Source organism: Alligator mississippiensis, chromosome 9 (assembly GCF_030867095.1).
Source record: "Alligator mississippiensis isolate rAllMis1 chromosome 9, rAllMis1, whole genome shotgun sequence".
NCBI lineage: Eukaryota > Metazoa > Chordata > Crocodylia > Alligatoridae > Alligator > Alligator mississippiensis.
This window is the reverse complement of record NC_081832.1, coordinates 62,793,900-62,865,988: the sequence shown is the minus strand read 5'-3', so window position 1 is coordinate 62,865,988 and position 72,089 is coordinate 62,793,900. Positions and strand designations below refer to the sequence as shown.

General features: G+C 44.3%; 1 long non-coding RNA gene across 1 annotated transcript; it reads left to right on the top strand.

Moving 5' to 3' along the window:
• The first annotated feature begins 20,484 nt into the window (after positions 1 to 20,484).
• On the top strand, positions 20,485 to 41,053 carry LOC109280882 (uncharacterized). The gene is made up of 2 exons (XR_002087340.2): positions 20,485 to 20,615; positions 40,195 to 41,053. It is a non-coding gene; the product is annotated as an uncharacterized LOC109280882 (long non-coding RNA).
• The last annotated feature ends 31,036 nt before the right edge of the window (positions 41,054 to 72,089 follow it).

The following is a 72,089-nucleotide window of genomic DNA, read 5'->3' as shown; positions in this document are numbered from 1 at the left end:
AACTTTCTACAACATTTACTCCATGTTCAGCATAAAAAAAAAAATCTGTTCAATGGATACTTGATGCAGTATAAAAATGAAATAAGGAAATTGCCTTTGGGGTCACAAATAGATAGAGGAGTCTATTTCAGCAGATTTATTGTAATTGTAGCACAAGGATCGGCCCATTAAAAGCCAGGCACTGAAAAAAACCATAGTAAGAAACAACCCCCTCCACAAAGATGTACAAGTCTAAAAAAGTCAAGAGAGAGAGTGTGTGGGAGGAAAAATAGAATCAAAGAAGTGGGAAGTAACTTGTCTAAGGTCATAGAAAGAGCCCAGCCTTCTGAGCAAAATACAGACAGTGAAAAAGCCTGAGGTTGAATCGATTCAATCTTCTCAGGTTTCTCTAAGCTGTGTAGATTGAACTGCTAATGAAGTGAATTGATGTTCAGTTTTGAATCAGGAAAGATAGCCACATGCCTGCAGTGCCCCAGACCTGAAACCAGGGGGCACTAGATCATGCCTCCCAACCTGCAGACCACTGCCAAGGGTGTCCGAATGCAGCCAAGAGGGGGCCTATTCCTGATTGGCTGTCCATCACATGCCCCCCAACTTCCTGTTGTCCCCCCTTGGGATGGGGTGGGGGGTAACAGTCCCTCCAGCCTGGGGCTGAGCCAACGCTGGGCATCAACCCACATGGGAGGATCCCCATGCCTCAGCAGGGGTTCCCCTACCCCAGGCAGGATCCCCCAAGCCCTGCCACCAGAGGGAGAATTCCCCCTCCTGCCCTTCAGTGTGGTTCAGCACTGGCTTGGCCTGCGACTAGAGGAACTGTTCCCTCCACAACTGTGGGAGCAAGACTAAGCTGTCACTGGACCGTGAAGAGGGATGGGAGTTGGGGATTCCCCCTCTGCACTGTCAGGGATGAGCACCATGTGCCCCTGGAGGCTGGGGGGACACAGTGAGCTCCTGCAGGCAGTGGTGGTGGTGGCGGCATGGTGGCGGTAAGCAGCGAGCCCCCCCAGGTGGCAGTGTCTTTGACAGGGGGAGTGGCGAGTGCCAATCGGCAGTCAGTGACCACCTACAGATGCTACCGGCAGCACTGGCAGCAGCCAGTGGCCATCAGAAACCACCCACAGACGTGAGGGATAGGATGGTGAGCGGTGACTGCCCGCAGGTGCCACTGGCATTGTCAGTGGCACTTTTTGCAGGGGGCGCACCACCAAGCTCAAGGGGTGCATGTGCACCCATGTGAACCCCGCTACATGTGGCCTATGCTGGCAGGGGGTGAGGGAACCCCCACTAAGGCAGGGATCCAGGCCAGCCCTGGGCTGGAGGGACTGCTCCCCCCACTCCCACCTGCACCAGTGACTGGTGCAGGCCGAGGGGGAAACTCTCACACACTAGAGATTGGGGCTGGGGCTAGGGAGGGGAGCTCTGTTCCCTTGCTTTCCCCCTCTATGCCCCGCCCCCCCCGGTGCATTGAGCTGACAGGCACAGGCATGACTAGGGCTGCAGAACAGAGGCTTTGTTGCCTCAACCCTCAGGGGTGGGGCCAGCCCTGTTCATTTGGAGGAGACAGCATAGACCAAGGCTAGCCTGCCCACCCTGAGAGGTGCAAAGCATCCTGGGATGCTGGGGGTCTGTGAGTTAACTTGAGTTGGGAGGGGATCTGGGATAGAAGTTCACTAGACTGGTTTAACCTAAATCAGTTAAGGTTGATACTACATTCATATATTTGATACTACATTCAACCATTTTGAAACTGGTTTACGTGCACTGCATTGCACTTTTGTTCTGTTACAGGTGTAAGCTGGTTTTCAATCACTTAAACCAGTTCATGTATAATGTCTGTCTCTAGTCCTGGTGTCCTGTTCCAGACCCCTGTCTAAATGGAGCTCACTGCTCCATACAGACAGAAGTGCAGCTCCCCTCTGGCTTTGCAGGAAGCATTATGAGTTACAACGATCCCTCAGACCAAACAGAAGTTCACTGTTTGTTCCAGGGGGAGGGAAATCTAGGTGCTGGCTGGGACTCTTCCGGCAGTTTCCCCTAGTAACAGTCCCTCCTCTCTCCCAGCCTGTTCCTGTTTCAGAATGGGAGGGGGGAAGGGAGCAGTGGGAGCTCATTCTAGGGGTTCCCCAGCTGCTCTGTAGGGTGGGGTGGATGAATTCCCTCCTCCACCTTGGGGGGCCTCCAGTATACCTGCCCCACTCTCCAGCAGGGGCTGAAACCCCCCCCAGACCAAATTCCTTCCACTCCATTTCCCCACTTCCCTTCTGAAAACAGCTTGAGGCTGGCAGGCTGAGGGGCAGACAGAAGTTACAGAAGATGCTGTTTTGAAACATCTTCATCTGATCCCTGCAATGAGGGGTCAAATTTTCACCTAATCAGTCATTTTTAAAGCTGTCTGCAGCCATGCACTTGTGTTTGGTCATGGCTATAAACTGCTTTTTTGTGGCCAGATCAGGCAAAAATTGTGACTTCTGTCTGCACCTGGAGTTTCATTTCTTTAGACTATGAAACTTGTTGTATAAATCCACTTGTACATCACTGAAAAAAATCTAGTGGGCTCAAGCATAACCAGTATCTTTAAGAGGAAATAATGCATTAATAACTGTAATAGTGAGAAATACTGCTTGTTTATAGTCCAGGTCAAGCATTAGCTAAAGTTAACCTAAAGTTTCCTATGTTTATGTAGAAATATAGATTATTTTTGTGCCACCTCGTCATGATGTTATTGCTTTTGATGAAGTTCTCTGTTGCAAAAGTCTCTGCTAGAATGGGAAAAAATCAGCCAGTGTGTTACACCAGTGTGTTACACCAAGGTTTTTAATTTGCGAATGTAACAAAAGGATTAGGAATCAAATGGAAGAGTTATACTTCATAGCAACTTTTACACTAAAGGATCCCAAAACACCTTGCAAACCTATGTCCTGATCCTGCTATGGGATCTCCACATGCTGGCTCATATCTTCCACACAGGCTCAAAGACCTATTGACCAGAAGGCCTGATCAGGAGCTTAAATGCTATATACATGTGGGCTTAATTCTGCATTCTAGTAAACCCTATAGTATATTTCTTACACTGGTGCTTTGCTGTGCCAATTATGTTGTATAATGTATCAATTTTTTAAATATTTATATTAGGCCCTTTGTATAGTGACTGTTTCTGGGAAATTCCAGGCATTAACCAGAGAACATAACATCCTGTTTGGGCTTCTTTTCAGGTCACCTTTCAAGTTTCTGGTTCCCACTGCTTGAAGCATTGAAGATGGCAGGTTAAACCTGTCTATTGGCTTTCTCAGATGTTTACTATAGGACAGTATCACAGAATAATGGAAATACAGTGCCCAGAAGAAAATATTTTTGAACTTCCACATCAGCCAACACAAACAACAAAGGTGCAATATTGTCTGAACAACTCTGTGACTAAAATGGTTTGCACTGAATGATGCATTTGGAATCCTTATGAGTACTGGGATAACTGCATCCTTTTACATACATCATAGGGCCAATTCCAAATCACAACCCCAGCAATGATGTTAGAAACCTACGTAGTATAAAGACTAGTATAAAGACTAGTCTTCCTAATCGGGGGGTGGCACGCGCAGCTTCTCAAGGCCTTAAATGTCTGTATACCAATGCTCGGAGTATGGGGAACAAACAGGAGGAACTCGCCCTCAGAATAGCCAGTTCAAACCCAGATATAGTAGGGATTACAGAAACATGGTGGGATTCATCCCACGACTGGGCAGTTAGCATTAGGGGCTATAGGCTCTACAGGCAGCATAGAGAAGGAAGGAAGGGAGGCGGTGTGGCGCTCTATGTCAAAGAGCAAAACACATCCTCTGCCAGCAAAATGGGGTCAGAGGAGAGGCAAGCTGAAGATCTTTGGGTCAAGATACAAGGGTGTCGTGGGGAGAGGGATTATTTAACAGTGGGGGTCTATTACAGACCCCCCAACCAAGGGGAGGAGCTGGACCGGGAATTTTTGGGCCAGCTTGCAGAGGCACTTAAGGCAAGGGATGTAGTTGTCATAGGTGAACTAAATTACCCGGACATTTGCTGGGAGGAGCAGTCAGCAAGGTCAGACCGTACCAGGAGGTTCCTCGCCGAGATACAGGACCTCCACTTAACCCAGGAGGTGCACAGTCCCACCAGAGGAAATGCCCTGTTGGACCTGGTCCTGGCCACAGGCGATGATCTGGTAAGGGGGCTGCAGGTCCTTGCTGGGTGTTAGCGATCATCGCTTGCTGGAATTCATCATCCAGCGCAGGGTGACAAGGGCCTGCAGCAAGGCGGTAGCCCTAGACTTCAAGAAGGCCAACTTCAAAGAGTTGAGGAGATTGGTGGGAGAGGCGCTGGGGTTCTCGAGGGCAGGGGAACTCAGTGCCCAAGATGAGTGGTCGTCCCTTAAGGAGACGATACTCAGGGCCCAAGGGGTGACAATCCCAACAAGAAGCAAGGGGGGCAAGAGTGCCCAAAAGCCTCCCTGGCTCACCAAGGACATCCGGGAATGCCTGGTTGCCAAAAAGACGGTGTACATCCGGTGGAAAGGGGGGGCAATCTCCAAAGAGGAGTATACCTCCACTGCTCGGGCCTGTAGGGGGGCTGTTAGGAAGGCTAAGGCAGACATAGAGCTAGGACTAGCGTCCAAGATCAAAGATAACAAAAAGTCCTTTTTCAAATATATAGGGAGGATGAAGAAGGCACCGGGAAATGTGGGGCCCCTGCAAGATACGCTGGGCAATCTGGTGGTTGCACCAGAGGAGAAGGCAGACATCTTTAACAAATTCTTCACCTCCATTTTCTTGTGCAGGGACCGGGACTCCCCCACCGTGATTCAAGATGGACTCAAGAGGAACGCCTCAAGACCTAAGGCTGAGGTGGACCAGGTTAGAGTACTTCTGGAGGGGCTGGACGTGTTCAGCTGGACGTGTTCAGCAGGTCCAGATGCTCTCCACCCCAGGGTGCTGAGGGAGCTAGCAAGGGTTATTGCAGGGCCCTTGCCATGGCTTTACAAGCGCTCGTGGTGCTTGGGCCAGGTGCCAGATGATTGGAAAATAGCCAATGTGGTCCCCATCTTTAAAAAAGGGAGGAGGGAGGACCCGGGCAACTATGGGCCCATCAGTCTTACCTCAATCCTGGGGAAACTCTTTGAGAAGATCATCAAGGAGCACATCTGTGATGGGCCGGCATCGGGTATGATGCTTAAGGGTAACCAGCACAGTTTCATTAAGGGCAGGTCATGTCAGACCAACCTGATTGCCTTTTACGATCAGGTCACAAAAGCATTGGATGCAGGTGTCGCCGTGGATGTCGTCTTTCTGGACTTCAGCAAGGCCTTTGACACTGTCGACTACCCCATCCTCATTAAAAAACTAGGTGACTGTGACATCGATGTCTACATGGTCAGATGGATCGCGAATTGGCTGAAGGGTACTCAGAGGGTGGTGGTGGACGGGTCATATTCGACCTGGGGGGAAGTAGGCAGCGGAGTCCCCCAGGGCTCGGTCCTTGGGCCCGCACTGTTCAATTTCTTTATTTCTGTTCAATCAGCAATTTGGACAATGGGGTGAAAAGCAACCTGTTCAAATTTGCTGATGATACCAAAATTTGGGGTGAGGTGGGCATGCTAGTAGGGAGGGAAAGACTGCAAAAAGACCTGGATAGGTTGCAGGGGTGGGGTAACAAAAATAGGATGCGTTTCAATACGGACAAGTGCAGGGTGCTGCACTTGGGCAGTAGTAACCAGCAGCACAATTATAAGATGGGAAACTCCCTTCTTGAGAGCACAGAGTCAGAAAGGGATCTTGGAGTCATTATTGGCTCCAAGATGAACATGGGCCAACAATGCGAGGTCACGGTCAGCAGGGCTAACCGGACCTTATCGTGCATCCACAGGTGCATCTGAAGTAGGTCCAAGGAGGTGATCCTCCCCCTCTACACGACACTGGTCAGGCCACAGCTGGAGTACTGTGTCCAGTTCTGGGCACCCCACTTCAAGAGGGATGTGGACAACATCGAGAGGGTCCAGAGGAGGGCCACCCGCATGATCCAAGGACAGCAGGGCAGACCCTACAATGAGAGGCTACGGGATCTGAACCTGTTCAGCCTTCACAAGAGAACGCTGAGGGGGGACCTGGTGACCGTCTATAAACTCACTATGGGGGACCAGAATGGTTTGGGGGAGACCTTGTTTCTCCTAGCGCCCCCCGGGATAACAAGGAATAACGGCCACAAGTTGTTGGAGAGTAGGTTTAGATTAGACATCCATAAGAACTACTTCAGTCAGGGTGGCTAGGATCTGGAACCAACTTCCAAGGGAAGTGGTGCTGGCTCCTACCCTGGGGGTCTTTAAGAAGCGGCTTGATGCCTACCTGGCTGGGGTCATTTAAGCCCAGTTTTCTTCCTGCCCAGGAAGGGGGTCGGACCTGAAGATCTACAAGGTCCCTGCCGACCCTACTTCTATGATTCTATGATTCTATGACTAAACATGATTGGACAGCCCAAGACACTCGTGTTTGGATGAAGATTAGTAACTGGTTTTAATGCATATCTTATTGATAATCATTAAAAGCTGTAAATGGTTTATCAACAGTTAATGTGAAATTAGTTGGTTTTGTAGAGTCAGGTTTCTGAACAATACAAGTCAACATTATGGTTGTCGTTAACTGGCAACCTCAAAAAAGCCACAACCTCATGCTGCAGGGTCCCTCATGCTGCAGGACACAATAGGGTCCCCTGCAGAATCGGAGTTTCCAACTGAGTGCTAAGGTAGAGGAGGTATAGATGCTGCTTTGTACTGATCAATGCTACAGAAACAAGAAAGCTAAAGAAGCAGCATAATTACATAGTCATGACTTGCACTGTTTTTCTTTTGTGGATGAACCGAATCATGAACTACTATTCAGTAAAATATGAAAAATATGCAGATCAAAATCTGAAATGAAACCTGATAATACAAAGTAATCATTAGAAATCAGGGAGGGAAATAAGAAAAAGAAAACCAGACATAAAGCTAATTTCTGGCTACTTGGGGTTGGTTGGTTGGTTGTTTTCTTTCTTTCTTGCACAATGGCCACCAAAAACTGTGTTCCCTCTGAGCGCCTGTGCATGTTCTGTGAGCCTTTCTCCTTCTCTTGCTTTGTTCCCACCCCCCCAGGCAGTCTGACCCCTTTCTCACCATAGTCCCCCATTTTTTATTACTTTTTCTTGCCTCTTTTCACCTTCTCTAAGCCCTTTCTCCTGCAGTAACCTGCTCCCCCTTCCTCTGGGTTTATTTTGTTCCCCCACACTTCACCCTTGCTGCTCTGTTGTTTTCTGTTTTCCCTTCTCTTCCCTGCTATATTGCTCACTTTTATCTTCTCCTCTGGTGTGTGTTTGTTTGTTTGTTTTCCAGCTTCTCTGTTCCCTGCTGAGGGCTGCCGATCCCCCACCCCTCTGGTTCCTGGCATAGTTAACCCTTTTTTTGTTGGAATGGCTGAAGGCAGCTCCCAGCAGCCCACTGTTGGGGCTTCTGCCCCTATGGACCAGAGTTTTGGTCTCTGGCTTCATGCCCTTCCTGCCACTGAATCAGAGGAGTGCACCAGTGCTGTGGAGGCACTAATACGCTGCAAAAATGTTCTTTACACTGCCCAGGTGAGTGTGGTCCCCATCATTTTCCTCAACTCCCCTGCTTTGGTGCATGATGTTGTGATAGCAGGTGTGTCTGTCCAGGGTGCTTTTTGCCTCACGATGCCCTTAGACTCACCAGTGTTACCTCTCAGCTCCATGTTCTTGGGGAACCCTGGCACAGGACACAGCCTGTCTGACTCACAAAGAATTTCCCCTCCCTCCTAAACAAAAACTGATTACGAAAGACAATGAAGATGCAGTGGGAGACACACCTAAAGCCCTCCAGATAAGGGAACAACTGCCTTAGGTCTCATTTGCATCCAAGATGGAACCAGATGACAATTCATTAACATGGGAGATGGAGAACAGAAAGCCCGAAGCAAAGACCGCAGTGAATTCTGGGATCAGAGAAGCAGGGGAGGACTGCATGATGAGGAGTCTGTGCTCCAAATGCTAATCAACCCAAATTTACACACACAGCTCAGCATTTATCAGACCAGTTCTAATCTGGATTTACAAAGGACTTTTTCATTCTCCGCCCCCACCCCCACCTCATCTAACCAGAACTAAGGAGAAGTAAAGTTTAATAGGCATCTCAGGCCGTACATTCCCCGGTCCCACTATGGGAGTCCTATTTAAACTTGATTGACTAAAACTCAGTTGCTGGGTTAGGGAATGCTGAGGCAAGAGAACAAGTCAGAGGGAGTATGGGCAACATTTGAACAATGATTAAGGGTTATCACAGTGGAGCCCTGACCACAAGTGTTGTCATACTTTTCCCGGGATGATTGGTGGAAGTCCTCCCCACAAAGTTTATGAACACTCCAAGTAATCAATCCCTTTCAGTAAGATCTGGAAAAGTCATGCTAAGCTGCGGCTTATTCACAACAGGTAAATATACCAAACCCCGACGCTGCAAGCTATCTATTGTTTCTGAAGAAACAATGAGGTATCCCATCCAGTATATCTGCTATCCGTAAGAATTTCAAGCTGGCTCCTAAGTGTTTGGTTACTCCTTAAAAACTTATGTTTTTCCTGGTTGTTAATTAGTCTCTTGAGATGTTCCAAACCAGATAACCCCTTGTCAATAGAAAAGACAATTATTTACACTATTAAAAGAATGCTTTGAAGAAGCTGAACTGAGGGTATAAAAATCTGTTAAAAAAGCAGCAAAGTGTGCTTCAAGAGGCGAAATCTCTCTGACACCATCCGCTGTTGTTCTCAAGAAGCTGGAAGAAACATATCATTTCCCTTCAAGGATTGTACTAAGAACTTTACCTGTCAGCATTGGACCCCGAGTGCCTTGGACTGGTGAGACCCCAGCTCTCGCTCTCTCTCTTTTCTCTTTTCTCTCTAGGCATAGATTTCTGAACCTGAATTGTATTAGTTAATCTTGAGCTAAGTTTCCCCAAATACTTAGTGAAACCAGGGTAGTATTGTAATTGTTTGTGTTTGTTTTCCGTTGCATGTCTATTATTACTAGTACCATTATACATTTCATATGCTCAGCAGTAAATAACTTTTATAGTCAAACTGGTAGTAGCTGGGTATTTTTTTCCTTCTCTACTTCTCCTTCCCCACTTGCTCTGCAGCAACACTTCTTTTACCTAAGCTAAAGATCCCTGTGAAGCCCAGAAATACTGTGGGGTCTGCTCATCAAGAGGCTACCCCTACTAGGACAGTTAGGACAAAAAGATTGTGACGTGCTGAGTTTGAAACACATAAGGGGATCGGCTTGTACAGGCTGATTGACCCAGTTTGGCTCAGACGTGCCCTAATGAACTGAATGCTGGCCCATGAGGGTGTCAGCTGGACACCCAGCCCGATTCAGAGGTATTCTGTTTAACTATGTGCCTGTGTCTGTCTGCAATTTATTGTTTCTCTGATTAACTGATTTTTGGCATATGAAGGTGTCAGCCTGTCCATGCTGATCAACCCGGCCAGGTCAAGCATGTCACGTTAATCTGTGTGTGTTTGTGTGTGTATGACTAATTTGGTGACTGGAGGAACCCAGCCCCATTGAAACTGAGTCCTGCAAGATAGCTCCATTGGGGATGAGGACTTGCAGAAGGGAGATACACAGCTCCGTATAGAAACACAAGTACACAAGCAGCACATTGATAGAATTACAAAGACCCTAGAAATGTATCCCTAATAAATGAGCGCACCCCAAAGTGATGGGCAAATCACCAGCCATTTGGGTGGTAGCCTCTAATGCCCCCCCCATTTCTCTTGGACAATGAGCTCACAAGCCATCTACACCCTTATGGCATGGTGACAGACCCAGTCCGTAGACTGCTGCTTGGCAGCAAGGTCCCTGAGCTCTGGCATGTCCTGTTCTTTAAATAGCAGATGTTCATGCTTCTTGACGGGGAAAATTGGAGTTTGCCCTACTCCATGTCCTTCATGATTGATGGCCAATGTTACAAGGTCTACCTCACCACTGGGGGCACCTTGTGCTTTAACTGTGGCAGCAGGTCCCATCTGGCTACCCAATACCTAAAGAAGAAGCTGGCCACAGCAGAGCCTCCAGCAGCTGCACCTAATGGTGGCTCATCCATCTCTGGTGCAGCAGTCTCAGTGGGTGGTGGGGATGGGCCTGCCTCCCAGCCACTCCCTGCTTTGTCAGACTCAGCTAGCTCTGTGGTGGTGGACCTGGCCCCCTCTTTCTCCTCCCCTGCACAGGGGAGGTTTTGGTCCCTCCTGTTGGGAAGGGCAAGTCCCAGGAACAGAAGGGGTCTTCCAAAAAGGCTTATTTTCCCCTCAAGACCTCCCCACCACTTTGAGGGGAGCTGAGGTTAGTGAGTGGGATCCCCCCACTCTGCCTACCTCTTTGGCACCCCCCCTAGACCCTATAGTGGTCAGGAGTAACATGAAAGCAGGGAAAGTGGTGGGGGTGGGGGTCTGATGGCCCTCCCCCCAACTCTCAGCTCTTTGAGCCTAATGAGGTCAACATGGAGGTTAGGCCCTCTGGGAGCTGCAAGTGGCTCCAGAAGCAAGAGTGTCCAGCCCAGGAGAGCACACCCCTCCAAGAAATCAGGGACTGATGTTCCCCCCCAAGACTCCTCAGAGGCTGCTGCTCCCACAGGGCCTGATGTTGAGAGTCCTAGCAGGGGAACAAGTATCCCCCCAGGACTCAGTGACTTTCGGTGCAGGACATGTACAGCTCCTCCTCCTCAGGGTTTGATTTTGATTCTGCCTCTGAGGACAAGTTGATGGAAGTCCTGCCACCTGCTTTGAGTTTCTTGACCAGACCAAGCACCACTGGAAGGTTGCACAGTGAATTCATAAATGGTTACCAGAACCTGAGACATTCATGCTTTCCACTAAGGCCACAGCAGCGGCACTGCACTCCACTCTAGAGATGTAGTGTTATACTTTCCGCCTGAGCAAGCTCACGGGCAATGTTGGGTGCTTGCTGCATGAATTGCAGGCTCGCAAGCTGTAGACCCTTTTTTTTTCCCTGTCCTGCATGTTTACTCCTCTCTGGTGTTTCTCTCTGTTTTTCTGGCTTTTCCTGTTCCTCATATTACACCCTTCACACATGACTGCTACAGCCCTTGACTCACAGTGCCAATGGCTGTGGAGCTCTTGTGAAGCAGACAGCTCCCTTTGATTTCCCGCACCAGAGCCAGCTAGATGTCACCTTTCTGCATGGAATGCACACTGCTGCAGCTAATCCAGACAACTGGCATGCCGCCTGGAGGGGCAGCATGTTCCTGAGTCATGGCACCTCCCTCAGCACAGGGGTCATGATCCTCTTGTCACCAACGCTGATGCCTGACTCAGCAGTAGTTCAAGAGGTCCTGGTCACCTGATAACTGTTTGTATCTTGGTAGTGCAACATCACCTCCTCCTCATTGGCGTCTGTTTGCCCACTATTGGGCAGGAACAGCTTGCCCTCTTTGAGACCCTGGCTGACTTTTTGCAGAGCGAAGCTGATGGCGACAACCTTCTCCTCCTGGGTGGGGACTTTATTTTCCCAGTCAACAAGCAGCTTGACTGGAATGGGCCAGAACCCCAGCTGTTCTCAGCCCGGCAGCTGCAGACTGCTTTGGAGGCCGCAGACTTTGTTGACGTCTGGCACCATTTCCGCACTGACACAAGAAAGTAAACTTGGCTGATGGTGACTGCTGGTGGGATTTCCATGGCACACTTTGGCTGCTTGTGCATTGCCAAGCATTGCCTGCCAGACCTTCGGGGTGGCTTCATTATTCCGTCTAGACTCTCAGATCACAGGCAGTGGATAGCGACCTGGGTGGTGGCCCCAGTACTTCCTTGACTCTTCCTGTGCCTCCTGACCTGTGCCAGGGTTTGCCTTGATGCACTCCTCTGGAAGGTCCCATAAACTTGGGTTTTTCATCGCCCACATCATTGCCACTAGTCCTGAATGACGTGGCGATGGTGCCTCATGGCACCGGCACTAGCACCAGCTCACCCTCACATGGTGTGTGCTTTATAAGCCACCCATTGCCAAACAGACCAGAGCCCTCCAGTGGCAGTCGCTGCATGGAATACTGGCCAATGGCACTCATATCAACTACATGGATCCAGCTGCATTGGTGGCCTATCTGTTTTTACCTGGGGGAGGTAGACAAGGATTTCTTCCACACTTCCCTCAGGTGCCCCTGGCTGCCACTGCTCCTTGCTGACCTCGGCACCTTGTTTGAGGCAGTATACTTGGACCTCTTGGAAATCAGTACCTATTTGTTTTCTTTTCCTTAATGGGCACCTGAGGGGAGTGTCATCTGCCTGGCCAACTTTCTACTCATCAGGCCAAGACAGCCCCCCTCCAGAGCCACAGGAATCTGCTTGCTGGGGCCAGTTCTGATACCATCCTCTGACTGTTTTCAGTTCTTGGTCCAGGCGTGCCTGTCACTGGGATTTAGATCTAGGCATGTTGGGCCACTCTGCAGAGTTGCGGGTAGTTGTTTGGTCCTTGTGCTTTGACACTGCCCCGCTCGCCACCTTCCTGGGGTACCAGCTCTAGTGGATTGATGTGGTATTGGATGTTTTTGTTTTTGTTTTAGAATGTGAGGGCAGACCTTGAGGGTTAGGCCCAGGCTCTGTCTTCTCTCCCTGGGTGCTTGTGTCCTTTGTTGATCTGTTGTATTGTTACCCCCTTTGCATAATTGCCATATATGCACAATCAGGTCATTAGAAGTGCATGCAACCAGATCTGGTTCTGTAGCTGGATATCTGGGCATGGTTACATGTTTGGAGGCACAAACTTAAGCTAAGAAAGGGTACTTGCCCTTCTGAAAACTAACATCTGAATTTTTCTTCCGCTTAGTGTCCTCCTCAGTATTTCCAGCTTCTTTCTTCACATCTATAATTTTTTTTAAGCTAGCCTGCATCCAGCTTATCTGCAACCTTCTAAAAACAGACCAAAGGGGATGCCACAAACTTGAGGCAGCAGTCATCACTTCAGACTTAACTGCCTGTTTAGCCTTGGCCATCCTAATGAACATACTGCTTATGGCCAAAAGCCTGGGTGCCTTCTAGGAAATGTATCATGCAGTATGTAAAAATACAAAAGGTTCTTGGAGAACAGGAAGGTGTCTGTAAAATGAGAAGTGCTTTCTACTCATATCCTATACAGCTTCTCCGCAGCACCTACTTTTAGCTGTAGACAGCAGGTAAATGTCAAGTATCAGTGGTTACCATGTAATTTTTTTTCCATAAATCTTTGTCAGTGAAAGCACTTGACAAAAGCACTGACAGTACTAGCTGTATTCAGGACAATATAATGAGCGACCTAGCTATGCTTCTTTCCTTATGCACAGCTCTGCCAAAGCACTGCAGTCCTGACCTGCCACATACTTTATTCCCAAATTCTATACACGGCTCTTTCTAATATATAATAATCCTGCCATAGAACAGGAACAACACTGATGTTCCAGTTTGGTATTGCCACATCGCTTTACCTGTCCAGCTAAATGCTAGCCTTTGGATCTGGCCATTAGTTGTTTCTGAGTACAGACTGCCAGTTGGGTCAAATGGGCACTGGATTATGATTCTTTAAGTACAAATGAGTGGAGACCTGCTGAATTTCATTGCACACATGATGGAAGCCAGGATAGACATGATTGTAATATTGCAAACTTGAGCTGCTGGGAAGAGATGGTCTCCACCTCTCTCCCCTAAGGAGGAGGCTCTTCTCAGCCAGACTGGCTGACCTGCTCCACCGGGCTTTAAACTAAGCCTGTTGGGGGACGGGGGGACTACTGCCACTGCTGGCCCGCTGAGCAATCCTTGCAAAGCCAGCGGATCACGGCACTCAAGGGAGCCCACCCCGGCCCCAGCCCTGGTAAAATCTGTGGGCAAGGAAGGAGCCCCACAGGGGGCACTTGCCTGCCTGTACACTAATGCCAGGAGCCTGGGGAATGAGCAGGAGGAACTCATTCTCCTGCTCAGTGCAAACAATTACGATGTCATAGGGATAACGGAGACCTGGTGGGACTCCACCTATGACTGGACCACGGGGATAGATGGCTATACCCTGTACAGGAGGGATCGTGTAGAGAAAAGGGGCGGGGGTGTAGCTCTCTATGTTAAGGAAAGCTATGCGTCCCTGCAAGCCGATATTGGCGACCAGGGTGGACGGCTGGAGACCCTCTGGGTTAAAATCCGTGGGGAACACGACACAGGGGACACAATGGTGGGAGTCTATTACAGACCTCCCACCCAAAGTCCTGAGCTTGACCAGGAGTTTGCCCAGGAACTGGCTGAGGCAGCTTGCTCCAGGACCATGGTTGTCATGGGTGACTTCAATTACCCAGACAACTCGTGGGAGGATCGCTCAGCAAAATCTGAGCGGTCGCAGAGCTTCCTCTCGTGTGTGGATGACCTCTACCTGACTCAAGAAGTCTATGGGCCAACGAGAGGCAAAGCGCTGCTCGACCTGGTACTGGCTACTGGGGATGACCTAGTCAGTGACCTAGTGATCGATGGGAAGCTGGGTGACAACGACCACGAGCTGATCACCTTCATCATCCGCCGAAAAGCTGGCAAGTCAGTCAGCAACACGCAAGTCCTTGACTTCAGGAAAGCCGACTTTGACAAGCTCAGGAGGCTTGTCAGTGAGGCCCTAAGGGACTGTGACCACAGGGAGAGGGGAGTTGAAGAAGAGTGGTTGCTCCTCAAGGGAGCCATCCTCAATGCACAAACTAAGTCTATTCCATCTCGGAGGAAAGGCAGCAAGAGGGCACAGCAGCCCCCCTGGCTCTCCAGGGACCTAGCAGACCTCCTGAGGCTAAAAAGAAAGGCCTACAAAGGATGGAGGATGGGAGTCACCTCCAAGGAGGATTATTCTGCACTGGTCCGGTCCTGTAGGGAGCTGAACAGGAAAGCCAAGGCTGCAACTGAACTCCAGCTAGCTTTGAGCATCAAGGACAATAAAAAGTCCTTTTTCAGATATGTGGGGAGCCAGAGGAAAAGCAGGGGCAACGTTGGACCCCTGCTGAACCAGATGGGGCAACTGACAACTGACGCCCAGGAAAAAGCCAACCTATTAAATAGGTACTTTGCGTCGGTCTTTCATCATCCCCATGGGACGCCCATGCCCGCTACAGGGCCGGGAAGTCCGGGTGAGGGTGATCCCCTGCCCTCCATTAATGCTGACTTCGTGAAGGAACATCTTGAGAAGCTGGATACCTTCAAGTCAGCCGGCCCTGACAATCTTCACCCCAGGGTACTCAAGGAGCTGGCGAGCATCATAGCCCAGACTCTAGCACGGATCTTTGAAAACTCTTGGCACTGTGGTGTAGTGCCCGAAGACTGGAAGAAGGCCTATGTGGTGCCTATCTTCAAGAAAGGGAGGAAAGTGGATCCGGCTAACTATGGGCCCATCAGCCTGACTTCTATCCTGGGGAAGATCTTAGAAAAGTTTATTAAAGAGGCCATCCTTAATGGACTGGCCGACACCAACATCTTAAGGGATAGCCAGCACGGGTTTGTTGCGGGTAGGTCTTGCTTGACCAATCTCATTTCCTTCTACGACCAGGTGACCTATCACCTGGACAAGGGAGATGAGATTGATGTCATATATCTTGACTTCAAAAAAGCCTTCGATCTGGTGTCCCATGATCGTCTCTCGGAGAAACTGTCCAATTGTCGCCTTGGGTCCTCCACGATCCACTGGCTGGAAAATTGGCTCCGGGGTCAGACCCAGAGGGTGGTAATTGATGGAAGTCACTCATCGTGGTGTCCTGTGACCAGTGGGGTCCCCCAGGGCTCTGTCCTTGGACCCATACTGTTCAACATCTTCATTAATGATGTGGACACTGGAGTCAGAAGCGGACTGGCCAAGTTCACAGATGACACCAAACTTTGGGGCAAAGCATCCACACCAGAAGACAGGCGGATGATCCAGGCTGACCTGGACAGGCTCAGCAAGTGGGCGGATGAGAATCTGATGGTGTTCAACGCCGATAAATGCAAGGTTCTCCACCTTGGGAAAAAAAACCCACAGCATCCTTATAGGCTCAGCAGTGCTATGTTGGCTAGCACTATGCAAGAAAGAGACTTGGGGGTCATCATTGACCACAAGATGAACATGAGCCTGCAATGCGATGCTGTGGCTAGTAAAGTGACCAAAACGCTGGCTTGCATCCATAGATGATTCTCAAGCAAATCCTGGGATGTCATTCTCCCCCTGTACTCGGCCTTAGTGAGGCCGCAGCTGGAGTACTGCGTCCAGTTTTGGGCTCCACAATTCAAAAAGGATGTGGAGAAGCTTGAGAGAGTCCAGAGAAGAGCCACGCACATGATCAGAGGTCAAGGAAGCAGACCCTACGATGACAGGCTGAGAGCCCTGGGGCTCTTTAGCCTGCAAAAGCGCAGGCTCAGGGGTGATCTGATGGCCACCTACAAGTTTATCAGGGGTGACCACCAGTATCTGGGGAAACGTTTGTTCACCAGAGCGCCCCAAGGGATGACGAGGTCGAATGGTCACAAACTACTACAAGATCGTTTCAGGCTGGACATAAGGAAGAATTTCTTTACTGTCCAAGCCCCCAAGGTCTGGAACAGCCTGCAACCGGAGGTTGTTCAAGCGCCTTCATTGAACACCTTCAAGATGAAACTGGATGCTTATCTTGCTGGGATCCTATGACCCCAGCTGACTTCCTGCCCTTTGGGCGGGGGGCTGGACTCGATGATCTTCTGAGGTCCCTTCCAGCCCTAAAAAATGTCTAAATGTCTATGAAACTCTCAATATTTGGTATTGTCACAAGATTCCTGTTAGTGGAATCCTGGGATTATATGAGAATATCAGTGTACAGTTTTTAACAAGTATTTAGCCTAGAGAGGCAGAGAAAAGCTTGAAAATATAAAAATGCTCAAAATACAAAACAGCAAAACAAAAAGAACCCACTCTTTGTTGTATTTATTTATTTAAGTCTCATTACTTCTATAATAGGAGCTTGCTGCTTTTTTGGGGTAGATGGAGGCAGTGGAGCTGAGTCATGATTATAAATCAGTTGTAGTTGGCAATTCTACAGTTGTTTTATACAGTGCTTATCTAACTTGCCTAATTTATCGCTCATACAAAGTTATTGGTCCTTACAACACTGAAAGGAATATGCAGTTGAAAGAGACATATGGTTGTAAGCTATCTCTTTGGATTTTTTTTCTTAAAATGGAACCCATTGTATAATAGTGTATCTCTTGGAAGTGCAGTCTATACTCTTTAATAAATTAGAACTAATTACAGGTAACCTGTTTTTGGCTCCAGAAGAAAGAGAAAACCAGTTCTTAAACCTTGGCAGATGCTTTTGTATCTTCCCTCTATGATCTCAGTTGACTTTATCAGGTGACACAGCATTATAATTAGCTGAGGCATATATTACACCCTCAAAGTAGGTTGCTCATGAGCAGAAGCTGGATCCAAAGCCTCAGGCTAAGAAGCTAATAAATGATATTATTTCAATTAGGCAATTACTAGTCAAAGAGCTGGGAGTGCTTTACTGGAGACATTTCCTAATGGATTATTCAACAGATAAGACTCTGAACAAGATATGTGGTATCCTAGCAAAACTAAGCAGATATTGCTCTCTTGGACATAATTTTTTTCCTAATTTGAAATGCATCTTCATAGAAATGTAGGCCTGGAAGGATATCACAGGATCATCAGGACCAAAGAAAGGGATTTGATCACCTTTCTTTTTCCATTTGGAGATGCACAAAATCTACATTTAGGAATAAGTATCTACATTAACTCTTGGTTCCTATACTAAAAAGGAAAACAGTCTCCCTGAAAAAACTTTTGTGATGCTGTCATGAATTAAAAGCATTGTCTTTTTATACACACCAATGCCAAGTTCTCGCTTTATAATGTAGATGAGGCCATTCTGGTCACTGGCTATGGATATTCCACAATGTATTTCTGTGCATCCTCTGGGGAGCTTTCTAGTTTCCAATTATGGAAAGTTTCATGTAGGACTGATACTACTAAAATTAATGCCTGCAAATAAAATTTCCTGAGGTTGACTTACCAACCTAGAGAAGGTAAAGAAAAAAAAAGCATGAGACTGGCTTCCCACATGAAAGGGTCCAAATTAATTTGTGTACCCCTACGGTGGACATTCTTTGTATGTGTATTGGGTATAGGGCAACTATATCATTTATACCCCACACCAGCATATCATCCTTAAGACCATGCAGACGAGTAGCTTTTGACAGCAAAAGCATATGACAGGTCAGTTGGAAATGCATTATTTGATGAAGGAAGGCTCATTCTTTTTCTCTCTACCCCATCCTACATCATTCCTGGTGCCTCTGAAGCTTGCTATCCCAGGACAAAAGCTGACCAGTCTTTGGCAAAATGACATGCTTTCCCAGCTTTCCATGCTGACTGAGATACTGGTAAACTGTACTAATGGCACCTACTTTAAGAGGGTCCTTATCTGTGACTTGAGCTGCTCAGTGACATACCACTTGCCCACTAAAAATAATATGCCTAATGTGAGCTCTGAGCCATTATGAAGAGTTGATGTATATGCTCTTTCTTCAGGAGATTTTAGCTTTGTTGTATGTTGTACATAAAGCAACAGTTTCCCATCTTTGTCTAAGGTAGGGGTTCTCAACTTTTTTGGACTCAAGGCACCCTTCATTGGACTTGAGGCATTCCTCCAAACTTCTGTGAATTGAGGGTCACCCAAATTCAAAAAGCAAGTTATATATTCATGTGCTTACCTCCTTGCTGAAGGGCCAGAAAGTGGGGTTGGAGGGTTAGCCAGGCGAGGTAAAGTCTGATGTTATGCTTATCTGCTCATACTTACCTTATTTCCTCACATCTCACAGGACCCTTCAAAGGATCTGGTATCACCCCAGGGTGTCACACAACCCCCTGGTTGAGAATCACTGAAATATAGTTAGCCACTGAAGGTGAAACAAAGCAGGGACTAGCGAACACCAAAGTCCAGTCATTGTGATCTTTTTTGCCATAGTGTTGCTGAGCCACTAGATGTCTGTGCTGTATTTAAGGACTCCCAACAAAAGGAGCAGTGACTGAGAACTGATGAAGGTAGAAAGCAGTTTGATGTCTTGAAGCTGTTCTCCCTAAGGCCCCTTGTTCAAGAGATGTTGTGCTCCCACATAGCATGATGCTTCTTTATCTTGCACAAGATATGCTGCAATCCTGCCTTAAATGCTGACAGATGAAGAAACCAGCCATAAAGCATATGCTGGATGGATTTTAGAGTGGCCAAATGGCCCTGTATGCATGACTGCATTACTTTAAAGAAAACAAGGGAACATTATGTCTCTTTAAAAAGAAATCAAAAAGCCCTTAGGCCAAAGGGCTTACTCCAATTTAAGATAACTTGCAATAAAGTCTCTTTGTTTGATGTTACCAAGAGAACAGGGCCACTCCCTGACAATGGTAGGGATAGGTCAGGGTTATTCGTGGAGAGAGAATAGTAATGTTAGGATGTCTCCAAATATATTTCTTTGTAATATACTACCTAACCAAACTTATTACATCTGAATCGATGCAAATTCACTTGACCTTTCTGCTCTGTGTGGTTAAGTACGTCCTTGGGCTATAGTTTAACATAGTACTTCGGGAATGTAAAGACTTAGGGTTCCTTTGGCCTTTCTATCACTTCCTTAATCTGCTTACAAGATCTTCCTGCACTTTGACCCTTTGGAAAAACTTTTTGCATCAGTTTAAATGATGGGACCCTGGCTTTATTCTGTGGGAGTTGGTCCAATGACAAATCTCTCGTGAATATAAGAGGCATCATACAGGAGAGAGAGTTGAAGAAAAGATTTAGCATCAACGCAAAAGTTTTGACCCCTCCCCCCCATATCAAAGACAGATAATTTATTAACAATTAGTATTAATTAAGACCTCAATGCCCATAACATATGGAGGGAATGGTTCAGTGTTTAGCATTTTGCAGTGGGATTTAGAAGAGCCAAGTTCATTTCTCTGCTTTGCCACAGGCTGCATGACCCTAGGCAAGCCATTGAAGGTATGTTGCTAATTTGTGTGTGCTTGTATTCAACATGCACCAGACAACCCTTTTTCCAACCTCCTATGCGGAGTGCCGGAGAGGGCTGTTTTCCAGCTGGGCAGCATCTAGCATATAAGTGAAGATGAGAGACTTGGAGATCTAGGTGCTTTGTGAGCTCTGTGCAGAACGGGCTGTGTGTTTAAAAAATACCTAGCTCACTCTGAGCACTATCACAATCCACAATAGTTAATCAAATATAAGATAAGGTTATTTTTTTCCCCAATAAGCCAGAGTCAGACCCACAGCAACTTCCTGATCCACTCTCCACATGCTCTCTGCAGCTTCTGTCCATCCCTTTCCACCTCCCCTCCCCTTACTGTCAGGCGCAGCTCAGCTCGGTCTCTGGCTGGATTCGCTCCCAGGTACTGAGTACAGGGAAACTCTAGCCCCATGCCAGGCGGATCAGCAGTGCTGCTGCTGTTGCATGGTCTGGTAAAAGCTGAGTTTCCATATGTGTTCTGGGGAGAAACAGAGCCCAAGCAGCATCTGACAGTAAGTATAGGAGGGAGGGGGAAGAGACAGAGACTGTGGGGTGTGGGTGGGGGGAATGGGGCAGAGATTGTGGGGAGCTGGGGGTAGGGAGGCAAGAAGGCTTAAGGGGGGAAGAAGTGGGGGGGGGGCATAGGGCCACCTGACCTCCCCAGCCACATGACCCCCCAGCCACCTGACCTCCCCAAGCATTGCTTTCCCTGCTGTGTAGCAGTGTGTGTTAAGGAGGAGGGGCAATGGATTTAAAACAACCCTGCAAGAATTAGAATACCTTGACAATTATACCAAATGTATAAATTGTCCATATATAGGCTGTATTGGGAGGGGCATCTTAAATGCAGCATTGTCTTAGAATCAAGTAAATACGGTACTAGTAGCCAGTGTGACGTTGGTTAGCAAAACACAATTCAGTGCGTAATGGATGATTATTTTTGCTGAAAAGAAGGCATTATACCTTCGCAAACAGCATTTTCAGTAGGTTTATTGAAGGTAGAATTGAATGTGATATACTTGTGGTGGAGTTCTGGGCCATTGTATATCAGCTCTCTCTTTTCCATCACGCTCAATAGACACAGGCACCCTTTTCCCCAAGAACGAGTGCTTTTCTCCATATTTTCAGTCCTTTGCATGATTATCAGATGAGGTGAAGGTAGAGGAGGGAATGCTGGAAAGCATGAATAAAGGTTTACTTCAATTTCAAAGTCAATTGTGATCAGAAAATTCCATGATGGGTGTGTGTCTGTGTGTGCATGCGTGCGCATGTGCATGTATGTATAAATATATAAGAGAATTGATATATTCTCTTAATGGCATCAATATCATATTTGAAATGGCATCTGTTTATATTTGACCCAGGCACTGATTCAAGCTACATCCCTGTCCAGTGTAATTACCATATAATTACCATTCAAGCTACATCCCTGTCCAGTGTAATTGCCAGTGCAGGTGTGGGAACCTGGATTGTCATTTATCCTTCCTTAAGAATTTAAAATGCACCTAGACCTTTGGTATCTGAGTGTTACCAGAACTGTAAAAACCAAACCATAGCTTATTTCTTCACCCTTATCTTGGGCTGTGCTGAGAAAGCAGGTGTAGTCATTTTAACTATTGCCTTTGGGGGTGGAAATCATGGAGTGGGAGGGTTCAGTTGATGTCTTCATTGCTTGGTATGTCGTCATTCTTACTTGCATATCATGAAACAGATTGTCACCTTCAGTGTCTTTGTGGCAGGGATGCTGTAGAAGGCAAAAAGTCACATGATGATGATGATGATTTTTTCCCTAATCAGCCTTAGTCACAGACCAAGACTCCTTTATGCTAGGCAGTGAACAAATACAGAACTGAAGAAGAGTCTTCATCCAAAATTGCTTACAAACTTGATTTCTCTCATTCCATTGTTGGCTGATAGAAGCATCTTTTGACTTAAGTACCAAATAATTTTGATATAGATGCTCTGGGGAGATTAAACCTGCAATGCATGGAAACCTGAAATTTTATTTTTACTGCTACCTTGACAACATTTTCTCTTTAAATCCATTTGGTTTTCATGAGTATTTGATTTCTTCCCTCTCTTTTATATATTTTATTGCCATGGCAGAGCTCAAACGGGGCAGAGAGACAGTGTTGTAAATCATTTATAAAGTGTTAAGCAAATCACCTAGAAACACACCCTGAAGAAAGTTGGTGTCAGGAATATAACAAATAGATTAAACAAGCAAGTTTGAAGATATTTTGTCCAATAATTTCTAAAAAATAATTATTGGAGACTAATTTTTACCCTGTATAAAACATACCAGCAAGTAACTTTTTTTCCATGCAACATGGTCTTTTGTGCATGAGAATGTGCAGTCAGGCTAGAAAATGTTGTGATTTCTGGACATGAAAATACAAGCCCCATAGACTGAGCTCACTGGGATTTCTGACATTTTGGAGCATTGTTCAGGCCTCCATCATCCCCTATGTATGGAGTGAGGCTGATGATCCTTACCTGCGTACCCAGACAAGCTGCTATTTTTCTTAATGGGTTACAGGGATACGGCAGAGCCAGGTATCTCCAAATTCTGGTGTTTAGGGGAGGGATCAAATCAGAATACTGTAGTTTGAGCCCACCTCAAGTCTGAGCTATCCCAGGAGATACAGTACTGGGATTTAGAAACCAGACCAAATGATTTCCACATGGAGAAAAATCCATATTCCTTCTCTAAATATGTTGCCGGTTTAATCAAAAGTCTTGGGCCCTTCTCTGATAAATGTATGTGACAAAGTTAATATAAAGGATTTCAACGTCTGTCTGCACCTCTCTCTTTTATGGGAAATAGCCTCTGGGAGTCTGGCAGGGTTCACAAATAAAAAGAAGGGGAAAAAATTACCTGTTCATTTAAAGGCCTTTTTTCCCCAAAAGCTAAGGAGGAGTGTTTTTCCAGGATGGCATATGCATAGACAAGAGCGTTGTCATGTATTTGCATTACAGTACAAAAGGATGGCCTCTTTAAAGGCATGAGCAGCAGCTGCACTGCAAACCTCACCTGCCATTTTGTCTCAAATGTGGTAAAATGGCCAAAATTTCAGCCGAGGCCAGCTCCAGAACTTCTACTTGCACTGATGGTTTTCTGGCATGGAGATAAATATTTCCACTGATTCCCACAAGAGATAAATGTCTCTTTCTGAGACTCATTAACTCACTTCACAAAGCCATGATGAGAACAACTTTTAGGCACTACTGATCTGACTCAAGAGCCAGCGACAGACAAGTTACAAAGGGTGAGCGGTTTGGTTAAGAGAGTGTATTCAACCCCCTTGGGTCCGAAAATCCCTCAAAGTTTCCCTCAACAAGATTCCCACCCAAGTAGAAATAAAGGAATTATTCAAAAATTTTCACTAATAGCCATTCAAATACAATCCACATTTTTTCAATTAGATTTAAAAATCCATCTTGTTCATTTACTCCAAGCATTTGAAGCATTCTTATGACTCTGCAATATATTTTGGAGAGCAAAAATCTTGAGAATGCCCCTACAAGTACATCTCTGCCAAACTTGTGACCATCATGAGATCGTCTTTCCTTTGAGGGAGAAATGGAAAAGCACCATACATTGTAGATGACCAGCTACAGGCCACAAACAAAAAATAGCAAGTAGTCAAACACATAGTTAAAACGATTATTTTAACTCCAATGAATTATATGTTGGGGTTTTTCAGGGTATTCAAGCAATTTTCGGTAATGATCCCACTTGTAAAAATCCAGGTCTACTGTTTATTTATGATTTTTAAAAATGGGCTACATTGGCTGAAGGAATGTTTCTCAAGAATATTTAAGCCTTTGACATGCTCACAATTTTTCTGGTTTGTCACAAAAAGTAAAGTAGATTTTTCCAGTCCTCAAGGACTGTTTGTTTTCAGTTTGAATGACTATTTTGTGTTTTATGGAAAGAGATGCTCACTGTTTGTCCATATTGTATGCTCTACTTAGTACTATGTAGCTGAACAGGGGGTTTTTGACCCTGGAGTTTCCAGTGATCAATTCAAAAAAACAAAAAAGGACTCTAGACAGCCATGCTAAAACAGCAGTCTAACAGTCTTCTTCAGCAGCAGCTACCCAATTTGAAAGATGAAACTCATCACCACGTCTAGTTCATACCATTCTCTAGGAAAAGAAGCACTGTGGTTTATGTTCCCAAAACTGGCTAAGTGATTCGAATGATTACTCTGCATTAATGGATATTAGGGATTTAAATTATTTGGATGGCTTTGAAAATCTGCATGTCTCTATCTGGCAGTATCCTGAGACTGTTAAACCATGTAATGGTGCAGAATGTTTCGTGTGGGATTTGTTAACGCTGTAGGGAATATCCCATGGGTTTTCCTCCGAAGAGTCAGAAACCAGCGACTGTTAACAACAACAAAAGGTGAAATATCAAAGGTCCTTTCCGAATTAGCTTTAAAGCTGTCTCATAAAGCTGCCATGTGACCCGCCAGACAAAATGTTATGCTTCAGTCATGTCATTACCTGAGGCAGATTACAGGTTTTTAATTATTCTTTGTTGTTGCTTTCCAAAGACTTTGTTTTCTAAATAGGCCAGGAGGCTGAACAGTGAGAAAGATGAGTGCTGTGATATCTTGCAAAGTACCTTTCAGAACACATAAATACACTTCCAACCTTTTTGTGTGGTTCAGTATGTTGAATAGCAGTGCTGTTATGGAGGGGGGAAAAACCCAGGCAAATGGTACAGTAAATCAGGTTTCAGGCAAGGAACAGGGAAGCATAGTGTACTAGTTCAGTCAAGAATTGGGAGGCCAAGGAAAAGGTAAGGGGGAATTAGTTTTTCCATTCTGCACTAGAATGAGAAAGCAACCCTGCAGAATAGGCAATAACCCGGGGATTCGCATGGAATGCGGGAGAACCAGGTTCAAGGCCATGCTCTGAATCAGGTAGATTAGGATTGTGAACCTGAGTCTCTCATACCCCATGAAAGTGCCCTAGCTATGACCTAAGAAACATTTCCTGTTGAAACCACAACAGTTTTCGTTTCAAGATATTGGTATTTGGGAATGAAAAATAAAATCCTGGCCAGCTGTAGTCAAGAGATCTCTATTTTTTTGTTCGCTGGCTCAACCCCTGATTTGTGATGTGACCTTTGGGCAAGTTAATTTAATTGTGCCTCACTTTCCCCATCGTTGAAAAAAGAAATATTTATTTCCTTTTTTTAGTCATAAGGAGCCCTTGAAAGAACTATGCAAATGTGAACAGTTATTCTAGAATTTAGTGTCTCTTGATTCTTTTACAGGTGGATACAGGAACTTGGTCACATAAAATAAGACCTGAAGTAAATCACCAGCCATAATTTCAGCAAAACAGTATCCAGAACCCTATATAATACAATCCTCTGTGAAATCCTACCCACACCCCACTGTATGGCTAATATTTGTAAGCCATATCAGTTTGAGATAACCAGTAGAACCAATAATACAAAATTCACCCATAGATTTTTTTCCAGTTCCTTTTTCCCCGCATAATCATGAATTTATAATGTGTTTAACTGCAAGGAAATATTTTTTTAACAAAGTTGAAGATTAATTTTGCTAACACAGTAAATATCTACACTTTTATCACCATCAATGATCCTACTTCTATAGCACAAATAAACCACCCCGCCACTAAAAATACTATTGAAGACTCATGTGCCCTTGCTACCATGATAGCAGTAAGTACTATTCATTAGTGGAGTACTATTACATCATTCCTGTGCAGCAGAGTAGTGCCATGAACCCCATTTTACAGAATTAAGACTGAGGCTCAGATATTAGTAACTGGGCGCAATTGAAATGAGTAGGACCCAGGGACCTAAATACACCTGAAGGTCTGGGCCTTGAGTTCCAAGTCCGTAGAAGAGCAGTGAATTAAACCTAGATCTTGCCTTGTGTGTGACAGCCTTGCTCTAGCCTCTGTAGTCTCAAATTAGGGAGTTTACCTACTCCTTAGTCACCATATTGCCATTAGGACTGTGCAAAATTTTGTCGGCTATTTCGTTTCAATGCTGTTTTGACTCGTTTTGAGCTCGAAACAGCCAAATCTAAACGAAACGAAGGGCTGCGAAACAGCCTTGAAACAAAACAAAGGCAGTAGAAATGTTTCAAAAGTTTTGAAACATTTCAAAGCTGAAGCTGGGATTGCTTGCAGGGAAACAGAAAGTAAGGACAGGGAGGGGGAGGCGGGGGAAGGACTGCTCTGATATTGACTGTAATTTGTTTCGCTGCTTGTGATGCTGCTGGTGCTACTGTGCTATTTACTACATTATTACCTATTGTCATTTAAAGTGGTGGACCGAACTGAGGCTGTAAGGGGGGAGGAGACCTCACTGGGGCACACTACCGTGTCGTGTAGAGGCCCCAGAGCCAGTGAGGGTACGCCTTAACACACATACGCAGTCACACATGTCACAAGTTTTGCTTGTCAGCAGCTTGAGGTGCAGATTCCCAGAAACCCCTGCACCTATCTCCTTGAAAGCTGGCAGGCTTCATAGCCTCAGCAGGGGCTACCATCCCTGCAGCTTTCACCCTGCTGTGCCTTAACACACACGTGACACGAGTTTGCTTGTCAGCAGCTTGAAGTGAAGTTTCCCAGAAACCCCTGTACCTATCTCCTTGAAACTTGGCAGGCTTTGTGGCCTCATCAGGGGCCACCATGCCTGCTGTTTTTAATCCCCTGTGCCATCACACTTACAAGTGACATGAGTTTTACTTTCAAGATTTTGAGGTGCAGTTTCCCAGAAAGCCCTATACCTATCTCCTTGAAGCTTGGCAGGCTTCATTCCCTCAGAAGGGTCTACCATGCCTGCTGTTTGAATCCAAATCTGCCATAAAATTACAAAATTATAGGCAGTTTCATGCTTCCTCATTATAGCTTATGGGCGAAATGTCGAAACAGCGAAACAGTTTTGATGAAATGAAACAGAGCAGTGGTTTTGAAACAAAACAAAACTCAAAACAAAACACTGTCCTGTTGAAATGGCAAAACAGAAGTTGAAAGGAAACGGTGCTGTTTTGCTCAGCCCTAATTGCCATATTTTATAGGATAGTCAATCTCCAACCATTCTTCAAGAAGGAAATTATTTTCATTTCTACCCAGCCTTCAGAGGAGCTTGAAGATCATTTCCATGTTAAACAAACATTTCAGACCACATCTAGAAACTTTGCTCAGTTTGGGGTATCACACAACCAGAAAGATGTAGACAAATTGGTGGAAGAACAACAAAAATGATTAAGAGCTGGAGGGACTGATTTATGAGGAAAGATTAAAAGAGCTAAGTATGTTTAACTTGGCCAAGCAATGACTAAGGAAGAACTTGAAATCTAAATATAAGAATTAGTAAAGTGTTAGCAGCAAGAAATGAGAGGGAACTATTTACAAGCGAGGATAAGGAGGACTAAATAATGAAACATTGTTGACACAAGTAAAAAATGGACTGAATACAGAAAAGAAACGTCTTTCTTTGGCTATAGATTCATTAGATCATAGAGTGGTCCACCAATGAGCCTTTTTTCCTTATAATATTTAAAATAACATCAGGCTACTAGTCAATATGTTGCAGAGGACAATCTTATATGGACTGACATAGTCTAATTGAGATGCAATATGGTTTTTCCATCTCTGTCTTCTGAGAGTCTATGAATGGTCATTCTTTGTGCCCTATAGGACAAGGGTAGCTGGGATCACAGCAAACCTCTTCCCAGGGGGGTTGTGTTTGAAGTTCAAAGTTTTTTTTTCCTTTTTTATCTCTGCTGTGTGACTTTGTCATGTAGAATTGAGAGGCCTAATGAATGGAAAACTGAAATTGGAGGATTTTCATTCTTTAAGGAAATTAACCTCATTTAAAGGAAATGAGTGTTCAGAGGCAGAAAGGAAAGTCATAATTTAAATGATATCAGAAGCCAGTTTCCCTTATGTAGCATATTATTAAACAGTGGGGAAAGGCTTTCACTAGGCAGCCTCAGGGAGCGCTCAGCAGCTATAAAGAGAGTTCACATGCATGGCTCTAATATGTTAATAAATTATGCTAATTACAAGCAAGGGATTAGAGGAGGGGAAATCAAATAATGGTGTAGTAACCGGGCCTCTTTCAACTTAATTTGCAACACAGCCTGTCTAGGCTCCACTTGGACTTAGTAACTTTGTTTGCTTCCTTCAAAGACGCCGGGTTTCTCTTTTGTCTGTGGGAAGACGATGGTGCCACAGGCAGGAGATAGTGGGTGAAAAAAAATGAAGTGACAGGGGACAGAGAATAAGAGAGAGAGAGACAGAGAGCGAAAGTATGCCGTCACTGAGCTTCTGATTACTTTCCTACTGTGCTTGCTTTGAGGTTTTTGTCAAATTGCATAAAATGGAACATTGCCCCTCTTTTTTAAAACCTTTTTTAAACCTTTTAAACATGGATAATATGGGGAGGAACGTGCTAAAGCTCATATGGGACATCCAGTGTCTATCTGCCACTGATACTTACCACTCTGATGATTTTCTGCTGCCTTTTCTCTTAGAAAGCCCATTTTATTGGAATGTGCTTTATTCTCCCAACTGACTGTTACTTTTTTGTAACCCTTTCCTGAAGATTCATGTCTTGCTTTGGGAAACGACACAAAGTCCTTCACATCAGTGGGAGTCTTTCCTTGGTTTTGTGGGGTTTTGCAGATGCTATTGCTCTCGGGATATCACCCCCCTTGCTTTCAGTCTTTCCCTTCTTCTGTCCTTCTTATGAGCATTTCAGTAGTTCATTAAATCCCCTTCTCCTCCATTTTCTGTGGGTTTGCTTACATTTCTAGAAGAAGATTGGATGAGCCAGGAGAAATGAGAGAGGGGTTTTTAGTTTTCTTTTTTTCAGGGAATTCAGGAGACAGCATCCTATTGCCCACTGCATTTCAGGGCAGGGTGCAGCACAGTCAGAGGAAAGGCTGGGTTTGGTACGAAAGGCTGAAGTTGGTGGAGAGATGAAGAAAATATCAACCCTGTAGGAAATTGTAAAATAAAAAAAAAATGCTATTCAATAATTCCAAAATCTTGCAAGTTAAAGTTAATAGATATAGACATATGTGAGCATCCACTAGCCCCAATTTTCTCATCAAATTAAAAAAAAAATGAAGTGTAAAAAAATCAAATAGGTTTAATATATCTAATAAGTTGCTGAGTTTTAGCCTCAGGACAGGGATGGGTATTCGTTTTCTTAAATTACTTTTTAAACCATTTGTTTTTCTTTTTTCATTTTTTTCTCCCCCTTTTTCTTTCTTTCTTTTTTTTTTCAGCGAGGGGGGTGGTGAAAGAAAACAGAGACAAGCCAGATGCCTTTCAGTGCTTTGATCAGTTTCTCTGCAGACAGCCAGGCTGCCTCCTAGCACCTCTTTAACTACAGCTTGCCAGTAAGAAAATGAGCTGTTTTAACTCTGCAATTACAGTGCCTGCTGAATGCCTGTCATCACAGCAATAGGAACCTGATCTGAACTGTATATCCACTGGAGAGAGAATTACAGCAACCAGGGCAGAAAGTTAAATACCCCCTGTGGCGCAGAACCTCACATAAACGACCGAGTCCACAGCCCCCTTGTTGGTGTAAATATATAAAACGCTAACAGTATGACGCAGCTTCCCCAGCCAGCCAGGGAAATAAACTCTCTGGAGACACCATCCTTTTGATGGAGATATTCTTGGGAGCAAGGACTAGGAATGCGCATGGAAAGGGAATAGGGTTGATGGAGCGAAAATATGTTTTGTAAAAAGATAGGTATGAGTACCAGATCTGTACATGGCACATAAATGTGTACATGTAGGAAAGAGTCAGATGGTAATTCACTGTGTGATGGTACCTTCCATCCAGTGGTCCAAAAGATGTGCACAACCATCCATGAAGAAAGGCTTACAGTGTGCCTGACTGGCTAGGGGAAAATTATTTTCTCCATTTCAGAACCATGGAAGAGAAGGAGAAGAGATGATTAAGTGACTTGCACAAACTTGTGGCAATCCTGGGAATAAGGTTTAGATTTCCTTCCTCAAAGCAATAGGCTTTAACTATGCTGCAAGGTTTTCTACACCAACAGACACCAATTTATTTTGAATGCTTGCAGCACCATATCATCATATTCTACCAATTCATTGTTGAGCATCTGTATTAAATTATGTGAATAAAATCATCTTTAAGGTGGATTCATTGACAGTAACATTTTTTTAAAGCACATGCTAACATCTGCTCATGAAATGCACAGACATAATGTATTTGGGCCCTGCTCCATTGAAACCAGTGGAAAACGTCTTATTCATCTCCATAAGATTATGAATCAGACCATGTAAGTGCTAGTTGCTTGTACCTTGTGATTTGTTTAAATTACCTTGAGTAAAATTCAAATACATGTAGTGATGGCAGATAGCTCTTTTAACACCCTCCCTACCCCTCCACCTAAAGATTAAGATGTTCTTTAGATGGATCTGAGATTAACATCACTCTTTATATATAATGTCAAACCATTTGATTGTGTGGGAATAGAAGGGATTATCTGAGGCCAACTGTAGCCAGGAGGTTGTTTAATAATTAAGCGACTTTTTTATAGAATTATTTCCCATGGAACCCGGCCCATTGGACCAGTACGATCAACAAAATACTGTTTCTAGGGATTAGGGCACAGATCTAAGAATCAAGACATCTGACTGCCATGTCTGACTCTGCCAGTGATTCACCACATAGCCTTGGTTAAGTCAATGAACTTCAGTTTTATCCTCTACAATGAATGTCATCATACTCACTTTGCTTAACCACTGCATCACAAATATTAACTAGTTACTGATGTATTAACAACCACAAATATACTTAGGTCAATGCTTGCACACTTGAGTACCCAAAATAATGCACCCAAATCAGCAATTAAACAACTGAGTTGATTTTCATTGGTCCTAAGAACCTGAAGAGCCCTTTGATTTCAAGAGAGGATGTAGCGGAGGCATCATGATGCTTCATTCTCTTTGCATGAAACAAAAAACCCATTTTCAAAACTCTATAGGCCAAGTTCAGTGCTGGGTTAAATAGGCAGGAGACAATGCAGAATGAGGCACCAAAATCTCTTACCATAGCTTGTTTGCTGCGCTAGTAACATGTAGAAGTCAGTCTCCAGAGTGAGGGGAACGATTCACATGACATTCTGGGAAACAACCATATAGTAGGATTATGCAAGTATATATCCAGAAAGACTCTCTAATGCCCCCAACTCTTCAGAGGTCAGTCATTGTGCACACCCTTCAGAATGGCCAACCCATCTCTTCCAGTAAAGGTACCTTTGCAGGCAGAGTCGAACAGGGGAGGGCAGAAGTCTATTAAGTCTATTAAGTCTCCCTGGGCAGAGGAGAGTGGGGTGAAACACATAGTCCCTGTCTGATCCTAAACTGGTCCCCAAAGGACTGCTAGAATGAGCATAATTCAGAGCAGTCCTTAGGCTGTTCAGTGTTATACTGTTTTTGTTTGGGTTTTGTTTTTTTTTGGTTTTTGGGGTGGGGGGTTAATAACCATCCTACCAAGCCCATGATCAGGGCACTAGCTTAGAGCTGCCTTTCCCCAACAACAGTCTAGTGGGAGAACCTACCTCAAAACTGGGTACTGTCACTTGAAACTAGCTCAGAACCCCATCAAAAAGGACTGCCACATTTCAGGCCTAATCCTGAATCCTGCTTGGGATGGCATGGTATGTTGTTGGCACAATACAATACCTGCTCCTCAATTGCATATATTTCTGTACCACTATATAAGTGCAAGTATGAATATATAAGTTACATATTCTATGGAAAACTCTGTGGCAGTGAACAAGGTATTAAGTGCTCTAATGATGACTAGGCTAGGGGAAGCACGTCAATGGAAAGCTACTCAGCTGCTTGCTATAGACTGAAGCTCCCTCTGCCGAAGCAAATGTGTAAAGCAGAAGTTAATTATCAACTGAGTCAAGTTCTCTTCTTGATGCAGTCACCGGACTGAAATTGAAATGACAGAATAATCAAGCCCATCACAGGCTTCAAGAAACATAATGGAGCTATGCTCATGAAAAAAAATATAATGCAGCGTTCTGTGGAAGCTGTCCACATCCTTTCAATATTACCGTTGAGAGATGAGAGATTTGGGGCCATTAGTGCTGAATACCACAAGTTCTTTTTTTCACAAGTGTAATAACACAGGGTATCACTCATCATTTGTAGAAAATACCTATTCAAAGGGACAAGTGGTAAGTTACACATGAATTGCTATCATATGGTAAAACATAAATTCAAAATACTTACAGCATCAGCCTGCATTTTGCTTTCAGTCATGAAACCACATTGATTTACAGATGTGAGGGGAAAATGTAGTGAACAAAATCTCCTTGCATTAGCCCATGTTAAAATTTCACAGCCTAGGCCATTTTCCATTGGCTTTATTGGATTCTGAGTATTTTGGTAATTCAACAGCTGAGAAGCATGATGATCTTATTTCAGTTGCAAGCATCCCATTTCCCACTGCTCTCTGCAACCAGGGGAGGATCACAGTGAAAACAAACTGACATCATTAATAGGTCCTCCTGAAGTGGGGAGGTTCACCGCTTTCTGCAAATTGTTCCAGGTAAAATGGAAAGCTAGAAAGAGAAAGAAAACTCAGCATAACCTTTGGAACTAAAAATGGAAATTTGCTTTCACAAACCCCTGTATCAGATAAGTCCTTATAATGCTTGCTAGAGAAGAGCAAAGAGATACACACTCCTGATGGGACACCTCAACTATTATTATACCCTTCAGGGCTAGGGACAGAAGTTACACATAAACCAGTTTAAGTCATTAGAAACTGGTTTAAACCTGTAACAGAATAGAAGTTCAGTGCACATAAATGAGTTTCAAAGTGGCTGAAAGTGGTTTAAGATGAAACCTGGTTGAATGTAGTATCAGACTTAATTGATTTGGGTCAAACCAGTATATGGAACTCCTGTCCCAGACACCTTCCTGGTTCAGGTTAAACCAGAGTCCCCCAGCAACCCAGTATGCTTTCCAGCCCTGGGCTGGGCTGTACTGTCTACTCCAGCAGAGAAGGGGGGGGGGGGAGGCAGGGACCGCCCCCCAGGCAAACCCCAGCTGGGGTGTGGGGTCAGGAAGGGGTGTTAAACCCCCTTTCCCTTGAATACAGAGCTGCCTTGTCCTGCTAAACTTACTGAAACTGAGTGCTGACTGCAACTGTGGACTACAAATCCCAGAGGCACCTGAAAGCAGGAAGAGGAAGTGACAAGCAACCCTGCAGAGTCCTGCTGTTGTGATTCTGTACTGCAAATCCCAGAGACCTTGGGGCCAGCAGGAAGAGGAAGGGAACACACAGCATGTGCTGAATGTATGTGGCTACATTCCCTGAATCAAAAGTGAATGTGTGTCCAGTTGTTTCTCAGTTTCATCTCTGCATCTTAGACTGACCTGCAAAGACTGAATCGATTCAGCCTCAGGCTTTTTGATTGTCTGTACTTAGCCCAGGAGGCTATGTTAGATCAGCTGGCTATGGTGCATTATGTTGAATAGCATTCTTCCTACCTGAAAGCCAAATTCTTTCCATAAAAGGCAAATCAGAGATCCTCAAAGCGAACCTGCAGCAGATATCTCCATCTCTACTGCAATTTCCAATACTCTTTGCCTATTATTTATGATACTTTTATCAGACTAAAAGGGCTAACCACTTCTGTGTCTACTTACTTATGATCCTCTACTTATGGATTTAAGTTCTCCAGAAAGACCTAACCTGAAAACAGATGTTTGCACTTCTATTTTCATTATGTACTGATTTTTTATTATAGGACAGGAAATGGCATCTCGTCTCATACTTCAAGGACAACCAGACTGGTTCAGTAAAAGAGTAAATGCAGTTCTCTAAAATCTGACGCATTTTCCATTATTTCAAAAATAATGGGAGAGCCAGGGTAAAACAGTGAGGAGGTTGTCCCCACATCTTTTCACATGTAGATTGTATTTTATTTCAAGATCCTGGAGGCCAGATGTTGATCACATGCAAGGGGACAATAAGAAGTTATTTTGCTTTTGTGCATAGCATGGAATAAGGGATTCTTTGCATTATTACAGAACTTTGCTGTATCATGTACTGACTGCAGTTAAAAGCAGCAGTCAAAATTTAATGAGGGCGTGCACTTCTTGTGAATACAGATGCAGTGATGTTTTGTTCCCTAGTAAATAAATGAACAGCAAACATTCCTTAATGCCATAAGAAGCATAAACTTCCATTACCTTCAATGAGTTTAGGATGTTAATCCTTTATTTTCCAAATCACTTTGTAAAAAATTCAATTATTGCTGCTTTGCAGCAGATTACCAGCTCAAATCTCAGCTCGTAATATTAACATAGACTTTTTCCATCCCTGATACCTCAGGGAAAACCTAATTTTTGTGGCCCGGCAAAGAAAATGTTTAAAATATCCTAAATATTTTCTTCGATGCTAGTCTAGCTCCTCCTAACACCACAAGTCTCTTCTAGCCTCTCTCTGGGACCATCAGGGACTCAGGAACATAATTACATGCATCTGTCTTCAGGACGGTTTCAGTCATGCAATCTTCTTCTTTATTCATATGGCTGATGAAGATACAGAACAGCAACTATAATTTTATATTTAGGTGGCTGAGCCAGACAATTGCATCAGGAGCAGCAGAGTATATTGCTGTGATACCTCCTTCATATTTGTGGATCAGGCATTGAGTCATTATATGTTCCATGGTGTGCTCTGGGTGACCACAGTTGCTCCCAGGAGAGTTTTTAATTTTTCATTTGTGCATCAAGTATCCACATCTCCCATGGTTTGTGCAGAGATGATTTTGAGTTGTCCAAGAGCGTCACAGGAGATCAAAGCCAGGGACCTTCTGTGTTCATGCAATAAAAGAACAGAAAAATACTAGATTAAGCAGTCACATAGCAGACATAACAAAAAAACAGTTGGGGTTTTTTTAACATTAAAATATTCTGAAGCCTTCAGAATAACTGAGAGAAAACCCAGTCCATTTGCAAATATTTTATGAAAAAGACCAAATTCATTCAATAAACTGCTTGTCACAACATGTTCGCTCATCTCTAGTGGGCTGAATGGGTCTAAGGTCCATTTGGATAAAAAAGGCTCAACAGAAGTTATTTATTATACTGTTTCCAAAATATCTGTGAATTGAGATAATGTTATTGGAGGAGAAATTTCCTTGATCCCAGCTAAGTTTATGCACTGATCAAGAGGACTGAAATCCTGAGAGACCAAATAAGTACAGTTCATTTGCCTAATGCAAAAGCATGTTAAGAGGTGAGTTAATCAAGATTTATAGGTATCTATATGTAGAGACAAATTCCAAAAGTAGAGAGATTCTTACTGCGGTTGACAGATATAACAAGATCCAAGTGCTAGTTGCTGAAGCTAGACAAAGTCAGCCTAGACATAAGGGTGAATTTGTTCATAGTGATGGTAATTAACTTTGGGAAATTTTACTCGTGGATATGGTGGATAATCTATCACTTGCACTCTTTAAATCAAGACTGACTTTAAAGAGATGCTCCAGCTCAGCTACAAGTTATGGGCCTGATGTAGGAACCAGAGGGTGAAATTCTGTGTCATGTTATACTCGAGATCACAGGAGATGATCATCATGGCATGTTCCAGCCTGGCATGAGATAAATCACAGGTCCATGGATTTTATCTTAACCACTGCAATTGGAGGTGCTAATTCATGTAATTGCCTCATCCTTTTTGAAAATCCTGAAACTATTATTTTCAATTCTATATTGCGCTAGTGAATTTTACATCCAGTTTATGTTGCACTAGAAAAGATGACACACTGTAGTAGAAATAAAAAAGTAAAATATACTTAAAATGTCTATGATATTTTATCTTCACTATAAAGAGGAATAGACCTAAGTCTGATCCAAGGAGATGTCAACAAGGAGTAATTTTTCCACTAGCCAGTAATGTTTGTTTAGAAATGGTCTATTTTGTAACCTGTCAAGAGCCTATTCTAGGTTCAGATCAGTCCTCGGCTAGAAGTCAGCTGTTTGAGAGAGAGAGAGACCATTGTCCTTTGCAACAGAACTCATTAGAGACTCTGACAAGGAGCCTAAATGAGACTGGCAATGACAGGCTCTGACACAAAGCGATCTGCAGAGAGCCCTGCCTCAGTGAGCAGCTTGGATTGAAACCAAATGCCTTTTTGCTGCCACAACCTTGCAGGGTCTGACAGAATAATATTTCATTTTGCTGTATGATCTTAACCCCCAAAGGAGGTGCAAATAAAATGCATTAAAGTAGGTGTTTGGTGTGAGCTTAGCTGGTCAGTTGTGAGGTGCAAAAAATGTGGATGGCTGATCTAGAAGCTCCCCCATACAGACCTTTGTCAAAGAACCTTTCATTCAATGCCCTGCCTCTCCCTCCGTGACCCCCTCTCAACTCTGCCCATGCAGTTCAGTGCTCATCTGTAGTGGCAGTCACTGCTACTCCATTCTTCACCTCTATATTTACTTGCAACCCACCCTGCCTTTCCAGGCTTCAGCACATTGGCGATCACAGTGAATCAGTAGGTTCATCTATTTTTAAGGCCAGAAGGGACAGTTAGGATCCCCTAGCCTGACTTCCTGCATCACATATGCCAATAACTTCTGTGTTACCTTGATTTTTTAATAGCAATGATTGACAGTTAATGAATTACTAAATCAGAAGTCTGTTATGTTGATATAGACAGACAAGGTTCTTTGGGTAAATCCAATATCTTTTATTAGATTCTTATCCAACATTTAATTCATCAAAAAAAGATACCCAATTTGTTTTAGATGACATATTTTGCATGATTATTACTAGTATTCATTATGCTGTCATACATTAACTAATTTAGATCTAGATATTTTAGTAATGTAGATGATGAATACCCTAATGAAATTCCACTTGTGTAATGCTCAGAGCAGGGACTGAACGCAGGGCTCTAGCAGTGAAAAACTATTTAACTAATCAAACATCAACCACTGTCTCAGAGCTTTATAACACTTAAATCCAACTTAAAGTACATTTTGAAAGCAGTCATACATCTTTTTTTAACTTCTAACTGTTAGTATAAAACAAGTACTAGTTATTCAGGCTTCAGGTATTTCACCCGGTCTCATCTTTCTCCTTGCTACGCACACAGCTTCAAGTGATTTCCCTGTGACTGGATGAAAGTGTTGCACTAGGAGCCAGCGCTCCTTTGCTTGCTGCTGGTGCACTTGCAGATCTGCTCATCACCACCCAATGTTTGATGATATGAAGCTCACTGGGTGGAGCACCTAGCATACTAATTGGTTTTCATCCTTTCATCAAGCATTGCTATTTTGAGGATTAGGGCTCAACAATACATGTACACGCCCCTCCCTTCAAAGTTGGGATACATGTATCCCTCCCACCCCTCTTACAATCAGTGAAGTACAGAGAAACCCTTACAGAGCGTCTTATAATGAGCTTCTTGTGAAATCTGAGGAAGGTGAATTTCAAAAGGCCATTTTATAAAATAGATGTTTGCAATGGATATTGTGTAGAGATTGAAGGCGAACATCATCACGATTTCAGAGATGAATATGTAGTCCCATGTCTTTATATGTTCGTGGAAGTCACTAAACTACCATCCATGGGCAGCCTTTATCCCCATAATAGATACATCCTGGATTCTCTGTCTCATCAGTCTTCCATACCTGCACTGAAACCACAAATTTCCTTCATGGAAGCTGCTAAACAGCTTCTGTCTGGAAACAAAATTTTGGTCATTAGCATGGGTGTATGAAAGGCACAAGAGACAGGTAGGGACCTCCTTTAAATAAGCATGATCTATGAATAGTCTTGCATTAAACCTTATATTCTTGAGTCTTGCAATCCCGACATGGGATACTGAGCAGAAAACTATTGGAGTGTGACAAGACAATGGCAAGAAACTGATAAAAACATGAGTCTCCTTTTGTATCTGCCTTTCAGACAAGATGGGATAATTAAAAGAAAATCTCTTACTCTATATTCTATGAAGCAATAAAACAGATGCTGAGGGTAAATGATTATTGGATATGAATGATTATATTTAAACTGTTGCAAAAGCTGTGATTTTGCTCAAGTGTTGTGATGCCAGAAAAACTGCTGCTGTATACTGTGCACTGGAGGGCTGTGATTATTTCTTTTCACAATAAATTTGGGAAAGTGTTGCACACACTGAACTGCAAAGGGAACATCAAGCATAAGATACTGAACATGTACAAAGCAACTAATCAATCAGGATACAGTGATAGTCTCTACCACACTTATATGCCATGTTTTACATAAGGATCCCAAAAGTATTTCACAAAAGAGCCATTTCCCAGCCCATTTTACATATATGGTGACTGAGACTCAAAGAGGTGAAGTGATTTGCTAAGGTGCCTCAAGTCTATGAAAGATCTGTGAAAAGAACCCAGAACCGATTGTTTTTTACTGAACCATACTCAAAGGCATCATCTGACTGTTGGTGAACCAGTCTGATTTGATAATTGTTTGCAGTTGGATCTTTAGACAAAGAGGGTGCTTAGCATCTGAAGAAAGGCTTAAGTGGAGAGGGCAGAAAGTTTGTTGTCTATGCATGAGTGGGATGCAATAGGCTGACATATGTATGGTTGTCTTGAAAAATCTCCATGCTGCCACGGGAGTGCACTCTGTTTAATTGCAGAACCAGAACAAAGTGCAGTTTGCAGTCTATCTGCATGTTCTGTCCCCATTGGTAATTTAAGGAGAGCTACAATGGACCATGAACAGATTTTGGGACCCAAGGCTTATGTGATATCTCACATATATAATAATCTGGTTCTCTGCTTATTCCTTAGGCAGCACTAAATAATAAGCACCTAATTATTATTATGATTACACTTGGCATTTTTAATAATGATAATCGGAGGATGTCAATGGCCTCATTTTAGGATCTTATATCTGGCCTGAAGCTCCCATCATTAAGTGCTGACTGAGGAAAGAATTACACAGTGAGAACGGGGTTTATTTTCCACTTCCCAGATGCTTGCCAGGCTCAAGGATGAATGCTGACAGTGTCCCTCCCCATAGTGGGGAGGCAGATCCTTCTCCCAATATATATATACCTCAGTGACTCACCATAGGTTTTCATCATAGCACATTCAGGCTACTGGAGAAGCTAATGAAACAGAGCAGCTTTTCTTTGATCAGCCATTTAAAGCTATCTTGCAATGATGAGATCATAGTAATGTCTGGTTGCATAACTAACTATGGGGCATGAGCGGGGTATCAGCCCCAGCTACCAGCTTAGGAGGGGCACAAAAATAGCAGCCATCCCCATTGCCAGCCTGCTGCTACTGCCACCGCTGGCCCAGCCATTGCCATTGCAATGGTCCTGTGCACTTCCCACAGCATAAAACTGTCTGGCTATGCCTCTGCTTATACCTAACATTGCCATAATGTGTTCTGAACAAAACCTGGCCATTTAAAGAGGCAGTGTGGACTTGTGTTTAGGGCTCACCGGATGTCACTGTTTGCTGAGTGATCTTAGGAAAACACTGTCTTCCCCAGCTTTTCCAGTTCTCCAAATAAAGTTATTTAACATCTATGATTAAATGGCCCTGTGATAACATATGTCCTGGACTCCTTATCTGCAATTTTGTTGCAAGATGCATCAGAGAGAGGGGAAATCAAGAGACCCAGCCAAGTCTTTGGTGAAGTTTCCTATGCTGTTAGTGCAAAATATTAAACTGAGTTACCCTTGGAAAAATATAGGGGAATTAAAATTGCTGTGGTGTAGAGATTGGTTTGTATTTCAGAGCAAGTTTCACAAATTTAGGTCTTAATTCAGCAAAGCATTAAGCATATGCAGTTGCCCAATGTGCACCCTAGTCAGCAAAGTGCATAGGCTAGGTTAATTTGAGTTTAATGGGATTTAAACACATGTGTAACTCTAGGCACCTGGTTAAGTGCTTTGCTAAATAGATTTGGTTGCTGAATTGAAGCTGGAGAGATTGGTGTACTCTGGAAGACCACGAAGCTCACCTCACTCTTATTTAATCATATTTTTGCAGGGGGAAGAGAAGCCAATTCCAGCACTTTCTCAAATGAATCTCCAAGTGAGTGATTAGGAATGCAGCACAGAGATGTCTGTGCTATAACCATATTGAAGGAAGGACTGTATTTTGCCTATCTGGAAGCATCAGGGTTTGAAGCAGCATCTCAGTGCTTCAGTCTTCGCACAGTTTAGATCCAGCCCTGCTTGGCTCTGTCCAAGGCTAATTTATTAGTACTGATTAAGAGTTTAGGGTTAACTCCACTAGAGGACACTGTTGTTAAATATATGTGGGGATTTGGAAGAGTGCAAGATACACAGAACATTCTCCCGGCTATGTAGGAAATGGTCTTAAATCAGATTACGGCTCTTTCTCCCCCACCTTCTGCTGAAAACCGGAATAGATTATTCCAGAATCAAGCAAACGTCCTACCTTTTGTAAAAGACAGAAGGGAGAAGCAGATGCCAGGTATTCAAGAACATTCTTATTTATGGAGGTGCAGCATGTCTGACGCTGTACAAAGATAATGGAAAGACACAGTCCCTTGCCCAAGAAATGTATAGAAAATGCAAACACACATAAATACAGGTTAAAGAAAGAATAATCTCTATGACCACTGGAAAACCGAGCTGAAATGTTAAAATCATTCCTTGGAAGACCTTACTGATAGCAGTATTCTCAAATGGGAATGATACAGCAGAAACAGGCAGTCGATTTTGACCTCATACGTCTTTTCAGTCACTGATCTTTATGATTCCAGAATATAAGGCATAGTAAAAATCAGAATGAATTGCTTTCATAAATACCCTGAAGAATGCAGGGTGCTGCACAACGTAGAAATATGATTGAACTATAATAAAATCAGAATTAAATAACACTCTTTAAAATTTGTTGGATGCTTTCAAGGATCTGGAGATGGAATATTCTCCCAGAAAAACAGGAGTCCAGGGGGCAGTTTGTTCACTTGTATGCCGACTATTGCCCCCTCCTGAACAGATCAGGCAAACCTGCTGGTATATTATGACTGGATGAAAATTCCCCAGGGTAACTGTGCTTCACTGGAGAAACAGGTTTTCACTGAACAGAATATTCTGCAAGAAAATGTTTGCTTTCCATGGAAAATCTTGACATTTCAGCAAAAAAATGAAGAACCAAAAAACAAACACCCCCTCTCCCCTCTCCCATATTTTCAGTTGAAAACTGAAAAGTTTTAAGTTGTGGATAAAAATGTTCCATTTGTTGTTTTTTACATCTCTCTCTCTCTCTCTCTCTCTCTCTCTCTGTTTGTGTATGTGTTCATTGAAATTTGCTGTGGTGCAAAAAGCCCATTTTCTGACTTGCTACAGTCCACAAATCCCTTCCCCTGGAAGAACAACTGAAGGTCACTGAATAGGTATGTGTGGAGTTGGTTTCATGCTAGATTTATCCCACCACCCCAATTCTATTGTGCACATTTGGCTAGCAACTGTGCAAGTTGCATTAAGAAGAGTTGTTCAGTTCAGGTTTCTATGGTGCAGGAAACTTTAAATGAATAATCTTCCTCCACAAGTCACAGGATGCCAAGCACTGATACTAAGATTGCAGTTATACACAGTGGTCCAACATAAAGCAGATTCTGTGGTGCATGTATTTACAGACATCTTAAAACAAATGCCTCTGAGACATGGGGGATCTGCCCAATATATTATAATGTGCTTTGACTCAGAAGCCCAATGATGACAATGTTAATGCCTTTTTTCATCCATCTCACTGCTGATCAAAGCACGCACGACAGAAGAGGGATGATGCTGTTATGAGGTTTTCCACAATCTGCAAAAAGTGGCACATGTGCCTCTGTTCCAGGTAAAGGCAATAGCCTGTATCTGATTTCAGGCAGGTTCATGGAAGCCAGTAAGCAATACATTAGTGTTGACTGCACAAACAAATTCAGGACCCCTTCATTCTTCAGTTTTCAGGGTTTGTAATGCTGAGAATAGCCGGCGGCTCCTTTCCAGTCACTGAGGAAATGTTCACAGATGAGAAATCTTTACTAACCGGCTCAGACAACTTGATGGAATAATCTACACCATGGACTTCGGTTTCCCATCAAGTGCTGATGAAATCACTCCCTCTTGTCAAGCAGCCTTTTCTGCCAGTTAGCTCAAGATATTGCTTCTCACCCAAAACCTCACTCCAATCCCAATAAGCATTTTAATTAACAAAATAAAATCCTAAATGTGAATTGAAACTTAATCTGCAATTGCACATTACACATCCCAGCTGCGCTGCTTACCACTAGAGGGCAATAGAAATGCACATGCCAGTCTTGCTATCCCCCTGTAGGTATGATTCTCATTGGCAAGGGTGAAAAATGAACTCTGAAGCCCATTTCAGCCAGATCTCTGATTTGGAAAATCAGCGTGGCAATACCCACACAGGGCTGACATCATTTGTGGCTGAAGTCCTTGGAACACAGTTTTGCTGCAAGAATAAGATTTTAAAAGGAAAAACAAAAACGCTCTGTGCTTAGCGAGGATGGAGCATTTTATAAACAGTGCAATGGAGGTCAGGCAGCCTATTACTTAGACGGTATGCCACGACTGTCTACTACTCTGTACAGTGCTTAGCAAAACAGGGCCGGATCTTGCTTGGTCCTTGAGCATGACTGTAATAAATAGGAATTAATAAATAATAAGTAGATGATCATCAAACCTTCCGGTCTGTCTTTAAGGAAATAGGGATTTGTTTCTGGGAAAACCTTCCATCATATTCTCCGGGTATCTTTATTTAAATCTTTGGTTAAAGTGGCAGGCACCCTAGTGGAATGAAGTGTTCTCAGAGGAGGAAGTATAAGACCTTATTCAGCTCATCTAGCCATGTGAGACCTGCCCCTAGCTTCACAGCGTGAACAATCATAGCTATTACTTGACTGATAGAATTTTGATGGACTCGTCTGCCTGTGTGTGTTCTCCGGATCCTCGCCCAGCATGAACTAGCTATGTGCTGTGATCAACATGCCTGTCTGCTGGCTTATTACAGGCAGAAGAAATCCTACAATAATTCTCCATTCATTTCCACTGGCATGAAAATTAGGATTCATTGAGGCTCTTTCCGTGTCCTTTCTTTGGTTTTTGTGAATACTTTAACCAAAGCATTTTGGAAGGAAGAACAGCATGTTTTAATTGAGCAGTAGAGAATTAAGTGTTTGGCTTGCAGTTCCATGATTCAAAGAAGTGCTCTCACCCGGTCATGGAACAGCACCACTACCCTGTGCCCGATGTGTCCATGAACCAATACAGCTTGACATTCACAGTGCTGAATACAGAGAATTGCATTTTGAGGGCAAACAAGCATGGTCCATAGCTTCTGCTGCATTAGGTCCATTTTGCAATATGCTTCAGACAGAAATTGGGCCCAAAGCCAACATATGCAGCCTGAAGGGGACCATCCTGGTAGAGGAAATCCTCTGGACACTGAGTTGTCATGGCGGATCCTATGGCATTGCTTTCTCTGTTGGCTTTGCAGAGAACTGCATGATTATTTCTTATATCCCAGCGATCCCAGAGTTCCCACTGCTCCTAGTCAAGTAGCTTCCATTTCATAGCCCTGCAGACTGTTTGTTAATTCTAGCTAAAAGTGTTAACTCATGTGTAGAAATATGAACCCAGATCAACATTAGCTCAGGTATGGAAATCATTTTCAATGAAGCACTAGGGGCACTGTCTGGATCCTGAAGAAGGCTTGATTTTGTTTTCTGAATCTGAAAAAGAAATATACATTTAACCATAATGACTTATAAAGCAACACTCTTGGATTATTTTTTGCCCAGTTTGTTGTCTTTTTACATGACATATATAATATAGCAAATAAGTGCACATTCCAATATTTGTTTTGCTTCAATCTTAAATTGAATTATACAGCCCCAGGCCTCTACTTAATAGTGAAGCTTCTCATTTCTTTTTAACTGAAGAAAAATGTGTGTTGTGTTATACAGCTCATCACACCATCTGGACCCCCTCTTTTCAAGCAGGATCCACCCCTGCTTGAAGCTAATGCAATTTCAAGTAGGTCTCCAGATAGACTAGTCTAAAGTTAAGGGCCAGCACTCACACTGCTGGCCTAGAATCCAGAAGAGAACAAAAAAGACTTAGAGCCAAATGTACAGCTCTTCACCCCTTGAATTGTGTTGTGCTTTACTGGGGCCACTGGAATTCGCAGCTAGGTAAAGAGGTCTGCAAGCACTCTACCCCACTCTGTGGTCAAATTAGGTTTCACAAGCTAAGTAGCATAAATTCTGGTCAGGACTTGCATGGTTTCCTAGGGCCAAGCAAGGCCCCTCAACAAATGTTGGTGATATTTGTCCTGGAGTCTGTTCTACATAGGGACATTCAGTAGGGAAGTTAAGGCAAAATTAATTACAGCTGTGAAGTGAAAGCATGTAACTTAAAAGTTATTAAACCCTTGTGCAGATTGTAATGCACCTTATAAGCCACAGCAAAAATAGGCAACTTTACTGCTGAGTGAGGGTGTACAGGCCAGGTTTCAATGTGCCTTCATTTTACGCTTCTAGTGAATTTGTCAAAACTTTCCTGATAATCCCTATTTAGAAAGGTCCTGGGTCTTTCCTGGATAATTTCCTAGTATGGTGCTAAGAGGTGCTGTGCAGTAGAAGTGTTGTCATGCCACAGGGATAGAAAGCTGACAATACGTGACAAACTCCCCTGTCACTTCCCACCGGAGAACACCTAATTACCTCCAGTGTCTCAGCCAAACTCCAAGCTGGATAATTACAAGCTGCCTAATTTCCCCCTGTTGTTTCATTTGGGCATGGTATTCATCACCTCTTCTCCACAGTTACAGAGAGTGGCTACACACTGACAGCTGTATTTCATTCCACAAATGGCTGCTTTGAAGTGGCTCCCAAAGTGGTTCTGGGATACAGAAACATGTATTCTGTACAGTGCTTTGGGATCATTGGTATTCTATTGTTTTCAACTTAAAAATCCATTCTACTACAGCATGTGTTGTTGCTGCATCAGTACATGGGGAAAAAAATCCCCCTTAAATGGGCAATTCCCTTTAAAAACAGAATCTATCCCCATCAGCAGGGAATGAATGTTTTACATTAAAATGTCTTGCAGGCTGCATAGGTACAGGAAGCCTATGCCCATGCCATGTGCTGTGGTCTGGGCTGTCCTGCATATGACTGCGAACGGGGCTGTCATGTATTGCAGAACACAGACAGGAGTTACATGCAGTCCACACGCCTGATCGGTTCTCCAGACAGAGGGAACTGAGTTTCTAAGAGCACTCAAAGCACACTTAAGAGACACCAGGCTTTCACTATTTTTGATCCTGGGAGATGCAAAGGAGCCATAAAGCTGCTTCTAATAAGGAATATATTTTGCAAGATTGAGTGGGGTCCTTTGCCCTTTTGAACCTGCTGTCCCATTTCTTATAAATTGTTTCTCCATCACCAGATGAAGCCTTTTGACTCTGGTTGCTTAACCAACTCACAATTTATGAGGCTTTCCAACCACTTTGGACAAAGAATATTAAAAAAGAAAGGAGGCTGCAATCCCCTGTGAACCGCGAGCCACCAAAGTGAACTCATTTTGTACTCTGTGTGTGTGTGGAAGTACATAAATAATATATAGAATTATATACACCTAACTGGACAGAAGACTGTAATTCCTTGGAGAGGGTCTATGGCTACCATAAAGCACTAGACCAAAGCAATCTGTCTATTCAAAGGAATAGGGTTTTCAGTGTTACTATTTCAAATTCTTTGGATGCAATGTGCTGCTGTCTGTGCATGCGGTAATTATAGATAATATGCAAAGTGATAAATAGAGCCAAGTTTCAGATCTGTCGCCATGTGTTCCCTCCCCCTTCTCTCTGGCCTGTTATATTTCTTTGCTTTCACACACCTGTTCAAGAGAGCATGGATTTCTAAGGAACTACCCAGAAGCAGCTGCAGACAGAGGGTAGATAATTCAATCTGGATCATGATAGAAACCTCAGTTCCTAATGTCCTTTGCTTGAAAGGCCATTTACCTTAAAATCCCTGCAGCTGAACCCTCCTATTCTATCTAGGTTCTAGGTGGGATCCCTAGGAGTTTAATGTCTCACAGAATCAGATCCTTGTGACATGGGAACCAGAATTTCACCCACAAGAACCACCGAGTAGTGTGTGCTAAGAGGCACACTGATTCCTGAATAGTTTTCTGTCCTGTTTCTGCACACTTTTTCCTCCAACTACGTTCAGGGCTATCATGACGTATATTTTCCATAGCAAATACGGTGATACAAGGTTACTTGTTTGCCTGAAATGTTACCATAGATGTCACAAAAGCAGTAAACACATTTTGAATGTCCCTTTAAGGAATCTGTCTGGGCTGATACCTGAGAATATACTGCGAAGTATGTTTATATTACAGTTATGTAACTGTGGCCTATGGAAAAATTTTCAGGGCCCTTTCCTCAAAGCATTCAGCACTGACTACATCCAAAGATGGAAGCAGTAAGTGATAAGCATCCTTCCAGGCTCCCTTTTACTAAAAAGCAATTTGCTGACCTTCACCTCTGAAAACTGGATGTACACATAACTCTAATCAAGTCAGTGGCCTTATGCCACCTGGGAATGTGTCTGTGGACAGTTTCTTCTCTCCATTTGCTCTATTGCTGTTGGTGGTTGGCCCTGTTAGCTGGGATACAAATAATAAGGGGCATCATGCTTCAGAGGAAAGTATATTCAGTAGTTGGGATTGAGAAGAACCCCCCAGTCCTGTTGTGGAGCGTCATGGGAGCTCTCCTTGGTCTTTCTGCAGGACTCCAGTTCCCCAAGCTTTCTGTTCTGAGACTCAGGCATAAAGAAAAAAGATGTTGCCAACTCTTGCTCCCAAAAAATGTGGTTCTCAAAATACATCATTCTGCAGACAACCACTGAGGTCCAGTAGTGATCCTTAGACCAGTGCTTCTCAAACTAGTCTGGGGCATCAGGTGCTGATCAGTATCAGAGAGAGTTGGCTGAATCAGAGGGACCATTTGACCTGTCTAGTATATGAGTAAATGCCGGCCATATACTCATATATGCCTGGCATATGCACAAAGAGCTTAACCTACCAATGAACTCGTATATGCGTATGCAATCTAGCTGATCAATAAACTCCAATCATTCCAAGGATTGGTTACTTGTGGTAAAAGTCACGGGTGTGGAGAGCAACCACAGTAATACAGTGGAGCAGAGATGCCTCCTGCACCTTGCCAGAGTAAGTTATGGGGTTTTCCTGCATTCTCTGAACAGTGTCTGACACGTGTGCGACCAGAAATAAGATCCAATCCTGCCTCCTCAGGCAGTGCTGTGCACCCAGTATGTGCACATGTTCCAGTGCTCTCCTGCAGCACATGACAGCTCCGGTAACTGGATTTGTCTTTTCCTCTCACAGTGCATGGCTCTCTGTAGATATGTTTTCCTTGGGCTGTTTTGAATGTCACTGTGATAGGACTCTATGTACATTTTGAGAGTTTAGCAGACTGAAAAAGTTAGTTCATCCATCCCTCTGAGGGATGGGTCCCACACCCAAACTTTATCCTGAAACATTCTGGCAGTTTGGGCTCTTCGGATTCCAGGCATGTATTCTGTCGTCTGGAACATGTTACTATTCCCCTTAGTCAATCTTTTTTCACCCTTGTTGCCTCAATCCTTTTCCCTAAGATGATAATATTTTCCCTTAACATCCCATTGAAGGCACTTATATGTCTCTGTCAACCATGCAGGAGACAAGAATTTCTTAAGGTGATATCTTTTATTGAACCAACTATGTAGTTGAGATAATGTTAGACAAGATTTCAAATGCAAGACATTCTTCCTTGTTTTTTATCCCTATTACATAGTTGGTCCAATAAAAGATATCACCCTAAGAAATTCTTGCCTTTCACATCATTTCTGGAACATCACAGCTACATCACCACTCTTACACCATTTTAACCATAGCATCTAAGCAGCTTTAACCTAATTTGCTTCCCACCTGTCAGTGAAAATGTCCCATAAGTTCCCTGACAGCACTCTCTCTGCCCTCTCCATCATGATTTGGAACAGCAAGTTGTAGGATCTAAAGTATCTCTTTGGAAATCTCTCTCTATTGCCTGGTTTCAGTGGCTGCCAATAGCTGACCCAGTTTAGCTATCCACCTGTTTTAAGGCTTCCCCAGAGCCCACTAAACCAGTGGTTCTCAGCCTTTTTTGTACCAGGACACATTTGTAAACATCAAAGGGCAGTCCTGACCCACAGCCCCCTGGCCCTGCTGGTGCCCTTCACTCCTGACCCACAACTCCTTGGCCCTGCCGGTGCCCATCACTCCTGACCCACAGCCCCCCACCCCCCAGCTCTCCTGGTGCCCCTCACTCCCAGCCAGCTGCCTCCTGCCCTCTGGCCCCAGTCCCCTCGGTGTGTGGGGCTGGGGGTGGGTGTGTGGGGCTGCGGGGTTTGGTTCATGGGGGGCATGTGTCCCCCCAGATTTGTGTTGCAGCCTAGCAGACCAGAGTAGGCAGAAGCCACCTCCCTGGCCCAGCAGGTAGGTCCCAGCACAGAAGGATAGACCAAGGCAGTGAGACTAGTTGCTGCCAGTGCCACTGCAATGAACCCAGCGCCAGCTGCCACCAGCAATACAAGGAGCAACAGACAGGGAGGAGGGGGAACCCACACTGCCCTCACCTCCTCCTGCCACCAGCCATGTCTGCAACAGGCCGTGGGTCTACCCTGCCACCATGGCCCAGCTGCCAGCAACTAGTCTTACCGCCCCACTCCACCCTCTTGTGCTGGGACCCACCTGCTGGGCCATGGAGGCAGCTCCTGCCTGTGCTGGTCCAGCCAGGCTGCAGCCCCATGCCTGCACAAATCTGGGGGGAGCACATGCCTCCCCATACCCCACCCCCTCCCGCCCCACACACCCAACACCAGCCTCATAGACTTACCTGACTGCACAAATTGTAGGGGGGATATGTACTCCCCCTGCCCCCCCCAATGCATTGCCTGTGTCCCCCTGGCTCTGATGCATCATCTATGCCCCCCACCCCATAGATTTACCTGCAGAGGGCAGTGGGATCTTCTCTCCATCCTGCCTGGCTGCCATGTGCATGTGTGCCCGTGCACATGCACATGGCAGCCCTGGGTCCCACTCCCAGCAACCCCTTGCCGGCTGGAACTCTTTCAACCTGCAAGGAGAAACCCATGCTTTCCTGTATTTTTCTGTGATTATTCACAATCCTTTCAAATATTCTTACAACCCACTTTTGGTTCGCGACCCATGGATTGAGAAACACTGCACTATACTTCTGTCCTCCTTGGCAAAAAAATAAAAATAAAAAGATTTTGGATTTCTCCAAGGACAAAGTGTTTTCTACTGGGATCCCACAGATGGATGTATCCATTGTCCCACATTAAGTAACAGTGAAGTAGCTGAATTAACACCTTGCCCCAGGACAATAGCAGCTAATTCAATTTAACTGACATGCAAGCGGCATGGGTGAACAACTGTTCCCACACCTGTTTTGAATGAAGTCATAGCCCAGGACAATCAGCTTTGGGATAAACCTGCTCTCTGTTTTTATCCCTGTGAATATAACCTATATATAACCTCTGACTGTATTTCCAACTGCTTAGAAATAACTTCTTTGCCATATGGTAAAAACCCTGTCTTCACTATGGACCTCTCTGAAAAATCCTCTTTCATCCATCAATCCAAGCTTGTGTCTGGTTAGGGTGTCTTCTCAAGGGTCACTAGAGGAACTGTGAGTAGTTCCTTTGCAAATGATGCTCTTCTGGCATGGCCTTCCCCTCTTCTGGCACTGCCTTCCCCAGCCCACCACCCAAGGAGCTTGCATCAAGCCACCAGTATCCCAGCAAAATGTACCTTAATATGCGCTCTGATTCTATCTGCTTCTTAACAGACTTTTTACCTACCTTATTCAGTTGCTTACAAAAGTACACTATGTAAACTAGCCATATCAAGAAACTGAACAGCTTCCACTTGAGATGTCTGTGTAAGATCCTGAAAATAAAGTAGGAAGACAGAATGCCAAACACAGAAGTACTGCCGCACACAGAATAGACACACTTAGAAACCACTATCAAGAAGAAAAGGTTGTGATAGGTCAGCCACATCAGGAGAATGGGAGAAGACCATATCCCCAAGAATATTTTATATAGTGAGATTTGAGACAGGTCTAGAAAGCAGTGTCACCCTCTATGGCGGTACCATGATGCGTGCAAAACTGACATGAAGTCATTCAACATTAACATAGAAAGCTGGGAGGAGCGGACAGAATCCTGTCCAAACTGGAAGGAACATCTGGCACTAGGTGCAGCTCAACATGAAGTGGCTTTGATCCAGAGAATAGAAGCAAAGCAAGAAGGAAGAAAGCTGTGTGCAATAAATTTGAACTCCAACTCAGACAACATATGGATCTGTGAAACTTGTAACAAGTTGTGTAGTGCTCAAATTGGGCTTGTCAGCCACAAACAGATTCATCAGGCATCTGACTGGACCTCTTAGGTGTACGCCATGATCCAGAGCAGAGGTTCCCAAACTTTTTCTTATTGTGGATCCCCTTCCACATTGGCCAGCTGCCTGTGTACCTCTACCAGCATATGTTTTATATTTTAACCCCTTAAATGCCAATTATTATTCTGGGTTCCGCACTTTAGAAAGGATGTGAAGAAGCTTGAGAGAGTCCAGAGGAGACCCACGCACATGATTAAAGGTCAATACAACAGGCCTTATGAGGAGAGGCTGAGAGGCATGGGACTCTTCAGCCTGGAGAAGCGAAGGCTCAGGGGTGACTTGGTGGCTGCCTATAAGTATATAAGGGGTATGCATCAGGATCTTGAAGAACGTCTGTTCACCAGGGCACCCCAAGGGAAGACAGGGTCTAATGGTCACAAACTGCTGGAAGACCATTTTAAACTGGACATAAGGAAAAACTTCTTTACCGTCTGAGTCTCCAGAGTCTGGAATAGACTCCCCCCAAAAGTGGTGCAAGCACCTGCTCTGGATACCTTTAAGTAATGCTTGGATGCTTATCTTGCTGGGGTCATTTGACCTCAGCTGATTTGCTGCCCCTTGGCAGGGGACTGGACCCAATGATTGTGCAAGGTCCTTCCAGCCCTAATGTCTATGAAAAATATGAAACCTATAATAATGTAAATTAAATTAGGCATTACACAATTTCTCCTGTGTACCCTCCAGAGATGTTTTGCATACCCCTAGGGGTATGCATACCAGAGTTTAGGATTCCCTGATCCAGGGGATCCATGGTTGACTACCACATAGCTTTATGCATCTCTGAATTAGTTTATAACATGCAACTCTGCCCTGTCTTCTTCCAAAACACTAGCGTTGAAACTTGCTGAGGCAGAAGCAGGACCATTAAGGCTACCTTTACCACCTAGTGTTTTTTTAGACCATGTATGATTTGAGCAGGAATCCCAAATGGAACATTTACCGTATTTTCAAGTACATACCCCGCCCACGGGTATAAGCAACACCCACGTATAACCCATGGAAAATTGTATTTTTGTAAATAAGTCCATGTACACGCCGCACCTGTGTTTTCCCCGTGGCGGTGTATACCTGGGAAGGCGGCACAGCCCGGCCTGCCCCAGCAGCAGCGGCACAGCCTGGCCTGCCTGGGACCAGCAGGGAGGCAGCGCAGCCCGCCTCGGCCCCCACGGCAGCGGCAGCGCAGCCCAGCCTGCCTGGGCCCAGTGGGGAGGTGGTGCAGCCCGCCCCAGCCCCCCGCGAGGAAAAAAAGTCCACGGATAGCCCGCACCCCCATATAGCCCGCACCCATCCATTTTTTTTGTAAAATCGCTTATACCCCACGGGGTATATGTTCGAAAATACGGTACTCTTTGGTAGACATCCTCTTTGAACGAGCAGTGCTGATCCTCTGTTATCATCACTTATGCAGCATTCGTGCTACCTAACCCATTGTGCTGAGATGTGTGGCTTCTCCCTGCCTTCCTGAGGAGGGCTAAAATGTGAGTAGCACAAAGACTGAAATAAATGATAAGCCACTGAGCTCAGTGGGAGCAGAGCAATAACCACTAAGAGATCAGTCACGTTACAATATCTGAGCAGTTCAACAGCCCACATCAGGCTATGATATGTATAATGTTGTTAGCCACTGACTAAGCCCAGCAATATTTCCCAATACAGCATTTTCTCCTGTAATTAAGAAAAATGAGGTAGCAATAAGAAAAGAACAAAACATTGGAGGGGGGTGGGGGGGAAGCCAGGACTACTGTATAATGCCCAAAGATACCCCTGCAAGCATGTAGGTTAAATACTAGGGTACCAGTGCCCATGTTGTGAAGCAAGAGTCCTTTTTTCTCTTTATTAACAAAGCCTAACTTGGCCAAGTTATATCCTACAGCTTCAGAATCAAGGCTCTGCCCTAAAATAAATAGGTGTGAGAAGCACATGCTTGCATATAAAAATGGCTCATGAATTTTTCTCCCTGGAGGCTTCAGCTTCATCAAGAGCAAAGCAGGCTCCATGCCGGTGCTCTAGTTCAGGAAGGAAAAAAAAAAAAAAAGCCAAAAAAGAGCTTCCAAGAAATGTGTCCTGTACCTGAATGCTGTGCTGCCCGTGAATTCTCCTCCCAGCCAGTGCTATACAATTCCAACAGTTTGAGGTCAGAGTTTCTTCTGTTTCTGTGTCCTAAGATAAATCTCTCCTTGAGAAACCACAGGTTCTCTCCCTCTTTGATGAACCTCTATCTCCTGCTGTAAAACCTGCCAGAAAAGGGGGGGAAATTGCAACAGCTGCCTGAAATAATTCGTTCACCTGAGAAAAAAAGTGTCTTGAAAACAGGTACCCAGAACAAAATAAATAGAAGATAAGCAACAAAGTGGGAAAACATTTTTCTGGAGTATAAAATTCATGCTTATAAATAATAACTGTAAAATGAACTTTGGGCTAGATTTGCAAAACAACCTCCAAAATTCCCCAAGGTCCCAGCAAGGACAAATCTGACTGTGTAATTTGCAATTGCAAATGCAGGTTTCATACCAACACTCCTCCCCATCCCTTCTCCTCATGCAAAATGTGTTTGCACAATTTTGGAAGCCAGGTTTCACCTTCATAATGTAGGATTTTTGCTAAAGGAGGCCTTAATGTTGCTTTCTGGGTAAGTAAGGGCTCCCTTTAGTCAAAAAGCAGAGATTTAATAAGAACATGAACTCTGTTTTGTGAGCTTTACCAATCACACATGCAATGGATGAGCCTGTACACACCAGTGACGTAAGCCCTCAAGATCCTGTCCTAGTATGTGCTGGGCTCATTGCAAAAAAACGGAGAGGGGTTATCTAGAGAGCAGTCATTTTCCAGTTGATAGACAGCTCTTAAGGATGTTTGAAAGAGATGCCTTCAAAGTAGAACACAAGGTGGGAGGATAAATTTTCTGCCCTTTTGTCAGATTAATACATATACGTGGGAGGCAGATTGTGCAGTTTTAATACAGGAAGGCATATCTGCCCTCTCCACCAAGAGGAAGTATGTTTGTTCAGTGAGACTACAGTAATGAGGCAGCTTATTTGCAAAGGGGCCAGTCCCGTGATGGATTATTCTGGTGGGAAAAGCATTATCTGTAATGTCTGGCCACATTTTGGTCAAGGAGTAGAGCATACCCCACCATAACAGGCTTTACATCTGTTCCGCACAGCACAGGAAACAGTGGTGACATCTGCCAGCCTGCAGTGACCTCAAGCTCACAGTATCACAGGCGATCTGGAGAATTAAGATAATGGAGAAAAATCCTTTGGCTCCTTCCCCTACCTTCTCTTCTACTGTTTCAGCGTTTGTCTCTGATTAAACTCCTGGTAAATGCCCCTGTCCTCTTTTTCATCTCCTTTTGTTAATGATGAGAACATTCTGCTTGGCTTCACGTAAGGCATGAATGGCTTTTTTCCAGTGGAAAGGAATAGTCTGAGCTATATATTAGATGATGAGGCAGACTCTGGCAGAGTGAAGGAAAGACCTTGCTCTGTTTTCTCACTCAGCTCCATCAGGCATACAGAGGATTAGGTGCTTGTATGTTCTCTTTCTGTCACCGTAAGAAAAACAACCCAGACATTTACATCAGTGTTGCTCTCAAAGGCAAAGTTTGCTGGTTGGAAGCACAGAACAAATAAGACATAATTCTTTCTGAACTAGCCAGCATAATGAACTAAAAGCTTGTAGCATGGACCATTTTTGATTAGAGTTCATTTTTCAGAGCTCTCCAAGTGTAGCTCCTTCACAAGTTATCTGACTCTATGGAGCACCTTGTCCCTGCAGTATGAGGGAGGGGGTTGTGCACAGAATTGCTTTTCTTCACCGTTCTGAATGGCTTTGACATTTCCTATGCACATGTGCTAAGTGATGACTCATCTGACTCTATGGCAGGGGTAGACAATGTTTTTTGGCCGGAATGCCGAAAAAAACACAATGTCTACCTTGAAAGGTGCTGGAGTGCCGACATGCCGAAGCCTGGAGCAGCTGTTTGCAGCCTCCCAGCTGCAGCCAGTCCACAGAGCCTGGTCTGCTTGCAGCCTCCCAGCTGCCTGCTGGGAGCAGCCTGGGCTCTGTGGCTGGCACCGCTGCTTAGAGCCTGGGCTGAGCAAAATGTCCTTTCGTGCCATGCTCAGCGCACGTGCCAGGGGTTGCTGACCCCTGCCCTATGGTTTCTCTGGGAAAAAACATATACAACTCTGGCTCTTTAAAATTCTTCTTTTCCCAGAGGATGAGATTGGCTTCTTTGGAATGACTCAGTTTCATTCCATGGAGTTCAAGATCGCAGGAAATTTTAAATAGCAAAGAATGTACAAATACTATCGCAGATTTTGTTCATGCATTATTGCACTTAGTAATGTCTGTCACTGTGACATATGGGAACCCAGTTAAACCATCCTGGCTATCACATCATTCACAGGGAGAACATGGTAAAAATTTCAAATAATTCTCCATAAATATTCATTTGACTCTTTAAAATGCAGTTATTCTGAAAAGCAACTAGAAAAATGGCAGTGGGGTGGTGGAAGCTCCATGTTGATCATTCCTTAGTGACACTTGGGTCAAATCTGCTCATCTTACAAGTGAAAAGATTTCTTTCCTGAAGAGATTGCTGTGTCGAGGAGCTCAGGAATTTTTGGACAAAGCGTCATCAAGAAGCTGTTTCATTGACGTGAAGACTTTTCATGGAAAGGTATCCACTTCAAGAAATGTTTCACAGGTCCAGGATGGAATTTGGGGCCAAAATGAGACTGGGGGAGAGACCCACATGGAGATCAAAGAGCATGGTAATTTGGAAATGAACATTAAAAGTGAAAAATCCAGGTTCAAACCCCTATCATGAGTCAGGCAGATTAGTAATTTGAACCAGTCTCCTTCATGTTAGATGAATGCTTTAACTAATGAGCTATTAGATATTCTAGGTCTGTTCCCCTTGTCTTAGCTTCATTGCACTTTGGTATGGAAACCTCAGCCCTCTTCATGGAATTTTTGTTTCTTTCAGTGCTCCTCGTGTAGTGTAGTCCTAGTTCGGACACACATTTCCCTAAGTCAGAGAAATATAGGGTGGACTGAATAATTAGCTGATGCTGACAAAGCCCCATATACATACTACAGATTCACTGTTATAGGTTAAGATAAGGAACAAAGAAAGAACAAATAGAACATCACCATAGCACAGCAAGCTAGTATCACAAGTAATATCAGGGTAGTGGCTATCTCTTGCTAGGTAGCAAAGAAGGGTCATGATCTACTGATGCTGGGTGGTGCTTCTAGACTCTGTCACTATAATTTTTAAATAATAGTTCATATGATACGAATAATGTCAGTGAAAGCAATAGTCGTATTAAAGCATAGCAGGGTAAGATAAACAAGCTGTTATGATTAGTATTCAATATGTACATGTTGCAAGAATATGAAGAGGCCCAGACAGAGATCAGGGTCCCAGTGTTCATAGAATCGTAGAAAATCAGGGTTGGAAGGGACCTCAGGAAGTCATCTAGTCTAACTCAAAGCAGGACCATCCCCAACTATATCATCCCAGCCAAGACTTGATCTAGCTGACTCTTAAAAAATTTCCAAGGATGGAGAGTCCACAGCCTCCCTGGGTAACCTGCTCCAGTGCTTCACCATCCTCCTAGTGAGAAAGCATTTCCTAATATATAACCTAAACTTCCCTTGCTGCAACTTGAGACCATTGCTTCTTGTTCTGTCATCTGCCAGCACTGAGAACAGGCCAGCTCCATCTTCTTTTGAACCCCCTTCAGGTAGTTGAAGGCTGCTATTAAATCCCTTCTCAGTCTTCCCTTCTCCAGACTAAATAAGCCCAATTCCCTCAGCCTTTCCTCATAAGTCATGTGCCCTAGCACCCTGACCATTTTAATTGCCCTCTGCTGGAGTCTCTCCAATTTGTCCACATCCTTTCTGTAGCGGGGGGGGCCAAAACTGGACACAGTACTTCAGATGTGGCCTTGCCAAATAGAGGGGACAAATCACTTCCCTCAATCTGCTGGCAATGCTCCTACTAATGCAGCCCAGTATGCTGTTAGCCTTCTTCACAGCAAGGACACACTGGTGGCTCATATTCAGCATATTTTCCACTGTAACCCCCAGGTCCCTTCTGCAGAGCTGCTGCTTAGCCAGTCAGCCCCCAGCCTGTACTGGTGTTCAAGAGGTTGTACATACATCTAATAAAAAGATCTTCCCTACCCTAATATGCTTGAACCATAACTAAAGGCTGAGAGGCAACAAGGTGGATACAACAAACAAATGGATGGGTGGGAAGGAGAAGATTCAGGGTAAGTGTCATGAGTTAGATGAGTTAGACTAGCCACTACAGCAGCAGTCTTGATACATGAGATGCTCAGTCTTTTTGCTTCCTGGCTTTGTCCTTTCTCCTTCCCCCCAAACTCTTGCTTTCATTTCACATAAATCAATCATCTGTTTTCATCCACCCACCAGGTGACGTTCTACCAGAGTTTGACTGAATATATATTTTTTCTCTTCCCCTGCAAAGCCTTCCCTTTGTCCTTTTTTCAGCCGTTCCGACTCAGCCAGCAGATTACTCTGACAATGTAGTGTGAAAAGGAAATTAGAAATGCACCAGTGTTCTTCACGTTAGAGGAGCTCTGGCTCAAATGAAAACATTCATTCAGATTAAAGCTGGATCAGACAACAATTAATTTATTTTTGTTTATATGAAAAAGAAGAATGCTTTTGTGTTTGATCTCTATGCATGCCCTGCCTGATTAATGAAACAACCTATCTGTTGGTACGTTGCCTAAGACTAAGTCAACCAGTGCATCATGCAGCATGAATACCCCATGGAGAAGAAACAAGAGCTAATGACTGAAGGTGAGGACTGTGAGACAGAAGATTTATTTTAGTTGTGGCTTTATCATTGATTCTCTATGATATCTGGTACAAACTACTTTAGGGCCAGACTTTCAAAGGTACTTAGCCACTTAAATATGAAGGCATTTAAGCATCTAAACATCTTTGCAAAGATGGTCCTTTATGTCTGAATGTTACTATTTCCTTCTCCCTGTAAAGTTAAGATTACTACCTGCTTAATTATCCAGCTCATAAGAGAATTATACAACCAAAGACGTTCATGCTTATAAATCACTTTGTGGTCCTTAAAGATGCTATATGGAAAGGGGCATCAGACAAAATTTAGCTTCAAACATATAATAATACAGTATTTCCTAGAGCATATGAGTCCTAGACTCATGGGCTTAAAGAGACTAACCCTTTACAGACTGTTATTTCCAGGGTCCCTTAGAACATGAAAAACAATAAGGGTGAGAGTTCTTACAAGCTCCCAAGGGCTTGCAGTACAAATTAGCCATGATCAAACATAATGGAAAATAATTCTGCAGCATCCTATTAGCATGTATATGATGAGACTAGGGCTGTTTGAGCTACCGAGTGCAGCAGTTAACAAGAATAGAAAAAAAAGCAAATGGACGCAAGACAGGGCTTTGAACTAATTAATCAGAATGATGAAACTCCATCATGAGCACCCAATTCATTTCAGATTTCCTTTTAAAAACAGTCCTATTTATTTCTATTATTGTCACGGGAGTCCCACAGAGTCATGCCAAACTCAGCAAAAAAGCATTATTTATACTAATTGTGCCAGGTCCATTTTAAAGAGCTCTGTAATTAAAAATAAATCAAATATTATCCATTTGTGGAACACTTTATGCTTTCCATGCATAATTAAGAATACAAATTGCATGACACTGTAGGCAGCAAACATCAAGGAGAAGGAGGATGATAATGCAAGGACAAAACAAGTCAAGAAAGCACCCAGAGGGGATGACAGAAAATACTGCTCTCTTGTAGGGCTGTGCGAAGCTTCAGTCCCTGGTTCGAGTCGGTGGAGATTTGGTCCAATTCGGCGGCTGAATCTTCGAATCCAAATTGAATCAGAGGACCCTTTAATCTCTCTGAATCAAATCGGAACCCTCCAAATAGATTCAGAAAGATTCAGAAATTTAGACATAGACACAGCTTTAAATGTTTTGTCTACTTTCTTGTGAACAGTGATGCTGAGGCACATGGAGCATCTCACAGAAGTGCAGGGGGCTCCCCAGCGTGCTTGGGAGCAGACTCAGAAGTGGACCAGAAGCACTTCTGCTCCACTTCTGGGTCTGCCGGAGAGTATGTGGGGGGGGTCCCCCTTGCCCCCCTGGCTTGGTGACTGGTGCCTCTTGGGTCTGGGGGGGCACCCGGGGTCCCCTTGTGGCCGATTGCTGAGCCAGGGGGTGCGAGGGGGCCCCCAGCACACTCCCCAGCAGACCTAGAAGTGGACCAGAAGTAGTTCCAGTCCAATTCTGGGTTCACCATCGAGCACATGGAGGGCCTCCCCCGCACTCCTGTGGGATGCTCCATCTGCCCCAGCATCGCAGTGATCACGAGCCGTGCCTTCAACTTTGAGGTATGTAGAAAAAACATTTAAAACTGCGTCTATGTCCGACTCGCTGATTCTCCAAATCAGCATCGAATCAACCAAATTGAATTAGGAACAGTATCACAGAATCAGAATCACTGTCCCCGATTTGGGCTGAATCTGAATCAAATAGCATCCGCTTCACACACCCCTACTCTCTTGGCAGCATGGTAGTGCTCTACATGGAGAAGGGAGTAGAATAATATTACCTCTCAAGGAAGATAACTTCTCTGTAATAAGAATATTCACAATATCTCACATTTATTTTATCCTCAAGGATCCAAAGCATTCAATCTCATTTTAGAGTTATGCTCAGTTGAAACTCTTCTTAATATCATTATGGAGAAGGGTCTCTTGCCACTCCTACAGAAGATCCATTTCTCTCCACTTTAGGCATGTAAGGAGTGGTGGCTTGGGAATGGGAGAGCTTTGACCCAATGAACTAGGCAGCACAGTAAAGCATGTGCCAAGGGGAAAAGTACTTTGCAACCAACAAGTTAGCTGGCAAAAACTACTTTCCTTCTACCACCAAGGTAAAATATAGGTTAGTCTCTGTACTGCTCCTGTACATTCTGCCATACTCAGCTAATGGTAAATACTCAATCTAGTCCTCTGCAGAAACCCTTCACTCACAGCTAAAATGCAGGCATCTCGGAGATAATGCACAGTGGCCCATTAACCACACTTACAACACTAAAAAAGAGAATATTGTATCTAACAGAAATCGTTATAATTCTAATCAGACGCTCTTATTTATATTCATAGAAAGCCCTCCTATAAGAAAGTATTTCACTAAGAGTTTATCTGTCCTTGAATTAAATGAACAGGCAGAGCTGAACTGTGAAAGTAAGGTCTTCTTTACCTTGCAGTTATATAAAAAGCTCCTTCGTATTTCAAGCTGTCCTTTTTATTTATGGGGGGGCAGGGAGTTAAAAAAATAAATATGATTCAATCTTTTTAAGTCCTGACCTTTGGATAAACCTGAAAATTAGCTGTGAAAAGGACAGCTGCATCATGTGGCTCTGAGAAAACAGTGTGTCCTCTCGGACCCAGGAAACCATGCACATCCTGCTTAACTGATTTTGTAATTAACACATGAGGATCTTTACACTACTTCACAGCATTAACATATACACACGTAATTCACAGCAATGGGATTAGCCCCAGGTAAACTCTATTTTCACACAATGTACTGAGATAATGGAACCTACTCCCATTGAGCCCCCGCTATTGTCCCCTTTTAAATATTGGTTCCTAATCCCCAGTTTCTGGCTAAATGCTATTTTTTTCTGTAGCACTGATCCTTGGGAAGAAAAAAGCCATTGTTGGCTACAAAGGACCAACTCATGGAATCATAATAAATTCTAGTTTATTGGACGGGATGTGAAGTTACCAATAAAATCATAAATGCAAACTTTGAGTTACAGGTAGCACTGGTCACCTTAGCACATACACACACACATGCACTTACTCATTCAGTCCCATGTAGTATAGTATGTAACCCTGGTGGTGGCCCAATAGTTGCCACCCCTGCCCAATATCAGGGATGGTGTGGTGAGAGTGGGGCAGGGCTTCCAGCTGGCACCAATTTACTTTCCAGCCGGCCCCTGCTCCCCACAGAGCAGCCCGTGGTCCCAGGAAGGTCTAACACTTAACTGATTTAACTATTTACACTGTATTTACAAAACAAGAATAATTGGAAAGGTTATTTACACGTGAACGTCAATGGCAAAACAAACCAGAATGCATTAGTCGACCCTTGACTCAAGAACCACAGGTAGGTTAACTGGCAGCTTTCAGCCACCGCTGAGATGCTACAGCAAGGAAGTGTGGCAGAAAGCCACCTTTGTTTCCCTCCCAAAAACTCAGTTCTGTGACAATTTTAATTAGGATGGACCCAGCTGAGAGCCACATCCTTACCTTATCTCTTTAGGTAACCTGAGCAGGATACATTCCTGAGGGAGGGGGGGAAACCTGCTCCCTCTGCCTACGCGACTAGTATTGCATACCTGGGTGAGGGGCTTCCTTCCTGGTGGGCTAGAGTCTGCCTGGCAACTAGTGATGTATTTCAAATTGGTTGGCTGACAGCCAACAGGTGCTGACCTCCATTGGACCAGGTAAATGAGGTCACAAGGGCTATATAAGTTAAGGACTGCCCAGGAGGACGGGGCGGCAGCCATGAGGGATACTCAGGAACAAAGAAGAGCTGCACCATCTGAAACTTGCTCTATCTCTCAAAACTCATGATCAAAGAACCGCCTGCCTCCAGAGGGATTCTCCACCTGCCTCTGGATGATACTTGTGAGTAAGCTACCTAAGACCCAACCAGATATATAGCTTGCAGTAACTCAGATGCGAGATCAAAGGCTACCCAGCCACAGGAGTTTGCTCTATAGGATTTCTCTGTTAATGCTCTACCTTGTACCCTATTCTAACCCTACCCCTTGTGACCAATAAAGTTCTCCTTGGTACCTAGCGTGGGAGACTTATTGGGAGTGGGTCTAGATTATGCCTTGGAGTCCCCTTGGTTCAGCTGACTAAGGGAGACCACTACTTGTGCTTCTGACTGAGGGAAGCATCCCAACTTCTTGAAGTGAATCGAGTCCCCTTGAGGGCTACTAGGCCTGTGTTTCCCAGAGTGCGCAGAGCTCAAATTAAGTCCAGAGCTCTGGGTGGTGGCAGTGGAGCCCCCAGGCTAGCGGGTGGGCTCCAGGAAGGGGGTTGGCCAGATGTGAGGCACCCCTAGGGAGGCACTCGGAGCCTGGAAGGTGGTCGGGTGCAGGGAGGTGGGTGGCTCAGCGCAGGAGCGCTCCCTACTGGCCCACCACAGAAGCAGGGTGCCCACTTCCAGCAGCTCCAACAGGCTTCCCAATAAGCGACTGACTGCAACAGGTTAAGCTCTTCTGGTCTGCAGCAATCAAATTGTATCAAACCCCAACCCCCCAAAGAGGTTGAAGGGTGACCCACCATGGCAACCAAAAAGGCAAGCAACAAGTAGGCTCCTGTAGCAATCAGCATCACCCAAGCACAAAGCTCAGGGACTCCATCCGATGACAATCAGCTGCAGAATAAGGGGTAGGACTAAGTCCCCTCTGGGGCAGTCAGTGGCAGAGGGTCAGCAGCACAGGCAGCTCCCAGGGGTCGTTGCTCCAAACCCCTGCTCCAGATGACTGGCCAAGCACCCCACATGCCTCATGGCTCGCCAATTCTGCTCTGAGCGCCACCCTGTGCCCCGAGCTCCCAGGGACCCTCATCCTGGCTCTCTGCTGGTCCTCAGGATCCCAGTGCCTTGCCTGCTGCTGTCCCACTTCCCCAGGGAAGGTAAGGGGTTTCCTCAACTCACCGACCCAGCTCCCTGCTCTGGTTAAGGATGCCACCTATGCTCCTGGCTGCTGCCTCTTCTCTGCAGCGGAGTGGGGGGCCGACTGCTACCCCTAGCCTCTGGGACGCCCAGCACATCCAGCACACTGCAATGGGCCTTGGGGCACCAGCTCTCTGCCCCAAGCCCTGGCTACGGCTCCCTCTCTGCTGCAGGGCTGGAGGCACAGCTGATTGCCACTGCCTTCTTCTCCCAGGGCCTTCGAGGCTCTTCAGAGGGGTCTCTCTGCTCCCTGTGCTGGGTCAGCTCACCCCAGCTCTTCTTAGGCCTCCTGCATTGCTCCCCAGAGTCACTGTCAGCAGCCCCCACACACCAGTTCGGCGGCTGCTTTTATCCCCTCCGGCAGTCCCTCCCTGGCTTGCAAACCGGCCAACCAGGGCTCAGGGTGGCGGGCCCCCAATTCTGGCCATCCCCCTTCCATGCAAACGAGGGGATTGAAAACCCCCTTCTTTCCATTGGCTTCTCCTTTTCCACGGGGCAGGGCTCCCCTGCTCCACCCTTGGGTCACTCAGAGTTCACCAGCACTGTTTCTAGCCCAGGGTAAGTATCTCAAGCCAATTTGGTGAGCCTACATTGGCAGTCTGTTACAAGTGTATAGTAGCTGCTGTAATGATTGTGGGAGCACTGGTGTCAGTATATCTACCTATGCAAGACCCTGGAGTCTGCTGTTGATGTTCAGCTTCCTTCAAGGTGATGTTTTCTCCAGAACGGGATCGCCTGCTTGTCCTTCTGTCTCGGTAGGTCAGGTGCTGGATGAGAGGGCACCACTGAGGGTCACACTTCACTGCCTTTTATCCCTTTCTGGCATACTTGTGTGATCCCTCAACATCATCTTGGCTACCCAATCCGGAGGTCGCTGTCCCATGTAGGTCTTGAGTAGTACCTGACAGCTGTTAGTCACAGGGGTCTCTGCGTGCTGGTACCTGAAGTTTCAGGAGTCCACCCTTGACTTATTGACTAAATGGCTGTATTGTCATGGGTTACAGGAATAGTCCATAGAGTGAGTGCTCAGTTCCAAGAATCAGTTCTTTAGCTTGATTAGCTTAAAATGGAGTTCCTTTGGCTAGGCTATTGTGTACTGATGATCGTCATTCACTCACATTCACTCAACAGATTTTATCACTTTACATTTACAGTTTCAATGCAGTTTTAACAATGGTCCACAGTGTAACTTCATTCTACAGGGAGTACATTCCTTAAGAGTTTAAAAGTATAAAATATAAAATACAAAATGCCATGGTAAAGACGAGACAAATAAAATATGAAAATGCACTGTGAGAAATATATAAAAATGCATTGTGAGCTAGTGAGGATGAAAGGCTACTGGGGACAATAAGCGAGTTAGGTTAGCACAGGATATATTTACAGTCTTTGCAGTGGATATTTTAATTCTTTTGTTTTCTTTAGTGACACTGAGCTTAATTGATACGTAGATGTAGTTTCTAGGTTTCTCCTACAGAAAACCACTTCGGTTTTCTGTCTTGCTCTGAGTCTTGCCACACTCATGCAATGAGTGTGCTAGGTCTCTGCCAATACTTAGAAGGAAAAGAAATGCACAAAATGGGGGGAGCGGGAAGGGTACAGGCAAGAAGGGGCTTCTGTTATATCCTTGTCCAGAAGGGAAATGTACAAAGGGGGCTTTCTGCTACACCATGATCTTCCATCCAGAATTCCTCCGGACTATGATTTTCAGAGCTACCCGGGGGTTTTGCCACCCAGCTCCCGATGGAAGTCAAATAGTGAAATAATACCATCAGCTTTGGAAATCACAATCTCTAAATGCAGTGGGAATTTGTAGTCTATGAGGAATGCAGGATTAGGCACTTGGTATATGTCAGGGAAACGGGTAGGGAATCTGTAAATGTGCATTTTAAGCTTATGAACCTTAAATGTTATCCACTGACCTTAGTGAAGCTACTCATATTTACAGTTAAGCACCTGTTAAGTGCCTTACCTATTCAGGGCCCCAAACAGTATTTTCTTCTCTGTTTATGTACACACGGATCAACTGATTTCCTGCTGCCTGGAAAATCACTGCTGTGCAGCCAAAGCAATCAGAACTCACATAGTAATGTCAGATATTTAACTATTCTAGGTACTTATATGACCCCAATTACGATGGCATCAGAGTGCCTCACAATTTTTAATGTATTTCTAATGAATCTTGGCTTCAGGAGAGAGAGAGAGAAGCTCCGTAAATACTTTGGCCTATCACAACTCATGTTGAGTAGCACATTTTTCCACACTGACTTTGGGGGAATTATACCTGGAGTTACATCCTATGCATAGGAGTGATTGTGTCAGAATCTGACCCTTTGTTTCAACCCTCTTCCTCATCTCTGTAATCCTTACTTATGATATGACTCTACAGTAAACCATTTTGTAGAGAAATAAATGATATCTGCCTAATTATAGGCTTGGTTTCTAAAGCTAATATTATTCAAACCAACACTACATCCCAAGTGCATGACCACCTGTTATGGACATCACAAAATGTCAGGATTTAAAGATAAGGTTACCCTTTTCTGATTGGAAAACCATCATCATCCACTCAAACATCTGAGCAGATAATGAATGGGTCTGAAGTGGATAATTTGACTTTATTCATAGATGGCTCAGCACCAAAGAATGACTGACCCAGATTTCTTTCTGGTTGATGTAAAACATACCATAGCTCTGATTAAATGTACTGTCTTGATGCAAACTTCAATAGGCAGGGTCAGAAAAAATGAAATCAAATACAGTGTTGACATCACTTAATTTCAGAGCCTTAACAAAACTCTGGAATGACTTCCCCCCACTGAGGTTCATGTGATAACTTGCTATAGTGAGAGCCCATATATTTTAAATAGGAAATAATGGTTCCAGCCAAGCTTGGGTTAATATACAAAGTACCTAAGTCTGAACATTTTACGAACAGATATTGAGTATTGACATGGAGCTCATCACTATTTCCACAAGTGGCACTTGAAGTTGAGCATCAATAAATCAGAATCATCACTCTTCTACCTGGACAAACATCAAGACAATGAATATCAGCGTAGGCAACCACATCCTTCCCCATGAGCATATCCCAACCTAGTGGGGAGTCACATTAGACCATCCCTTTACCTATAAACATCACAATCAAAAAGTCAGCAGTCAAGTCTCTGCATGGGTAACTGCCTTAAGATGTTAAGCCAGGACAACACAGGGCGCCAACTTCAAAGTGCTCAGAACCACCACACTTGCAATAGTCTATGCCCCAGGAGAATATTGTGCTCCTGTACGATTACGAAGTTGTCACGCTAAAAATCTCAACACTGTACTTAACAGTGTACTGAGACTCATAACAGGCTGCACAACTTACACACACACAGATGTACTCCCTGCACTCTTGGGCATTAAACCAAGTGATAGACTCTAATATCATTACTGGCAGTAGAGGCAAGAGATGATGAAAATTGCCTGCTCCATTAACTGTTAACTGAAGATCTGAACAGATGGAGGTTTAAGAGGCTTAAGTCATGAACTATTTATACATGAAGCCCACAAGCTCCTGGAAGAGATTGAAGATCCTGAACCAAACCTATGCACAGCAACAGAATGGGCCAACCACTGGGAAAGGCCAAACCTATTTCTACAACATTTTATACCAACATCAAATGAGTCCTCTACTGGGCACAACCTTGACAGAGAAGCATGGGTCAAGCTGAACAGTCTGAGATGTGGATACAGATGCTTCAAAACAACACTTCACAAGATGAACATCTTGGACAGCCCCCTGTGTAAATGTGGTGTCCAACAAATGGCACAACACTACATCGAATGCTGCAGTCTTTACAAATGCCCAGATGGGGCAGATGGGATCCGTACATTGAACGATAATACCAGACAGTGGCTCATAGATTTAGAAGTTGATTTGTGATACCAAACAAAAGAGAGAAAATGAAATGTTATCAGGGAGTTGCAAATTTTCTTTTCTTTTGTTTGTAGACATACATTCAGCATAATAACTCTAAGTGATTACTCAAACTGCAGATCTCAGCTAAGTGAGAATACTTTTCTGGGTGAAAGTACAATCAAATTTCAATGCTATTCAGTGACTTGAGTCACATCTTAAATGCCTTACTAAATCAGGGTCCCCAAGCAGCAGCATCTGCTCTATGTAGGCAAAGCCTATGATCAACTAACTTCCCCACTGCTGTAAAGCCAAAGCAATTGGAATACAAATAGTTCTGACCTCAGAAAGAATCCTGCATCCATTTTTAAAAGGAGACTGCAATTGCCTATGCCACCAAGCTGAGAGGTCCCTGTGATGGGCAATCACTTCTCACTAATGTATGTTTGTCATCTAATTATTGAGTCATGAAGATGGGCTTTTGGAGCTCTCTATTTCCTAGTTCAGGAGTGGATCATTTCACATGAAGCTCACACATTGCCATATGTGGCTGATGACTAGAGGGCAAGAGGGGAGAGTTATATTGCTGACAAATAATTGCAATGTGTCTGCTTAACATTTGCAGCAAATCAGCAGCGGCATTTGGAAGGGCTGCCTGGAGGACTGGAGCTGTCAAGCCAGATAATGGCCTTAAATACCACTGGCTGATAATAACATTGGGCTTCAATGAACAGTGTTTAAAGTGTAAATGTACTGGAGAGTGCTTTTACTCTCTTCCCTCTGTCCAGCTCTTGACATTCACTTTGCAGAGGTCACAGTGTAACACGTCTAGTCTGTGACCTTTAAAAGCTGTATATTTCCCATAACCATGGTTCTTCCATATCACCTCACCTTGGGGTTGCATCAGATTTCATAAGTTAGGTAGCATCAGGCCAGACCAGATTTTGGACTGGACCTTTTATAAAACCCCAGAACTGATCTGCTGATCCAGCTGGTGGCATTCTTCTCTCTCCGTGACCATTGCACCAAGGCTTTAGCACTGTGTCAGAGAGGGCTAAAACAAGGAAAGCAATACTGGCAATTTGTTGCAGAATAGATCTTCTGTTCACTATTGTCCTGAATGTGACTGCAGAGTTAGCAAGTGTTAAGCGACTGAAAAGTCCATCTTGTGGAGGAGACCTATACTCTTTATCAAAGATTTTATAGCAGATATCATTACAACAGGTAGTGTTAACCCTGCTGCCCCAGCCAAATTATATAACTTATGTTCATAGTTTACAAGTAGGTTAAACTGGAAATGATATTTTCCTTGAATACCTATTTTTCATTGTTACACGTTCTGCTGTGTATCACTACATCTGTTGTATCTTTGGATCCTTTCTTGTACCAAGGACATAACACCAGGGGATTTGAGGGTTTCAATAGGATCCAGTTGAGAGATTTGTCTTGATCCATGTTCAGGAATACAGAAGCAAAAAACTCATTGAAGGGCTTAGCCTTTATCCCCCTATCTGTCACTAATTTCCCTAGTTTGTCCTGGTGGGATCCTATGCTACCCTGAGCCTTCTTTTTACTCCCTGTATACCTGAAGAAGGACTTTTTGTTGTCTTTAATTTTTGTTGCTAGCCTAAGTTCCATTTCTGCTTTGGCCTTTCCAACTGCAAGTGTGGGCCAAGTAGGTATACTCTGCCTTGGTAGCTACCCCCTGCTTCCACAGCCTATATGCCTCTTTTTTGCCCCTAGGCTTTCCTGTATTTCCCTGTTCAGTCAAGAGGGTTTTTTGGCCCCTTTGCCCCCTTTCCTGTGCAATGGGATTGTCTCCTTCTGTGCCCATAGGATTGCTCCGTTTAGGAACAACCACCTTTCCTAGACTCCCATCTCACCAATTCTCCTGTACTTCAGTGCCTCACTAACTAATCTCCTAAACACACTGAAGTTAGCCTTTCTGAAGTCTAGCACTTCTGCCCTACTGGTTATCTTTCCCACCCTACACTCCTACACTCGGCAATCAGCCACAGGGGCACCCTGGTTGCCCCCCCCAGACCCAGGAGGCAGACTCCCCCCCAACAATTTGAGTAGTGCACTCCCTGGCAGATGCAGAAGTGGATGGGAAGCACTTCTGGTCTACTTCCGGGTCTGCTGCTGAGTGTGCTGGGGAGCCCGTTCCCCCCCGGCCACTTCTGTGGGATGCTCCATGCACCCCAGCATCGCAGCACTCACGAGCCCCCTACTACCTAGAGGTATGTAAAAAAAACTTTTAAAGCCATGTCTATATCCAAATAAATGAATCTTTCTGAATCTCTTTGAATCGATTCTGAGAGTTCCAATTTGACTTGGAGAGATTAAAGGGCCACCAAATTGGGCCAGATCTCTGCCAAACTGAATCAGGGACTGAAGCTTCACACAGCCCTAATGGTCACTGTCCCCTAAGTTACCTTGTGTCTGTAAATCCTCCACCAGGTCATCCCCTGTAGCCAGCACCAAATCCAGTAAGGTGTTTCCCATAGTGGGACCGTATACTTCCTGTGTTAGGTGAAGGTCCTGTATGCAGGTTAAGAACCTATGTGAACGATTGGATCTAGCTGGCTGCTCCTCCCAGCAGATGTCAGGGTAATTTAGGCCACCTATGACAACCATGACAACTCCTGACTGGGAAAAAGTCACAAGGAAGAAATTAGGTAATTAGTGGCGAGGGAAAAGAGGCAAAGCCTCTAACAGCAGCCCAGGAAACTCTGTTGTATACACAAATTTGCTTAAAATGTAGTATCTCCTGTTACCAGATGTAGGCAGCTACATCTTATCATGTTAACCCATGTTTTAGGAAAGTACTAACCAAGCCAGAAGTTGCTCAAAGATTATTTTTCGGTGTGTCATTTCATGCTATTGAATTGTCCAGAAGATTGTCACAGTGGGACATTCTTGTCACTTTAAAATAGTAGAGCACCCTTCTCATATGTGACTGGCAAGGGGGGCACAGGGGGACATGTGCTCCCCCCCCCCCAAGATTGGCCCCCAACTTGGCACTGCTCAGGATGGCAAACCATGGCCCCGCAGAGCCAGGTGGAGAGGCCACAGCTCCTCTCACAGGGCCCGCGGCAGCTGTGTTTGTGATTTGGGCTCACCCCCCCAACCCACGGGATGGAGGTAGCTTTACCTGTCTTCCAGCCGGTGGTCCTCAGTTTGCCAGGCCAACCACTTCTGGCCTACAGTGTGCTCCCCCAGACTCAGGAGGCACCAGTAACCCATGCTTCTAGGCCTGGAGTGTACAATTATTTCATGGTAAATTGAATGTCGGAAGCAAATGGTGCACTGGGCAGCACAGTTTTGGGAGGTGATCAGCCATGAAGTGGTGAAAGAACAGGTTAGGGACTATTTAGAAAAGCTAGACATGTAAAAGTCCATGGGGCTGGATGCAATGCATTTTAGAGTGCTGAGGTAGCTGGCTGATATGTTTGCAGAGCCGCTGGACATTATCTCTGAAAACTCATGGCGAAGGGGGTAGATCCCAGATGACTGGAAATGGGCAAATATAGTGCCCATCTTTCAGGAGGATCCAGGAAGAAGGATCCAAGAAGGAGGATCCAGGGAACTACAGACCAGTCAGCCTCACCTCAGTCCCTGGAAAAATCATAGAGCAAGTCTTCAAAGAATCCATTTCTAAGCACTTGGAGAAAAAAGTAATCAGGAACAGTCAGCATGGATTCACCAAGAACAAGTCATGCCTGACCAACCTGATTGCCTTCTATGATGAGATGACTGGCTCTGTAGATGCAGGGAGACCAGTGGAAATTACATACTTTGACTTCAGTAAGACTTTTGATATGTTCTCCCATAACATTCTTGCAAGCAAGCTGAGGATGTATGGGTTGGATGAATGGACTGTAAGGTGGATAGAAAGCTGCCTGGATCATTAGGCTCCAGGGGTAGTGATCAATGACTTGACATCTAGTTGGCAGCCAGTATCAAAATGAGTGCCCCAACAGTTGGTCCTAGGGCCATTATTCTTCAATATCTTCATTAATGATGTGGAAGATGGACTGTACCCTAAGCAAGTGTGCAGATAATACCAAGCTGGGGGTTATTATAGATTTGCTGGAGGGTAGGGCTAGGATTCAGTGTGACCTAGAAAAATTGGAGGATTGTACCAAAAGAAATGTAATGAGGTTCAACAAGGACAAGTGCAAAGTTCTGCACTTAGGATGGATGAATCGCATGCACTGCTACAGCCTTGGGACTAACTGGATAAGAAGCAGCTCTACAGAAAAGGACCTGGGGCATACAGTGGACAATACACTGAACATAAGTCAACAGTGTGCCCTTGTTGCCAAGAAGGCTAACTGCATATTGGGCTGTATTAGTAAGAGCATTGCCAGCAGATCAAGGGAAGTAATTATTCCCCTCTATCCTGCACTGGTGAAACCACATCTGAGTACAATGTCAAGTTTTGGGCCCCCCACTATAGAAAGGATATGGACAAGTTGGAGAGAATCCAGAAGAGGGCAATGAAAATGGTTCGGGGTCTGAGGCACACATGACTTACGAGGAGAGGCTAAGGGAACTTGGCTTATTTAGTCTGCAAAAGAGAAGACTGGGGGGGGGATTTTGTAGTAGTCTTCAACTACCTGAAGTGTGGTTCCAAAGAGGATGGAGTTGGACTGTTAGTGGTGGCAAACAAGGAGCAATGGTCTCAAGTTGCAGCAAGGGAAGTTTAGGTTGGATATTTGGAAAATTTTTCTCACTAGGAGGATGGTGAAGCACTGGAAGGGCTTACTTAGAGACAGGGTGGACTCTCCATCCTTGGAGGTTTAAATCCCAGTTTTTAAAGCCCTGGCTGGAATGATCTAGTAAGGGATGGTCCTGCTTTGAGTGGGGGGTTGAGCTAGATGACCTCCTGAGGTCTCTTCCAATGGTTCTATGATTGATTCAGTGAGGTCCCTTTCTATAATTCTATGACTCTATGAAGCTGAAGGAGAAGAAAAGAACAGATAAAAGCTGTCTGTAGGAAGACTATCCTCTTTACCACAGGAGACTCTCTGGAACATATTTTACTATTCTGGATCTTGAATATTAATATTTAGAATCGACTGGCCTCAAAACTGAAAGTAAGAAGGTGAGCATGCATGGCCATTTTTTCATGGCCAGCTTTGTGGACAACAGAGTTTTGGACATTTTCAGACCTAAAAGGACAATTCATTTACCATACTAAGACAGGATATGTTTGTGATAAATATTTTCAGCTTAGGTGTTTCTTCTTGTATCTGTGTACTGTCCCTATTTTGAATATATTTTCTTTATTCATCTGAAGTGTTCAGCCAATGGAAAGAACAGAAGGGTATTAGTTTTCTAATGAAGCAAACAATGTAACTTCCATTGAATGCAATGGGAAACCAATATGTCATTGGGGTATGAAATGAAGTTAGTCAGGGATGTCTTTGATCCAAGTGTTACACTTGACGACAGCTTCAGCAATGAAGAATGAGGGCTGTGATTCCATACAAAAGCTCTCTAATTAAATCATCATTAAAAGTTTCACTTGAGGTATCAACTCAATATAAAAATGAACAGAAAATGGAAATTTATTTTAAAAAGTACTTATTTTTAATCTCTTTAACATCTCCTCGTTTAACCCAAACAAAGGAAGTGAATTTGAAGATGTCTGCAATG